This window comes from Quercus suber, unplaced genomic scaffold, assembly GCF_002906115.3.
Source record: "Quercus suber isolate HL8 unplaced genomic scaffold, Cork oak 2.0 scaffold_358, whole genome shotgun sequence".
Taxonomy (NCBI): Eukaryota; Viridiplantae; Streptophyta; class Magnoliopsida; order Fagales; family Fagaceae; genus Quercus; species Quercus suber.
Genome location: NW_027069810.1, coordinates 522,393 through 590,169, shown reverse-complemented (window position 1 = coordinate 590,169; position 67,777 = coordinate 522,393). Strand labels below are relative to the sequence as shown.

Sequence of the window (67,777 nt, the reverse complement as noted above, 5' to 3'; positions counted from 1 at the left end):
AAAAAAAAAAAAAAAAAAAAAAAGGGAGAAAACGCAACAAGTGAAACGCGCCGTGACTTTCCTCTGTATCCAAACCCAACCATAGATTACTATGGTTCTATTAAGTCACATTAGTGTAGTATTTCAGTTTAATTTGGTCCTATTTGGTCCACTTCAATTCATTCAGTCTCATTCGGTCCATTCTAGTTGATTTCGGTCTACTTTGGTCTAATCAGTCTATTCAGTTCACTTCGGTCGATTTTAGTTCAATTGGTCCACTATGTTCTATTTTGGTCCAATTCAGTTAACTTTAGTCCAATTTGGTCCATTTTAGGGCTTAAATTGATTTTTTTATGTAGGTTGTCTTTTAAGTTTTTTGGCTCAAAGTTCTTTTTTCTTTTTTAATTTTTGAGTTGAAAAGTATGAAATTTCATTCTATGGCCAAACTCTTTAGTTTTGGGTAAACAAATACAAATAAAATAAACACTAGAAATTAGAGATATGAGCCTAATTTAAAAAAGCAATAAATATAATAAATATTCACAAGATGTAGCCATTCCAGCTTGGGAAATAAAGGATACCATTGAAAATTGCTAGTGTCGCTGTTATATCTTTGCCTGCATAGAATTTCCTTTTTAGGCTTAGATTGGAAACAGTTGTAGGACTGATCTTGGTCTCCTTGTCTGCATATCTTCTATTTTACAAGTATCCACCATGATTCAACCAGTTTTGATTTGGTCTGTTTCCATGCCACTAGAATCAGCCACAGAATATAAACTTTGTTAATTACTATGATATCAAAACCTGTGTTAGCTATGCGTGGATAGTGCATGTGAGAGAGAGAGAGAGAGAGAGATAGATAGAGAGAAATTTACATGGGAACCTGCACTAGCTGTGAAAGTTAGTAGACAAAACATGCAAATTAGAAAGATAAAAGTGGTGTAGAGTTTGTGAGTCGCCATTTCGGTTGAGCTTTATTTGCTCTTAATGACGCATAGATTCTTGAAACCCTTATTTATAAGATGAAAGCGGGGGATAAAGATAGTAGACAAAACATGCAAATTAGAAAGATAAAAGTAGTGTAGAATTTGTGAGTCGCCATTTCGGTTGAGCTTTATTTGCTCTTAATGACGCATAGATTCTTGAAACCCTTATTTATAAGATGAAAGTGGGGGATAAAGATAACAATTTTCTCAGATGCATCACATGTAGGTCTTTCTTCTCATAACGTGCGGGTCACACATATCTTCTAATTTGACTTCAATCAAAACTTACTTGTACTTCAAGGTTCACTTTCATATATATTGTGTAAGAGTATTTGCATTAGCTTTATTGTGTAAAAGTTATTGTCAATTTTAACATAAGAATTTTTTTTTTTTCTATTTTAGACTATTACTTTTTAAAAACATCAACACCAAATTATCTATTCTACATTCTATTTTATTTAAAAAATAATTTTTCATTCTTTATTTACTATTGTCTTGAGAGAGAGAGAGAGAGAAAGAGAGAGAGAGAGAGAGAGAGAGAGAGAGAGAATTTGATGAGCTAGACAAGAGGTGAGAGAAAAAAATGATATAAAAAAGATATAGTAACAATGTATATTTAATTATTTACACGGTTACTGTAACAATTTTAAAAATTAAGTCATTTATTTTTATTATTTGCATTGTCTGAGCAAATGCTCTAAGACACACCCTAATTCTTAGCTCGCTCCTCTTCATCCCTAACTCTTGCCTCTTTGAGCTCAATTATCTCATTTTCTAACCGATGAATATACTCTACCGAGGCACTAGATGAGGCAGTGGTTACTAGAGAAGAAGAAGGTCTCATGCCAAGTCCTTTTACAATACCAGATTTTTTCTTAAAAACCAAGTTTGAGATTTCCTCTTGTGTAAGGGGAATTGCATTAGGATCTTGACAGTGATCCTCTTGCACTTTGAGAATAGTTTCCTACCATTTGAGAGAGGAAAAAAAAAAAACAACAATCACAACATTAATACTACATATGTAATAACTTTACAAACATGATAAGAATGAAATAATAGGGATGAAATGATACACATACATATGTCGCTTCATCGTCATGGTGTATCCACTTATTTGTGTTTGGATTAAAATGAACATCTTTGTAGACTTTTGCCAATTCAGGAACTTGACCGCTATTATTATTTGTCTAATTAATTAGCATTCGAGTGTTAGTTATTTATAGTTAATTAATCACAACATGTAATATACTAAGATTTAAGAAAATGAAAAAACACGCACCTCCTCATCAACCCTAACAGCAAGTGCCTTTGTCCCACATCTATGTTTGCCTGAAGTTTTGCTTCTATTTTCAGAATTAATTCTTGATTTTTCCTAATAAAGAACATTCAAGATATTTATTAAATCATTAATAAAACAATATAAATTTACTTCATCATTTGACAACATAATTGCTACTAATCAACAAATTTCATTCACATTTGCAAGAAATTAAAAACACTCACAATATGAATTTAAACCACCTTATAACACCATGCAAGCCACCCGCTTGCTCCAACACAACAAACCACCACAAAACAAATTTCCAACATCACAACTATAATGCTTATAAGTATTGAAATTGAATAAAAGAACACAATTGCTACTAATCAACAAATTTCATTCACATTTGCAAGAAATTAAAAACACTCCCAATATGAATTTAAGCCACCTTATAACACCATGCAAGCCACCCGCTTGCTCCAACACAACAACCCACCACAAAATAAATTTCCAACATCACAAGTATAATGCTTACAAGTATTGAAATTGAATAAAGGAACACAATTGCTACTAATCAACAAATTTCATTCACATTTGTAAGAAATTAAAAACACTCACAATATGAATTTAAGCCACCTTATAACACCATGCAAGCCACCCGCTTGCTCCAACACAACAACCCACCACAAAATAAATTTCCAACATCACAATTATAATGCTTACAAGTATTAAAATTGAATAAAGGAACACAATTGCTACTAATCAACAAATTTCATTCACATTTGCAAGAAATTAAAAACACTCCCAATATGAATTTAAGCCACCTTATAACACCATGCAAGCCACCTGCTTGCTCCAACACAACAACCCACCACAAAATAAATTTCCAACATCACAATTATAATGCTTACAAGTATTGAAATTGAATAAAGGAACACAATTGCTACTAATCAACAAATTTCATTCACATTTGCAAGAAATTAAAAACACTCCCAATATGAATTTAAGCCACCTTATAACGTCATGCAAGCCACCCGCTTGCTCCAACACAACAACCCACCACAAAATAAATTTCCAACATCACAAGTATATATAGAGTTTTATAAGTTATTAACTAGAATATACTTACTTTGCTCAAGCTAAGTTTACAACTTTTAGAAAAAATACAAAGTTAACTTGTGTTCTTCACCTTGTTCCTCACAATTTCTTCAGCCACAAACGAGAAAGCTGAAAATAAAAGAAAGATAGCTTTTAGTGAATAGTTAAGTAGACCCAATGATAAGCACAAAAAGATGAGTGAAGCTCTACCTGCATGCAACACATAGATAAGTGCAGCTTTACCTCTTGATGGAGACAATGTAAGAATTTCAATAAAGAAGAAAACACAATGTTATAGTAACTAAAGGTGTTAAACTACCCTCCTATCAAGAAGTTCTACAAATATAAACACACAAGGAAATCAATCTAAACCTTTCCTTTTACTTGGGAAAAAAAGAATGTTTCAAAGATGAGAATAGTGGTCAAAGAAGAGAAGAATCATTAATGATCATCTAAGGCATAAAAGTGGCCAAGAAAAACAACTAAGTAATTAAATAGATGTAAAAAAAGAGCACTTTCAACACAAAGAAAATGACTCTATATTACTGGCTTGCTTGAAGATTGATGTTTCCTGTTTTTCTTTTTTTCCTTTGGTTAGAATGAAGAAAATTTTATATCATGCCGGAGAGAGTGTTATTATTATCAAGGAATGAAACAGGGAGGAAATAAGCTCATGCATTGCTATGCCAATCATCTGCTTTAACAACCCATCTAAATGGCATAGCAATGCATCAAAGCCTTGAGTAAAAATGATTGCGAACAAGTTACAATCATGATTAAACTTACTAAAAGGTACTTCCAATTATAATTGTGAGACACAAAAGTTTCACTGAACTAAAAAATGGTATAATGATGTTGCAAACAATTATCTAAAATAAACAAACACATCCACAAACACCCCCCCCCAACACACACACACACACACACACACACACATCTTTCATCTTTAAGCTATATTAACAAGTACTATATTAACAAACCCAAAAATTAACATCACAAAAAGAAATCAAAACAAGAGCTTGAAGAAAGTCAAAACAACCTGAATGAAATCCAATTCTTTATAGTTCCAAGATAATTTCCAAGGTGAAATCCAGACACTAGTCTCTTCCTGTAAAACAAAAGAGTTCAAAATTGAATTTCATTAAAAAAAAAAAAAAAAAAAACTCAGATATTAGTTTTTTGGGTAATAATCAGTCATAACCATAAGTATAAAACTAAGAAATCAATTTAAAAAGAGAAGTCACAACTCCTGCAATTACTATGAGAGAAACACCCAACACAATAATCAGTCATGTTTCCAAGCATTTCATCTAACCGTGACATTATCAAGCATTGGACTCAAAAGGAGAAAGAAAAAAAACAAAAAAAAAGACCTGAATCGGTGAACCGTCACCGAATCGTCGCCGGTGGGAGCTGAGTGCGACGCTGGGATCGTCGCCGAAGCGTCGCCGGTGGGCCGCTGAGCGCGACGCTGAGTGCGATGCTTGGATCGTCGCCGGTGGCCGCTGAGCACGATGCTTGGATCGTCGCCGAAGCGTCGCCGGTGGCCGCTGAGCGCGACGCTTGGATCGCCGCTGAAGCGTTGCCGCTGAGCGGATCGTCGCCGCTGAGCGCGACGCTTAGCGAATCGTCGCCGGTGAGCGGATCGTCGCTGATGCGTCGCCGGTGAAAGTGTTGGGAAAGTTTATGTGGGTAGGCGTTGCTGAAAGTATTGGGAAAGTTTTTTTTTGTGGGTATGCGTTGCTGAAAGTTGAAAGTGTTGGGAAAGTTTTCTTTTGTGGGTATGCGTTGCTGAAAGTGTTGGGGAAAGACCAGAAAAGATTTAAAAAAAAAAAAAAAGGGGCTGAAGCGTTGTCACTAACAGCTTTAGCGACGAACGTTTTTGTCGCAAAAAATTAATCTTTTAGCGACGAAACGGTTCGTCGCTGTAGCTTAATTGAGTTTGGCGGAACTCTTTTTTTTTTGGCGCCTAATGGGTTCATATATGTACCAAAGCTTTTAGTGACGAAATATGGTTTCGTCACTAAAAAAATCTATTATTGTTTTTAGTGACGAAATTCATATTTCGTCACTAAAGCATACTTTTAGTGACGAAATATGATTTCGTCACTAAAAAATCTATTATTGTTTTTAGTGACAAAATTAATATTTCGTCACTAAAGCATACTTTTAGTGACGAAATGTTATTTCGTCACTAAAAACATATAAGTGCAAAATCTTTATTTTTTTAGTGACGATTATTTTTAGTCACTAATACTTACTTATAGCGACGAACGTATTTTCGTCACTAAAACTATTTATAGCAATACTTACAGTGACGAAATATTTCGTCACTAAAAATTTTAACTTTTAGCGACGAAATATTTCGTCACTATAGATTAATTAAGTTGGCGCCAAAGTTTCCCTCCATGGCGCTTATTTTTCAGATCACAATAGCGACGAAATTTATTTTTCGTCACTAAATGTAATAATTTTTTTCATTATTAGTGACGAAATTAATATTTCGTCACTAAAGCTGTATTTTTAGCGACGAAAAATATTTCCTCACTAATTTTCGTCACTAAAAGTACATTTTGTTGTAGTGTAATAAATAGGCAAAATTTAAATACAATACTTTGTATACTATTCTTTAGGTTCTCTTTTTAAAATCTAGCCACATGTTTACTTAACAAAAAAAGAAAGAAAAGTATATGACGTTAAAACACATGCTTTCTTATCAGAAAATTCACTAAAAATTAGACTTGCGTTGAACTCTCACAATTTAGTCTCCCTTTCTCTCTTTGCTGATTTTGGTCTTTCGATTCTTAAATTACGATAAGTTGAGATCTCTTCATCTAGAAAATACCCAATAGAATGAAAGTTTATTTTTTTCTAATGTCCTTGGTAAATGAAATCATGACTTCTCAAGCCATGTATGTTGCAAAGATCTCTTAGGGGGTAACGATGGTGAACAGAGAGAGAAGGTGAAAGATATATCATGCCTCTTTTGTCTTCCATGGTAGCCTCAAAAATCGATCAAAACGTACAAAATTTCTTTTTCACTACCACTTTCGTCTTTAGAGAAGATAAACAACAACAAGCATCTATTACATTTCTAGTATGTGTTTAGATTGAGAGTATGTGTTTCTCACGTTTCACGTTTCCAGCATTTCACGTTTCCTTCTTTCTTTTTATTTATTTTTTTTCCCCGCACTTGTTTCCGCTTTTAGAGACAAAATCCACTGTTCATGAATAGTATGCGCACTATTTATGCACTGTAGCAACACTGTTCATGCACTATTCAAGGGACCCATAACCATTTTATTAAAAAAATATTAAAAATGGGTCCCACGGTACTATTCATACATTTAAAAATTATTTTGTTACAGTGTTTTCAGTTTTCAGTTTTCAGTTTCAGCAAAAATAAGTTGTATCCAAACAGACTCCTAATCTTGGAAAATGAGTATTGGTTAGAGTGAAGAAGAGCTTTTTGCACATCAATACCTCAAGACCCAAATTCTTCTTCAATCCTTGACAATCAATAGTGAAGCCCATCACCAGCCCCAACAAATTAAGTGCTTGATTTCTCTTCAAAGAGGGCATTGGTGCGTGATTACTAACAAAGAAAGAAAGGGCGGACTGCTTCGAGGAGAGAGAGAGAGAGAGAGAGAGAGAGAGAGAGAGAGAGAGAGAGAGAGAGAGAGAGAGAGAGAGAGAGAGAGAGAGAGAGAGAGAGAGAGAGAGAGAGAGAGAGAGAGAGACAGAGAAAGTTCAAATGAAGTCTTTGGGTTTTGTCATGGGAAAGTGGGCATTTTAATGCCTCTTACTCGTTTAGTTAAATTGTCGAGTAGAACATTAATAAGAGAACCTAAGAAAAAATTGGCCTTTGCCCCTTTTTTTTAAAAAAAAAAAAAATTCAGTATTTTGCCTTCTTTCTCAAACTAATTAGAGATCTTTTGAAAATCAATTTTCTCAAAATTGAGTTAAGCCCTATAGCGGCGTTTTTAAGGAGCCTATGGTGACATTTTAAGGACCTATAGTAGCGTTTTGTAATTCGATTTCCATAAAGTCGAATTATAGGTAAAAAACAAAAAAAAAAAAGAAAAAAAATTGCATGTAACTCAACTGCATGGAGATCAAGTTACAAAACGCCACTATAGATCCTTAAAATGTCACTATAGGCTCTTTAAAAATACAACTATAGGGCTCTAGAATTTTTATTTTTTTATTTTTTTTATATAACTCGATTTTAAGAAAATCAAGTTTCAAAAGAGGGGCATTTCTCTAATTAATTTCAGAAAGAGGGCAAAATGCTGGATTTTTTTTTTTTTGAAAGGGGCATTTGCCCATTTTCTCCAGAGAACTTAAGTAATAGTACACAATATACTACTCGTATATCTAAGTTTTACCCTTAATGTATAAATAATGATATTTTAAGTTTGACATTTTGGTATATGTTCAAAATGATGGGAACGCAGTCATTGGTCGAAGATACAAAAATTCTTAAAGATCAATAAACATATCTATAATCTATATAAAATTAAAGTTATTTGACTTTTGGTTGACTTTACTATATTGCGTCATATAAGTTGTAGAGGTACTACAATTTTACAATATATAATTGGCAAAAACACCATTTTAGTTTCTATATTTTGAGACCACAATCAATTTGGTCCTTATATTTTGGTAGCAATCAATTTAGTCACTGTTATTTTTAATTTGAAGTCAAATTAATCTCTACGGTTAACTTACTAACAGAAAATGTTTATGTAGCAATCGTTGTAACAGTGTCACATTTAAAACTTACATGGCTTATATAATAATATTAAAAATTGACAACTCATCATTTTAATTAATAAAAATGCCATGTCATAAACAAACACCAAAGATGGAAAAAAAAAAAAAAAAATCTGCCAAAGACCAAAATAGAAAATTTAATTCTCTTTTATTTTCTTTCATTTTCTTGCAATCCAAATGCACACAAACATAGAAGATCTACAAAAGACCGTCTATGTGTATTTGGAATTGTGAAAGTGAAAATCCAGAGGTGGCAATTTCTTGCCAATGTCCTCACCACTGTCCCAAACCCTCTGCAAGCTACTGAGAGCGTTGAGTAAGGTTTTAGCTCATTTGGCCTTCTGCTGCACCATGTAATCATAATACTCGCTTCGTCAATGGGCTCAATGCAAAACAAGCAACAGAAGACCATGATAGGATTTCTTTATTTACTTTTTTAAAAATGAATGTTAGTCCTTTACCCAAAAAAAAAAAGTCAACTACCATCTCTGTTCTTTCTTGCGGTATCTCCCTCAGTCCCCCAATGAGAACTCACAGCACACAAGCCACGGCCCCTCACTATACACGCTAGTACAAATCAACTCCATTTGGTCTATTTCCCTATTCTTCTTTAACTGAAATCCTCAAATTCCAAAATTCAAATCCTCTGCCATGGCTGCACCGTCAATTGAAATTCCCAAGCTTTGTATTCCACCTACTAGACTGAAACTACGACTCCACCCACTGGTGTTTCATTTCATACTTTCAGTTTTCACATTCCAACAGAATATTTTTGATGTTTGTGTGTGTTTGGATTGCAAGAAAATGAAAGAAAATAAAAGGGAATTATATTTTCTGTTTCAGTCTTTGGCTGATTTTATTTTATTTTCTTTCATCTTTCGTGTTTGTTCATGATGTGGCATTTTTATTAATAATTAAAATGATGGGTTGTCAATTTTTAATATTATTATATAAGCCATGTAAACTTTAAATGTGCCAGCAATGCATACCGTTTGTCATGTAAACATTTTATGTTAGTGAGTTAATGATAGAGACTAATTTGACTTCAAATTAAAAATAATATGGACCAAATTAACTATTATCAAAATGTAAGGATCAAATTGATTGTGACTCTAAAATATAGGAATTAAAATGATGTTTTGCCTATATAATTTCATACACAAGTACTATCGGAAGAAGTTCCTATATATTAATAAATACCATAGTTATCAAATTTCACATAAAAAAAAAATCATTATATTAAATTTATTTTTCCATGCATTGCACTGTTATCAATTAGTTTTTTTGTTTTTTGTTTTTTGTTTTTTTGTTTGGTTTTTTGTTAAGACTTAAGAGTATCAACTCAACTCATGAAGTAATTTTCAAATAAAGAAATATATTACTTTTTTTTTTTTTTTTTTGTGGTACGAAACAAGGTATTGTATCTACATGTTCCTATAATTTTTTTTTTTGAGAAACTGTTCCTTTTTTTTTTTTTTTTTTTTTGTGGTACGAAACAAGGTATTGTATCTACATGTTCCTATAATTTTTTTTTTTGAGAAACTGTTCCTATAATTTGGTTCAGAAATAAAAGCATATATTTTAATATAAGGTTTTACTTGTTTAATTAAGTTAAGAAGTCCACGCATTGCTCTTATAAAAAAAATTAAAAATTAAAAATTAAAAAAAGTCCCCTCATGCTAAATTTAAGGAAAGTATTGAAAACTCTAAAATCTCCTGCGTAAAAGATGAAGCAAATGAATTTCATGAGCCGTACGAACTGGGAGTACTCAAAAAAAAGGAACTAATATTAAAGGAAGTTCATGTGACTATCAAACAGCTAGATGAATACATTGACGAGTTCTATGAATATGATGAAGATGAACGACACGCAAACTAATAATGATAATCTTTCGTGCAGGAATTCTCATAATTAAATTGTTTTCTCAAAATATGTATGCTTTTGTCCTACCCTAATATGCATGATTACTGACAGAACTGTGATTTATTTTGGATAAGAAAAACCATAACTCTTATTAAAAAGAAGATAAAAACAAAGCATCATGAGCTGAAGTAGACTAAACTATATTAGGATTTTCTTCTATCCAAGGTGTGAGTGATGATGGATGAGTTGGCTCAATCATGGAATCGGCTTACTCTTTCTGATAGAGAGGGGCCAGGTTGTTGTTTACTTAATGATGAAAAAGTTGAGAATTTCTCCATTGCTGCAAAGTTTTTAACTAGACGAGCCATCAATATGGAGATTATAGCTAAGACTCACCCCACTATGGAGAGCCAGAAATGGTTTCAAGATTCAAAGTTTTGGAGACCATAAAATTCTTCTCTTTTGACAATAAGGAGGATGTGGACAGAATTTTAGAAGGCGAACCATGGAGTTTTGACAAACATCTGGTGGTGATGAGTTGATATGAAAATGAATTGCCGCTAGAAGATATTCAATTTGTGAAAACTAAGCTTTGGGTTCAGGTGCATGGAATTCCAATCAAATATATGACTATTGAGGCAGCAAAGAAAATTTGTAGTGTGTTGGGAGAGGTTTCAGCGCTGAAGGATCCAAAACTATATGATGGGGGTCATTTTATTCGTTTGCAGGTCTCCATTGATTTATCTTTACCGTTGTGCCGTGGGAGATTAATATGTGTTGGTGAAGGAGGAAAGCAGGTGTGGATTTCATTCAAGTATGAGAGGTTGCCAAATTTATGCTACTGGTGTGAGCGACTTACTCACGATGATAGAGATTGTGAGTTGTGGATTGATAGAGAGGGCACACTCAAAGTAGAACAGCGTGAGTTTGGACCACAATTGAGAGCACCCCCCTTCGTTGCAACTAGGAAAAACACAATTCTTGTCCCTGGTTACTATGCAGCGAAGAAGAAGGGGAGTTCAGGTTCATCGGCTGATCGTGATTCTGGTCAGATTTTAGGTTTAGGCTGAGAAAAGATGCTGGAGCAGTCACAAGGTGTAACGGCAGGCAGGGATGAAAGCATTGAAGATGAAATCATTCCCTCATTAATTCGCAATAAGGGAGATGAAAATAGAAAGGAATATATGGCTTTAAAAGTCTAAATTAATGAGGGAATTACAGTGGAATTGAAGACTCCTAATGTAACCGAACCTGATTTGGAAGAAAAAATTGACAAGTTATGTTTGGCTAAGGAATTTGGGGCAGCTACACTCCAGGAGTCGGGAAAGAAATCAACAAAATACCCTAGCTCATGTGACACTTAAGTAATTCTCCCCAACTTAAAAAGTCACGTGACACACAAGCAGCTAGGGCTCTCCATTCGGATTCAATTCGTGCAGCCCCTACCTGGAAACGCAAAGAAAGAAACACTACAGGTGACACAGCAGAAACCTCCAAGTCCTTAGGAAAAAAAGAGCAGCAAAAGCAAAGGCAGAACAGTCCAATTTGAAAGCAAAAAGATTTCAGGTGACCCTTAGGGATGAAATCACACCTTCAGTAATGGCGGGAGCTAATGTTCAGCTCTGCCAACAGCAATGAGTTGTTTAGCTTGGAAATGTCGTGGGCTTGGGAACCTGTGTATAGGGAAGGAGCTTGTTGAAATTGTACAGGCAAAAGATCACGTTGTAGTGTTTTTAGCCGAGACACTTACAAATGATGCAAGGCTAGAGTTTGTTCAAAGTAGTATTGGTTTTGATCATAGATGGGTGGTACCAAGAGTGGGAAGGAGTGGATGATTGGTTCTTTATTGGAGAGCTTCGGTAAATTTAAAGGTGGAAGGTTCTGATAGATACTATATTGATGTTGTGATTGATAAAAATTTAGAGAATGAATGGAGATTAACTGGTTTTTATGGTGAATCCGATACAACTAGAAGACATGAAGCTTGGAGTAAGCTAAGGAATTTAAATTCACAACCGGAGAAGCCTTGGCTTTGCTTTGGGGACTTTAATGAAATTATTAGACAAGATGAGAAACTTGGGGGTGCAAGAAGACCCCATTGTCAAATGCAACAATTTAGGGAGGTGATTGATGAGTGTGGATTTATGGACTTGGGGTTTGAGGCTTCGAAGTTTACTTGGAGCAAGCACTTTGAGAACGGAAGTTCAATTTAGGAGAGGTTAGATAGGTGTTTGGTCACAAATAGCTAGTTCATGAAGTTTGCAGGTTCAAGAGTGTTCCACTTAACTTGTACGTCATCGGATCATGTACCAATTCTCATCTCACTCTCGGGTGTGATTCCACCGGTTTGGAAAAAATTATTTCGTTTCGAACAAATGTGGCTCTCAAATTCAAGCTATGAGGAAGTGGTGTACTTGGCTTGGGGTAGTGGAAGTGGGCTCTATGATGGAGGAAATATTTTGAGGAAAGTGGAGAGGTGTGGGCAAGATTTGGGGCATTGGGAGAAAAATGTTTTTGGTAATGTAAGAATGGAGTTGAATCGGTTAAAGAAGGTTTTAGCCAAAGAAGAAAGGGCTGCCATGATTAGTGGAAACAATTTCCAGGTTAGACAAATCAAAAAAGATATTAAGGTTTTACAAGATAGGGAAGCAACTATGTGGGCTTAACGTTCAAGAGTACTATGGGCAAACCAAGGGGATAAAAATTCAAAGTATTTCCATTGTTGTGCCACAAAGGGATTCCAGAAAAATGCTATGGAAGGAACTAGAGATGAGGAAGGGGTATTTAAAACTACTCAAGAAGATGTAGGTGAAATCATGGTAAATTACTACAAGTCACTATTTACTTCAACAGAGGGTAGTGTTTCCGCTAGCATGCTTGAATGTGTGCCTCTAGTGATAGAGGAAGTGATGAATGCAGCCCTATGTAAGGAGTTTGAGGTGTGTGAAGTCATTAGTGCCTTCCAACAAATGGCTCCCCTTAAAGCACCTGGATCTGATGGTATGCCACCGCTCTTTTATCAACATTTTTGGAGCACAATAAATCATGATGTCACTTCATCCATATTGTCTTGGTTGAATTCAGGCACCTTACCATCTCCCTTAAATCATACGTTTATCACTCTTGTGCCGAAAATAAACTTTCCTGAATATGCACATCAATTTCGCCCCATCTGCCTTTGTAATGATACTTTCATCCATTATCACACAACACCAATCAGCCTTCACTAAGGCAATATTAATTTCGGATAACATTTTGGTGGCTTTTGAAACCTTACATAGTATGAAGAAGTATAAGGGGGGCTCATACTGGTATATGGCATTGAAACTAGATATAAATAAGGTTTATGACCAAGTGGAGTGGTATTATTTAGAGGGGATAATGACAAAGATGGGTTTTAGGGAGAGGTGGATAAATCTTGTGATGGGTTGTGTGAAAATAGTTTCATATTCTATTTTGGTGAATGGAGAACCATGTAGGATGATTTTTCCTACAAGGGGAATTAGGCAAGGAGACCCACTTTCCCCTTTTCTATTCCTTCTTTGTACAAAAGAGCTAAATGGGTTGATTAAAAAGGCTGAATTACAGGGTGATCTCCATGGCTACTCCCTTTGTGGGAGAGGCCCTAAACTAACACAACTACTCTTCACAGATGATAGTCCTATTTTTTGCAAGGCTACAATGGAGGAGTGTGACAAGGTGATGGACTTACTAAACAAGTATGAAGAAGCCTCGGGGCAAAAAGTATATACCTCGGGGCAAAAAGTATATAGAAGCAAGACTTCTATGTTCTTTAGCAACTCTGTACTGGAAGAAGTCAAGCACGGAATAAAGGTGAAATTGAGGGTGTCGGAAATCACGCACTATGAGAAATACCTTGGGCTGCCCTCTCTAGTTGGTAAAGGGAATAAAGAGAGTTTTAATTATATAAAGGAGAAGGTTTGGAGGAAACTTCAAGGTTGGGAAGCAAAATTACTCTCCCAAGCCGGAAGGGAAGTGCTCTTAAAGGCAGTTATTCAAGCTATTCCTACTTACACTATGGGATGCTTTAAATTGCCAGTAAGTTTATGCAATGAGATTGAGTCATTTATTAAGAAATTTGGTGGGGACAATGAGGTGATCGAAGAAAAATACATTGGGTTAAATGGGAGGATATGAAAAAATCAAAAACCATTGGTGGTATGGGTTTTCGTGATCTTGCCATGTTCAATGACTCTCTTTTAGTAAAGCAAGCTTGGCGGCTCCTGTATAATAATGGAGGCTGCCGAATCAAGGTTGGGTTCCTATGCTTGGAAGAGTATCCTTAGGGCGAGAGACATTATTCAAAGGGGGGCAATTTGGAGGATTGGAAGTGGGGAAAAAATTAATATATGGCAACAACGTTGGCTGCCAAGAAAACACCCTCCAAGGCAGCCAACTTGTCCATTAGAGAGTTTTGAAAATCATACGGTGGATTCGCTTATAGACCCAAACACAAGTAAATGGAATGAGGAGTTGATTGATGGTTTATTTGTGGAAGAGGATGCTAAGTTGATCAGGAAGATTCCTCTTAGCCGAGTTGCAACTGAGGACACCTTGTATTGGCCATACTCGACATCGAGTCACTACACATGCAAGTCCAGTTATATGTTCCTCAAACAAGAATCAGAGATGGAAGCAAGCCAACAAGTCCCACCAATTTTTGATAAACAAGTCTGGAAAGGGATATGTCAGCTGCAAGTTCCACCAAAAATTAAAAACTTCCTTTGGCGAGCGTGTCATAATGCTTTTCCTACAAAACAAGCACTGATGAAGAGGAAAATTAGAGCTAGCCCGATCTGTGAGAGGTGTCTTTCTGTTGTGGAGGAGTCTGAGCATGCTCTTTGGTCATGCCCGGAGTTGGAAGTGGTTTGGGGTAATCGTGAAGAATGGTGTTTCAAGTTTGAGGTTGAGTTTATAGATGTGAAGGAGCTGCTATCATGGCTGATTGTAGAAGGAAAGTCACTAGAGTTGTTTGCTTATACGGCTTGGATGGTGTGGAATCAAAGAAATAAAGCTCGTGTGAACCAATAAGCTGTTCCGCTCCATCAAGTGTCTAAACAAGCGAAGCAAAAATTGGCACAATTTAGAGCTAATCTGTAGAATACTGAAGTGCAGGTTACAGACAGCAGTATTGAAGGTTCAAGATGGAGAAGTCCACAAGTTGGTTTGGTGAAAATAAACTTTGATGGCGCTATTTTCAATGAATCTAATCAATTCGAAATTGGAGTGGTAATCCGGGATACTAATGGAGCTGTGTTGGCTTCTTGTTCAAAAAAAATCCGTCAAGCATATAAGCCTGTGGAGGTTGAGGTGCTGGTTGCTCTGAAGGCTGTGTCCTTTGCACTTGAATTGGGTTTCCGAAGTGCTATTCTTGAAGGGGATTCTCTTGGTCTGATTAAAGCTTTGAAGTCAGCGGAGTGTAGCCTATCTCCAACAGGTTTGCTCATAGACAATGTGAAAATGGTTGCTAATAGTTATGTAAGATTGTTGTATTCTCATGTTAAGAGAAACGGCAATAGGGTAGCTCATAGTCTGGTGAAAAATGCATTACGCATACCAAATTTTCAAGTATGGATGGAAGATGTCCTATCGCATATTGTTTCGATTTTACAATTGGATGTAGTTGATTCAATTTAATAAAACTAAGTTAGCTTCTTTCTCCACAAAAAAAAAAGTTACATAACTATCAGTAGGTTCTAGTTAGCTCATCTGGTAAAGTTTCTGATGGTTAAATAAGAGATCTAGGATTCAATCCTTGCCTATACGTACCAAAAACCGACTTGTGTCTTAGAAAATAGAAAATTAGAAGAAATATCAATTCGAAAAATATTAGTCAAGATTAATACAAATAAGTAAATAATTACACAATAAAGAAAAACAACAAATCAATTAATAGTTAATATTAAAAAAAATTCATGTTTGCCCTACCATCAATTCTTGTTAATATTCTAATGACACCTAGTATTATATGGGAAACGTGCAATGTTTTAAACACCAAAAGGCTAAAAAAAAGAAGAATAAAATATTGAAATGGACTAAATTGGACCAAAAGAATTGAAATAAATTGAAATGGACTAAATGAACCAAACTGGACCGAAATTGACTGAACTGAACCGTAATGGACCAAAAGAAGCAAAATGGATTGATTCAATATCTTGCATTATTTTGCAATAAATGATGGAGGATTCGGAAAGTTACTGTAAATTTTGAAGACGAAAAAAATAGTATAAAATAATAAGAGAGAAAAGAAAATAAATAGTAGAGTACTATTTTAATTAAAGCCATTTCTTTCTTGGTTTTGAAATCCTACAACAACTAGAAAATTAAAAAAAAAAAAAAAAAAAAGCATTAATGTTAATTAAAGCGATTGTCCCACAGTGAAAAGAAAAAGGTAGGAGCTGTGTCGGTCCCTATAAAGTGGTGGTGTATCTTTATTGTGTTGTGAGAGAAAATTAGAAGACTGAGTTTTGGCTTACGTATGTTAGTTTGAGGACACTTTTAGGTGTATTGGGATCCTGGTTTAGTTTATAACTTTATATGAACATTTGTGAAACTTTGTGAGCGTTGTTGCAATCCTTACTATTCTTAATTTCTTATAGGATTTTGGGTGGTGTTGCTCATGGATGCAAGCTTATAATTACTAAACAATGCAAAATTTTATGTATTTTGATGCTTACTTTTTTACTTTTTTGCGTATATTTTTAAAACATATACATCATTCCAAAAATCAAATTTAAGTATAAGTTAACTAGTTTGATCATTTTCAAGGAAAGCAGTACCAAATGTCCAATAATCAATATGTTTCTATAGATCCATTAGGTCACAAATCATATATAGTTCACATTTTCTTTCTTAATTTCTGGGACCGTTTGAAGATAATAGCAGTTTCATGACTCATAAAAGTCTTATTCGTATGTTATGTATTTACTCAATTAGTCGCTAACCCGTGCGATGCACGGGAAAGTTTTTAGTAACTATAAGATTTTGGTAAATCAAATGCTTTAAAATTTGAAAATCTTAAAGAAGTTACATTAGCACTCATCAATTTGTTTACAAAGCCAATGCTAAATAGATCTACAAATTACATTCTCATATCCTCTGTCATTTGCAAGGTGATAGGACTCTTTTCATTACGGTTTGCATCCTTCTATCCTTCAAAAGCTTTAAGAAGTGTCATGTGGTCACTGCATAAGAATGTGTATAAGATTATACAAAATTTTGTCAGTATAATCAACATCCTAAAGCTAATATCCAATCCAAAATTTGCACATAGAAGCCCACAACTTTGATCTAAAAGTTATTTCAGAATAACAGAAACTAAAAGACAGAAGAAAAACAGAAGCTTTCTTTTCCATTTTTTGACAAAATTAGGCCCATGTAAAGGTTCCTTTGCCTCATTCAACTTGGAACAGTTTGGTAATCTACCATTAAGGCTGGAGAGCTTACAATTTAGAGACATCCTAACCAAAACCCACCTATGTATCTTCACAAAGAGGCTTGAAAGCTTGAGAAAAGCCCCAACTCCAGTAGCCTCAATACCTAAATTTTCTCCCTCAGTCCCTCTTCACCAGCAAAAGATAAACATAATAAATTTTTTTTTTTTTTGTTTTCAATTAAGTCTTTCTGGGCCCTGTAACAGCTCCCACTCCAAAATTTTCAAATTCACAAATAATAATAAAAATTTCCAACCAAATTCAAAATTATAAAATCTATGGGGCATTCAATAATCAAATAGAAAATAACAAACTAAATCAGAGTTTCCAACCAGTTATACAACTTCTTAATTGGATGCTTACATAATAATTCAGCCAAAATACTTTGTATTTCAAACAATTGGATGATTTCTCATGTAGTTCAGAAGATGGTTTTTGTTTTCAAGGATTGGGTGCATATATAATTACTTATAAAGAGAAATAGAAAAGAGAAATGAACTTGCCTTTAAAAGTCTTGACAGTCAAACATGTAGCTATTATGATAAAAGGGCCTGGATTTTCAGTAAAAAAGCTCTCCTCAACTTGATTTGCAACTGATCCCCAAAGTGTAAGCTTTATTTCGTTTCCTCTGTTCAAATTTTTCGATGTTACAGTGTAAGTTCATATAATATAAGTGCATGTATTGGCTTATAAATAATAATAATAAAAAAAGCGCATGTATTGAAAATAATTTAAAAAAAAAAAAAAAAGACATACTCTATAGTCATGACATTTATGTTTCTCATCAAGACATTTGATCCTTTGATCATTTTGATTGGGTTGACTCTTTGCTCCCTCTCTCATTTCTGCAAGACAAAATTGACATAATCTAATTGGTCTGGATGGTTTTACAGAAAAAAGTTATTATCACATTTGCCATCAATGATCTTCATATTAGGTGTAGAATTAGAACATGTCATAATCCCTAGTATTGCCAAGCATATATGTTTGTTGTTTTAGGTTTTCCTGTCTTCTTGGTCACTTACTTAAGATTTCATAGTAAAACGACTTAGAACTTGGAGATTCAGCTATTATGAAATCTTAAGAACTTGGTTAATGTGCTCATGTGAGTTCTAGCTTTAAAACATTCAAGTTAAGTCTATAAAAATCAAACTCCAAAAGATACAACAATGCAATTGTTTATAGGTAAAGCACACATATAATCAACATGATCATTAAAACAGAGTAAAATTCAACCAACCTTCATGACTCTTTTACAATTTTATTTGGATTGTGTGTCTCAATAGCATACCAATGCAATTATTAATTACTAAAAATTAAAAAAAAAAAATTTATTTATACATTATAAGTTACAATTCAAATTGAGTTTCATGAGTTCTTTAAATGTAAACAGAACACTACAATATTTAGAAATTAGATGTACATAGACAAATAGTTAACCCTCTACTAAAAAAAAATTTAGAAATTTAGTACAGAGGCAAACGAATACCATACCTTTAACCTTCATTTGAATGGAGGAAAAGATTGAAGAGAAAGGCAATAAAAAAGCAGAAATTAATCAGTAATATTAAATCTAAATAAAAGTGAATGGAAGAACAAAAATTAAGAATGAAACCTGCTTTAAAACAGCAAATGAATGTACAAAGAATTAAATATGTTACTATTTGGTATTCATTGAAATCTACTGTTTTAAATCTGTTGCAGGGAAGGAACAACACAAATGTACAAAGAATTATAAATTGAACAGCTGTGAATTGGTTTGGTGCACAGAATATATATATATATATATATTAAAAAAAAAAGAATAAACATTATTGCAAAAACTATTTATAGGATAATGGTTATAGAGTCCTAATTGAACAAATTTGATTACCAAAACTTATCTACAAAAATAAATGAAAAAAAACAATGATTTCTAATCAAAACATTAACATTCAAACTCTCTCATGTTCCTTTAATCAAACAAAAAAGAAAAAAAAGAAAAAAAAAAGAATATTGATTTAAAACAGCAACCATATATTTGCTGTGTGTTTAGAAGAGAGCATACCCAAACAACCTTCAAGGATCCTTTGTTGTTTCTTGAATTAATTAGCTACCCAGTTTCCTTTTCCTCAATTAAATGCATAAGATGAATGAATGCATCAGAAATCATCAAATTTTGAGTTTTTACTTTCTAAAAGAGCTTAACATCAACTATATCAAAGAATAAGAAATTGTTAAATGATATTAAAACTCCAAGCATAAAAGAAGATTTAAAACAGCAACCATATATTTGCTGTAACTATTAAACATACACAGAGGAAATAAAAAAAAAATGCTATATTATTAGATAGATAAATATTTATAATTCAATATGACGTGTTCTCTGTTAGTAGGTCTCCATTATCAATAGCAGTTGATCTCATGGCTTTATGATCTTAAGAGTGTTAACTTGGGATGGCTCCATGATCAAACACTCTTAAACCATGACCATAACAGTGCTTTATGATCAAACACTCTTAAACCATAATCTGTTGACATACACTCTCGATCAAATTTAAGAGTGTTTTATGAACTTGTTTTTGAGTAATTCAAGTTAGCTTGATCTCATGGCTTCCATCATAAACTATAATAACCAATACTTGCTGGGAAACAAAAAACCCATGGCTTAAAGCCCTTTTTTTTTTTTTTTTTTGGGTAATATTGCTTAAAGATTTGTAAATTTCAAAAGTGGTGTTTCCCCAACTACCCAACACTATCATTACATCCCATGGGGAATTCCATTAAGTTAAAGACATATTTTTGCAATCCTACCAAGAAAATTAAAATGCTCCTTGTCAGCAGAACAATTAACAACAATAAGAATCCAAGTTTCAACCAACATAAACTTTAGGAAACTTGCATCAAATACCAATAGGTGTATTATTCTAACAAAAAATCACATATCCAGGTCCAAAATTTTATTATAGCCATTAGTAGCAACCCAAAGATAAGAAAAGAGACACACCTATTAAATTGGGCTATAATGAAACAGAATAACATAACAAAGTTATTAACAAAGAGACACACCTAAAGCCGTCAGTATTAACAATGAAACAGAATAAGAACTCTAAAATCCCAGATGGATTTTCTCGCTGCCAATAATTGAAATTAATAAAACCCACTACGAGCTCCAAACCCATCAATCTAAGCTAATCATTCAAAAGAAACACTCCTAAACAAAACCCTAAATCATATTTAACAACCAAAAATGAAACCCTAAATCATATTTAACAACCAAAAACGAAATCCTAAATCATATTTAACAACCTAAATTATAGAACAAAATAAAAAACTTACCGGTAATGTTTGCGGAAAGAATCTGGTCTGATGGTGAAGTCTCAAAATCAAAAACTTTCTGCCACTAAAGGAGTGGGAGGCTAGCAACCGTGGACTATAGTTTAAGGGTTTGAAGGTAGAGAAGGGAAAAAGATTGGAGGCTGGGGGAACGTGTATGTAGAGAGAGGCATGGAGGAAATTGTGTGTTTGAAGATGAAGATGGGACTGCGTGAAGAAGAAGAGAGCAAGTTTGATGAGTTTGTGTTATTGTGTTTGCGTTTAAGGGGGAGTATTTTTTTCTAATCGGGTTTTGGTTTTGGGGAGAAGGAAATTTTCGGGTTTTAGGCTTTTAGTTTTTTTTTTTTTTTAGCTGAAAATTTTGGGTGTTTTTTTTTTTCTTTTTAATAATGCCGGTTTTCTTTTTAGTCTTAGAAAAGTTTTTTTTTTGTTTATGTTTTTTTTTTTTAATATTGTACTGACGTGGAAAATTGTGGGAGTTTCAAAAGCTTTGGTTATATATATATATATATATAGATGAGTAATCAGTTGAGGCAAAAGGCAAAGAGTAATGTTCCAGCAGTGTAAGATGCACTTGAGCTACCTAACCCTAAACTGTATCCATTGCCAACATAGACACATCCATCGCTCACTGACATGCCTCCAAACACTGGCGCCAGTTTCATAAGAGCATAGGATTTCTCCAGTTTCAGCATTCATTGCATAAATGGGTCCTTTTGGATTTGTGGATCCAGCAAAAAGCACATGATTAGCCACAGTAACAGGACCTGCGGCAGTGGCGTTGCTTGGATTGGTCGTGGACCATAGGATCTTACCACTAAGAGCATTCATTGCCACCCATCCACCAGCGGTTGTGGTTGCCTGAGACGGTTTGAGAGTGAAGTTCTTGCCATCAGAGTTGATTAAATTGGTGTACACCCTTCTGTTGTCAGTGGCTGATCCCCAGCTATCACCTCCACCAATTCCACCAGGTCCAGCTTCCTACAACAAAATTATAGTTAGAAACTGTATACTTGTATCATATAAAAATGGTCAGTGACATTTTGATTTGAAATTTCTGGCTATAGAGACCTTCTATACTGAAGTTCAACTATTTAAGATTAGAGTAATAGTAGGGATATTATAATTTTATTACATAAACTTTACTAATCATAAAAAAAAATCTATTTAGATAATTATTTATATATAATGTTGAAGTGACATCAATTATAATTATTTTCACATTAGTTTGTAAACTTTTTAAAGTAAACTTCAGAGTAACTTCAACATTTCTTTTTAAGATTAATGTCACAGAATATCTAATTCTATTAAAAAAAATGTGACTATATATATAGGCTGTGAGACTAAGGAGTGCTAAGAATAATGTCACAGAATATCTAATGCTATAAAAAAAATGTGACTATATATAGGCTGTGAGACTAAGGAGTGCAAAAAAGGATATAGATAGAGCTTGTGGGGTTTTTATTTTATTTTTATTTTTTTTGGAGTTGTTAGAGTTTAAGATATCAATTCAACTTACTGTAGCCCATATGAGGCTGCCATTGTTACGATCCAAAGCCCATGCAAATCCACTCTTTTGAGACAATATCTAGTTCGACATTATTACTATTAATGGTAACTATCAGTGGTGCCTCTCCAAAATCAGCATCTGGGTTTGGACCCGAAGGACAATTAGGAGTCGAAAGATTGTTACATACCGCAAACCATACATCATAGCCTCCTAATTGGTGATNTTTTTTAATATTGTCTGACGTGGAAAATTTGGGAGTTCAAAAGCTTGGTTTTATATATATATATATATATAGATGAGTAATCAGTTGAGGCAAAAGGCAAAGAGTAATGTTCCAGCAGTGTAAGATGCACTTGAGCTACCTAACCCTAAACTGTATCCATTGCCAACATAGACACATCCATCGCTCACTGACATGCCTCCAAACACTGGCGCCAGTTTCATAAGAGTCCATAGATTTCGAGAGAGAGAGAGAGAGAGAGAGAGAGAGAGAGAGAGAGAGAGAGAGAGAGAGAGATGAATTCAAGTTACACCTGGTGTAGTTTGAAGTAATGTTTCACCATTCAATATCTTTTAATTGGATGCAAATTTTGACAAATCCACCGTTGGATTTCATTATCTTTGTATGTTCTCTATGCTTGCAAAATTTCAAGGTAATCAAAGATTAATAACCATGCCATCAATCAATTGTTTAAATTTAAGTTTTTGTAGTTTAAAATAATATATAAAAGATGAGATTACGGATTAAATGGTAAATATTAAATAACATCTGATTGTCATAAAAATTGACATGCATGTTAAGAACATATAAACCATGTAATTAAACGGTGAAATTTTCAAAATATGAGTTCAATAGCAAGTTACTATGTAATATATATATATATATATAGACACACCCTTGAAAGATTCATCACAATTATATTTGAAAAAACATCAAATCTAAATATCTCCAAATCAATCTTTATTATGGTGAGGTCATGGAAGTAGCATGTGCTTTTTTAATCTAAGGGGGAATGGGAACAAAATTCTCCTTACAAATGGTATTAGAGCCAGAGACACTGTCTTTTGTGTGTGTGTGTGTATGAGGTAAGGCGTAGCCTTGTGAAGCTAGCTTGCCAGTTGCCAAGTATCCCACATCGCAAGAAGGGGTCTTGGATGCTGGGTTCATAATTAAGCAGGGATGCCACTCTTCGTTGTAACAATGTGTTTTTCCCTCTGTTGTGTACTAGGGGGAGAAGCAAAGCTGTGAGACCTAACGAAGCTAAAACGGACAATATTGTTGCAGCGGATTTGGGTCCTTATAACTATCTAAGAGCATCAACATCCACATATATTAGCTAAAAATTGGAGAATATGTGTTGTGTTAGTGCTCCAATAGCTTCGGTAAAGTCAATTTTTTTCTTTGGGTTCATGAACAGTAGCCCATCAAGTCTGATGGGCTACTGTTCATTCTTCAAATTCTTATTTTGTATTATAATAATTAGGTGTTGAATAAAAAAATGTTGGAGGATGTGTAGTTGTTAAAAAAAGAATAAATAATGAATAAAAAAATAATATTTAAATGAGATAGAGAATCTGTTGGAAGGTGTATTTGCAAAAGTGGGTAAATAAAGGTAAAAGTTACTGTTCATTCTTCAAACAGTACAAAAATTTGATGAATCTGCTGAAGATGCTCTAAGAGCATGTGATCGAAGTTGACCTTCTATACAATCTCTACAACAACACATGCAAGTTAGCCACAAATAAGTGAATATTAAACCTTTCAGACTAGACTTCAGAGAATAAGAGACAAATCATGTAAGGTACATTTTTTTTTTTTTTGATAATTCAGTCAAGGTACATATTTAAGTTGACTAAATGATTAAAATGTTGAGACCTTAGAACCTTAGACACGTAATTTAATTTAAATAACTTGTCAAACATAAATATGTATGTATGATGTGTGTTTTTAATAAGGAGAATTCTTAAAATTATATAAAGTCATATTTGGGATAAATACAAAATTTTACTATATAAATCATACAAACAGATCTGCCATATTAATAGTAAAAAAGATAATTCAAATATTTATTTAATGTGTGATTGAAATGACACCATGTACGTTAATTTCTAACTGAGTTTATTAGCATGTTATAACAAAATTTATATTCATTTTAGTACTTTCTGATAATATATGCTTTATAAATGATTTACTAACCCTTTGTAATAAGTTCCTGACATGGTGATAAGTCCAGCGGCATGGCTGTCAAGCTGGGTTGACCAAACAAGCTTCCCAGTTGATCTTTCAACAGTAATAACCATAGCTGTTCCATAGATTCCAATGATAAGGAGGTCATCAGCTATAGTTGGTGTTGATCTTGATCCTGTCCAATTGACCTTAGGTACAAACCCAGTTGCATTAAGGCCAGTTAACACTTGCAAGTTCTTCTCCCAAACAAGAGACCCATCAGACTCTTTGATTGCATAGATATAGCCATTCCAGCTTGGAAAATAAAGGATACCATTGAAAATTGCTGGTGTTGCTGTTATATCTTTGCCTGCATAGAATTTCCACTCTAGACTTAGTTTGGAAACAGTTGTGGGGCTGATTTTGGTCTCCTTGTTTGCATATCTCCTATTGCGCAAATCTCCACCATGATTCAACCAATTTTGTATTCCCTTTGGTCTCTTCCCATGGCACTAAAACCAACCAAAATTGAAACTTGGGGTTAATTATTTTGAATTCAAAACTAGTGATAGTTTTTTATGGATGCATGCATTGCCGAAAAGAAAAATTCTATCCACTGATGCAGGTGTGCGTGTTTGTACATGTGATGGAGACAGATATATATTACATTGGAATCTGCAGAAGCTGTGAAGGTTCGGAGACAAAAGACACAGAGGAGAAAGAGAATGCCATTGAATCTATGAGTTGCCATATTTAAGTGAGCCTAATTTGTTCTTGGTGTATGGACTCGGGGATTCCATACTTATAATGGGCAATTTTAAGCTATTTCAACTTTGACTAATAGTGAAGCGTACGTATCTGTTCAGTGTTCTCATTCCCTGGCTAAAAGATAAAAAAATTCCATTTGTTTATTTATTGTTCAATATAGTGTATGACAATTAAACAGCTAGCTATAAGTATATAACTAGATAGCCAGTTGACGATTTTATATTATATATGTGACACGTGATTTTATTCTCAAAATATGTATGATGCGTCTCATACTTTGACATACATAACATAGAGGGTGACCAAGCACCGAGCCGTATCCAAAGAAAATTCAACTTGGAAAAAGTCTCAAGATCATACATTCTTTTGTAGAAATCTTTGAAAACAATGTACACTTGGGACATAGATGGTTAAATCCGTTTTAAATACTAGAAACATTTTCTTTGTTTTCTAGTATCAAATTTCAAACTTAAAGTGTGTGTATATATATATAGGATGAAAAAAGTCTATCCACCTGTTTATTTTATATTTATAATTATACTTAAGTCAAGTATAATTATATTGTCTTCTCAAAAAAAAAAAAAAAAAAAAACTTTACTTAGTTTAATGTTAAAGTTCAAAAGTATTATTTAACCACAATTAAGTATTAATTAAAAGTTGCTAGACCTCTACATTCAATCATAATTGAACTATAGTAATTATTCAATTCAAACAAAATTTGATCGAAGGGGAGAAAATTTAACCTTTTTTTTTTTATACGCAAAATTTAACGTTTTTATTAGTATTAAAAATATTTTATTAATTAAGTAAATTTATTGGGTTTGCCAATAACTATTCTAAACTTGTGTCCGGACCCTTATAGAAAATTCCTAACACATCACTAAATTCACTCAACTCATCTCGCTCTCCCTGGGCTGTAAGGGTCTTGTCCGAATTTTTGGGCATATCTAACGGCGAACTTTTTATTAGGCTAAGAGATTCACAACGTATAAACCATGGAAGGTGTTCCATGTCGTCAATGGTTGATACATGGCCCAAATTGATCAAGCAATTATTTTATTATTCATACTATTCTTGATTCAGTCCTTCATTTTTTTTTTTGGGGGGGGGGGAGGAGGAGGGGAAGGCTAAACAAAGAATCATGCAGTAGAGAATTGAACTCTAGACATATCCATTGAGAGACACAAGAAGCCGCAATTGGACCATGAAAATCGGTGACGAACCAATTTTCTGATCTAGAGAGGAGAAATGTCTGACTAAAACCAATCGGAAAGAAAAGAAAATGTACTACTACCAACTTGGTAAGTTGATCTTCATATATAATGGGCCTCTTCTTGGGAGATGATGTAATCTAGCAGGTCATTCCTTTGGACAACATTTAGTATATTTATTTATTTATTTTAACTTTTAGCAAGGCAACATTGTTTCTGTTCAATGTTTGTTTGTTTGTTTATTTTTTCTAACAACATCCAAAATAAACAGGTTCAATCTAGTGATATTCTATCTTCATAAAACCTATCTAGTGATACCATTTGCCACACCTCTCATCTGTATTATATCATAAAAAAGAATAGTTATGTCACAGTTAGTGATAGCTCAGATTTATCTAGCAAATACTTAATATAGGCTATCACACATATGCAAAATATATATTCATACAATCTAAACCAATCAATTTAAATTCACACAATCTAAGCCAAGGTATCGTAATTTATGACCTTTGGATTGTTTGCTTTGGTTTGCCAATGTCCATAAAACAAAATGTAAAATTAAGAGGGAGTTTTTATAGAAAGTTGGACTGTGATTTGGTTTTGCCGACTCAATGTCTTGTTAAGATAGGGAGTATACCATTATATGGGTACATAAATACAAGCATAACCAATTTAATAATTGTATTAAAACGCTTTAATCATATCAGAAATAGTTCTCTCATCTTTCTCGAGTGTGTGTGTTAAAATATTTAGTATTCTAAAAAAAAAAAAATATCAGAATTAGTATTAAGTGGGTTGATTTGACATGACCCATGTAACACACTCAATATAAATAGTTCTTTGTTGGGTTGATATATAGTAACACATACATAATAGAATTGGTCAGGCCGTTTCATGACCCATCAGACTCTTTAATAAATATGTTATATTGAGTGGGTATAGTCCCAGCCCATTTCATTTTGTTTAATAAAAATTACCAAAAAAATGATGAGATTAACATTATTTTTTCATATTTAAAAAGCACATACACTATAATCATTATAACATTTAAATTTCATACAATTTTAATTTCTTAATAACATCAATTAATGTCCTAACCACATACAATCAAAAAGTTCTTCACACCTTCCAGAATTGGTCAGGTCAACCATTCAACTTCTCCAAATCATCTATTTATTTTAGCAAAAATTTGAGGGAAGATTAATGTAAGTACTAAAGTCCAAATATCTTGAGCTTCCTATGCTCTTTAACAGGCGTGAAAGGGTTATAATATTGAATATGATTCATGGCAGTCTTTCAATTTGGGTGGATAAAGGTCAATTTTGACGCAGTAGTTCGACCTCAACATAATTTTTCTAGTAGCTATTAGTTGTAATAACAAAGGTCACATTGTGAATGTTTGTTCAAAGACCTAGCCCAATAAAAACTCCTATATGGAGAACCATTAGCGGCTCTTTCGGTTGTGACTTGACTATTGCCAAGTTGCTTGGGTTTAAGTACTTAGCTTTTTGAAGAGGATGCTAGGGGAGTTATTGTTGCTATAAATGAAAGGATGCTAGAGTTGTTCAAGTTACGTATGATATGATGTAATTTTAAAGAATGTCAAGTCACCGAATAACATTTTATTGAATTAATAATTTGAAAATTTGATTATGTATTCTTTACATTCTTAATGTGCATGTCAAATTTCGTGTCAATTGAATTTTATTTACTATTTAATCTATAATTCCATCTTTGATGCAGAGTTTTAAATAATAACTTGAATTTAAACATTAGATTGATCACATAATTATTGATATTTGAATGTTTTGAAATTTTGCAAGTATAGAAAATATACGCAAATAATATAATTAATGATAGGTTTATCAAAATCCACATTCAATAATATATATATATATATATATATATATTAAGTGGCTTTTAATTGGATTAGTAATTTGAAATTTTCACTATTTGATTACATATTTTATATGTTCTCAAGACACATGCCAAGTTTTGCGTCAATTGAATTTTATTTACTATTTAATCCATTAACCCATCTTTGATGCATAATTTTAAGGATAAAGTTTAGCTACAAAATTAGTTGTAGTATAAGGTTACAACCTTACTTAATAAAATAAATATTATTACGTATTTTGAAAATCTAACTGTGTAATTACATATTTTTTACACTCTTAATACACATATCAAATTTTATGCCAATCAGATATTATATACTATATGATCTATAAGCTTATATTTTATACATAATTTTAAACTACAAAAACTAATAATTTAAACAATTTATTGATGGCATAGCTATTGACTCTTAATTCACATATCAAATTTCATGTCAATTAGATATTATATATTATATGATCTATAAGTTTATATTTTATACATAATTTTAAACTACAAAAATTAACAATTTAAACAATTTATTGATGGCATAGCTATTGATCTTTAATTTTTTAGAAATTTTGTAAGTATGGAGAATATAAGAAGAAGATGTAATCCAAGGAAAATTATTAGATACATACATACTCCCCCCTCTCACATAAATGGTGGGTCCTATCATGAATTTAATTAGTGGGACCCACCATTCATGTGAGAGGAGAGAGTACACATTTATGATACTTCGGAAGTATACAATAATTTCCCCCAATCCAATGATAGAATTCTCAAAATTCACCTAAAATAAAAAAATATTGAATAATGTTGTAATTTTAGAGTACAACTAATTTTGTTGCTAAACTTTGTCATAATTTTAAACTATAAATATTTGAATTTCAAAGATTTAATTAATGACATAAGTATTGATATTTGATTTTTTAAAAAATTGGCTAAAAATATACGAAATTTGCGCATAATTATTTGGACATGTTGACCCAAGAAATTTAGAAATTTGACTTTTTTGGGAGCCCTGGAGGAAATTAATGGATCTTATGGATTGCAACAAGGCTAAAGTAACAACGCTTGACTATAAAGGGTCTGTTTGGATTGAACTTATTGTTGTTGAAACTGAAAACTGAAAACTGAAAATACTGTAGCAAAATAATTTTTAAATAGGTAAATAGTACCGTGGGACTCATTTTTAATATTTTTTTAGTACGTGAACAGTGATAAACAGTGCTAAACAGTGTTTTTTTTCTCTTGAACAATAAAATCATGTGATTTTACTGTTCACTTTCCGAAAAAAAAAAAAAAAAAAAAAAAAAGGAAAAACTCAAAACGCCAAACGCCCTCAAAGTATCTTCTTTACACACCGTGCCTTTACCAAGTCAAACTAAACTAATCTTTGAATTATTATTATTTCAGTCCTTGACAGCTTAAACCTATCCTATTCGTACCTTTCATCTTTTTCCAGCACAAAAAGTATCCTAACTTTGTACAGACAGTACAGCTATATATTCCTATCAACCTTCAGCTATTTGATCCTAAGAGAAAAAAAAAACCATTCAGCTATTCATTAGGAGAAAAAATAAAAGATTTTCTCCAAAAAAGAAAAAAAAAAAGAAAAAAAAAAGAGAAAAAGAAAAGACCACTGTCTGAAAACATGGCCAAGATCATTGTTCTCTGCTGTTTAATCATTCTTGCTGCATTTAGATCTGTCAATGCGCAAAAATTGGGTTCTATGAGCTGCAAAAGGGTAACATCACTTTGAAATTCACCAACTGGGGTGCAGCTATTGTCTCCGTCATTCTTCCTGACAGAAATGGTATGTATATTATATTATTCTGGTTTTTCTGTTTAGCTTTTACTTTTGGTTCTTCTTCCTCAAAATTTTGTTTGTCATGCTATACATTATTATTCTCCATCTCTAATTTAGTATAGTATTTGTGTTTCTTTTCAGAAAGCTGGCTGATGTTGCCCTTGGGTTTGATTCAATTCAGGAATACGAGGTAAGAGATTTTGGTTCATATATATCCTGCAATGTTTTATATATTTTTTCTTTCTAGCTTTCTTTTCTAGTACCAAAATCTCACATGAACACGTTTTCAAGTTATAAAAATACACTGCAAAACAAGTTTTTGCCTAATCTCTCTAACAAATCCCAATCAAAGTTCAGACAGAAATGTGATTGCCACATTAGCCCTAGATTTGTTGTTTGTAATTTTAAGTACTTTTCTCCTAGATAAGCTGATCCAATTTGACCCCATGGAATTTGACCGTCCTGTATATCCGAGCTCCAAACAAGGAGCTTAAATTCCACATAGACCTTAATAAAAGGAAAAGTTTAAAATTGTGTATTCTAAGAGGTTTGGCTTGATTCTCAAAAAAAAAAAAAAAAAAAAAAAAAAAAAAAAAAAGAGGTTTGGCTTAATGTTACATCAATGTATAATGCTATCTCAGATCATGTAATCTTAGATTATGTAATCACATTACAATAGATAATGACCAAAATATCCTCATAACTTTAAAATAATAAAAAATGCACCAAAACCTCTAAAAGACTAAATAGCCCAAAATATTTAAAATAACCAAAATTTTAAAATTATTATTATTTTTTAAAAAGGTCATTCTCAATATCATTAACTCCCTTTAAAAAAAAAAAAAAAAACTCATTATGGTTTTGTGTCTTTTTAATATTTATGCACAGTTTGACGTTATTTTTAGAAAAATATATTTAATAAAATATTAAATGCACTTTTTAACTTCTGTCATTGGGTCATTCTATAACAAAAACTCTTTTCTTATTATGAGCGGACAGTATTGACATTTTGGTTTTTTTGGGGTTAAAGTTATCTAAAAGTTTTTTTTTTTTTGGGGCGTGGAAAAAGTCCCTTTTGTCTTTATGTCATTTGCAATTACGCCTTACCTTCCGGGATATTTTCACCTATCTCTTGCCTTTGAACAACTTTTCTCTTTCTCCTTTTACTTTTTTCTTTTTTCTTTTTTTTTTATATATAAGTTTTTGGGTCAAAAATTTTGTAGTTAAACTAGTTGCAGTTGGTGCTTTTTAGCATTTTCAATGGAATCATTTATAATTTAAAGCTCCAATCCCAAATCTTAACTATTAAATTTAAAAAGATAAAAAGAAAAATTATTCAAATCAATTGCTACAAAGCAATAAAGTCAAAAATAAATGAATAGTTTAATCTTCTTCATTAATATAAGGGAAATGTTAACAAATGCTTTAAGAGAATTTGTTAATGAATTGTTTTAAGAAAATTTTTATTGGAAAAGAAAAAAAAAGTAGTTAAAGTTTAATAGCTTTTTTATTTTTCATAAAAATATTATCAAAATTTTCTTAAAATAGATTATTAATAATTACCCTAAGGACAACCGTTAACAGAACCAATAATAATACTGATTATGATTTGGCGGGCAGGTTTACAATGGCCAATTAGAAAATTAAATTTTTTCTTCCAAAATCTGTGTTAGCCATTTAGGCATGTGGGAACCTTGCCAAAAGGAACATTATAAAACAAGTTCTTTTTTTTTTTTTTTTTTTTTTTTTTTTTTTTTTTTTTTTTTTTTTGAGAATGTTATTAAACAAGTTGAAGGTGTAGAAAAGAAAAGAAAATTGTATTAAATTAACAAAAATAAATTCATCCTAACACAAGAGCAACATATTTTTAACTCTAACACAAGGTCACAAAAAATTTTCAGTTATGTGTTAAGAGTAATGTTACAATTACAAACTATTTTACTATATTTTTACAAACTGTTCATAGTTCTCATGTGAGCTCACTATTTTAATTGTGAGAGCTTTCCTTGGTCACATATATTTGCTAGGTCTTAAAACTTTTCTATGATAGATCTGATGCACTTCACCGACTCACAAACCAAAGTAGTCATGAATTAAATTTTATTATTTTATAAAAAAAAAAAATGAAATTGGGTTTTGCTTGTATAAATTTTTCTTAAATAATTTATTGGGACAAAGAAGAAGCATGCTAGCAAAGTCTTAATAAATGATATATGCATCACTTATGAATCGCTCTTCCTCTTGCAAGCAGAGCATCCTGTTGTTCTTTCAATAGTAATTGACAGTGCAGGGGTCTTATGCTAAACTCTATCGCATGCCACTATATATTGTTCTTATTTTTGCTAATTTGTTCTTTTTTGTATTTTTAACTCTCACACAAAACTGATATCTTGGTGCAAATTTTAATCTGTAGACGAATAAACGAAACTTTGGCGCTGTTGTTGGACGAGTTGCTAACAGAATTAAAGGCGCTCAGTTTACTTTGAATGGAACGGTTTATAAACTAATTGTTAATGATGGAACAAATAACACAATTCATGGTACATTATTCTTATTTAGTAGCATTTTTTCCTGGAAAATAATTTTTTTTTCCCAATTCCCATAATAAAATACTTTTTTGATCATAGGCGGTCCTCAAGGATTTGCTCATGTTGTTTGGAACGTGACAGCGCATAGTAATGTAGGTCATACTCCTTACATTGTTTTCACCTATCACAGCATTGATGGTGATCAAGGTATTTTCGATCATTAATTATTTGCACTAGACTCTAGATTCTTATATCAATTATTTTGATATGAATATAGATCCTCAACGGACTAGTTAGAGTAGTCGTTTAAATGTATTCTTTTTCGTCATCCTATTTTATCCAAAATCATATACTATATTACTTCTTTAATTGACATGATTTTTTAAAAAAAAAAAACTTTTTTTATTGGTTTTATATGACTTTGACACTTCTATGTGTAAATAAGAATGTACAATGTGATGAACTTCTTTGTTGTATAGACAATCTCAAATGATAAGCTGGTGAGCAATTCTTTGGTTGAAATTTTAAGAACCGCACTTGACTTGAATGTTCTGCAGGATTTCCTGGTGATCTCCTTGTCACTGTCAGATATGCACTCATTGGGCACAACCTATTTAGTATCACAATGAAAGCCGTAGCTCTAAACAAGCCTACTCCAGTGAATCTGGCACAACATGTATACTGGAATCTAGGTGGCCATGACAGTGGAGATATTCTTTCTAATGTGATCCAGATATTTGGATCCCAGATCACAGCTCTTGATAGCGAACTTATTCCCACCGGAAAATTTGAACCAGTGAAAGGAACACCTTATGATTTCCTTGAACCACGCCCGATTAAAAGCAAGATCAATGGGCTAGCTAAAGGTTATGATATCAACTACGTGCTTGATGGTGGTGTTGGCAACAAGTTGAAGAGGGTAGCAGTGGTTCATGATCCAAAGTCAGGAAGGGTGTTGGAGCTGTCAGCAAGTGCTCCTGGTGTGCAGTTTTTTACAGCGAACTCTCTAAATATGACAGGAAAAGGAGGATTTGGGTACAAACCACATGCAGGACTATGTTTGGAGACTCAAGCATTCCCTAACTCAGTCAACCAACCCAATTTCCCTTCCACTATTGTGAGCCCTGGAAAGCCTTATGAGCATAACATGCTCTTCAAGTTTTCAACCAATTAAACCTCCATCTGATTAGTCCAATGTAATAAGGTTTGCAAACGACTAAATTTTGATTTTGAAATAAAATCAAACAAGTAAAATAGTTTTACAATTGTGAATTTGTACTGATCAATATGTAAAACAATTTTTTGTGATTACGAAAGAGTGATCATTTATGTTGATAGTAACAAAAGGGTGTATGGGAGGTGTCCATGATATATGAATGTTAATGGGATGCTGACGAGGAGGTAAAGGTATAAAACTTGAGAAGAATAATTCCGTGGCACGGTCAATGTCCTTTTGTTGTATCATTTGTAAGGGTATGTTTTGATCATTAAAAATAAGAGAATTTTGACCTAATCAAATGGACCAAAGAGTAAAAGCAAACACAGTATTCCAAGGAAGATAATTAGTAGTTGTAATAGCAGTAGCAGTACAATTCATTTTACACCAGGTATGCGTTGGAGTATCAAAAAAATTGTTTTTAAGAGCAATGTGGGGAAACGTAAGCCAAATCTGTGTAGTAAAAAGGCAATCCACAAGATATGGATTGGACTTTCCAATTCGTTGCAGCGCGGACATGACTGTTGAGTGAGGGTAGAAAAGGCCAATATGATGGATCGTGTAGGAATTTTATTATGAGCACATTTCCAGATAAAGAGTATGATTTTGGGAGGAATTTTGAGTTTCCAAATCCATGTCCAAGATTCAGATTGTCCTAAAACATCATTAGTGCTCAATCTTTGTGATAAAAGGTAACCTGATTTTACTGAACAGATTCCTGAATGGTGCCTCCATATTAATTTGTTGATCTTGGACTGAATTTGATTGTGTATAAGATAAGGGAATGGCTTGAATAAAAGTGGTAATTTCCGTAGGCAATTGCATACTAATATAGCAGAGATCCCAGTGATTGTTTTCAGTGATAACAGCTGCTACTGTGAGGTCAATTTCATATTGTTTGAGGGACCTTGATTTTTATTTTTTATTTTTTTTTTTTTTTTTTTTTTTTTTTGGGTTGAGAAAATGAGGGGACCTTGAATAAGATATCTAATTGGACCCAAATAAGGTGTATATGATTTTTTGAGGCTGTGTCACCCACAAAAAGTTGCTAAGAGCCCTATCTATTTGATCAGATATACCTCTTGGTAAAAGGGTAGTTTGCATCTGACAATAAACTATTGGTGAGTATGGGCATGCCCAAGTATTTTCCTAAGTCAGTTACTATTGGCATCTGGAGTTGGTCAGCAATAGTATGTTGAGTATGAGCTGGTGTATTTCTAGAGAAGAAGATTTAGGATTTTCTTTACTGCATATTTGTCCCGAAATGTTGCAGAAGTCATTAAATATGTTGATGAGCTTGGCATGCGCAGTCTTGAGTTGTAGCATGAGAGAATAAAATAATATCTCAATAACCTTGCCACCTTTGCCTCCGCACCATCATGGGCTCTGATAAACAAATTGGAAAGCTTTTTAGAATAATTAATATAATATATAGAGACACATTTTAACCCAAAGGCCCAAGTCTTATGAGTATGTGCTTAATTAGATTATATTAACTACTCATTCTTCTCATAATTATTAATGTGGAACTTTACTCATACATATATTCCTAACAGTAAGGTGGTAAGATTATCAAGATTCCTTTCGTAGTTGGAGTGTGAATGGGGTGTGTGTACTTGAAGCTCTTTCACAAATAGAGTAGGGTGGGTCCTTTTTGTAGTTGGAGCGAGGACGGTATATTGTACCAAGAAAGCCATAAAGCCCACATAAACGATCTTATAAAAAGCCCAACAAAGGAGTATTATTGTCAATGGTGCTAGACAAACGATGAGGTGCGAGGTTCCCATGGAGGATAAAAGACGTGTGGGGTTGACACGTGGAAGCCCATGGATGATACACCAGTGAGGGGAAAGACCCATTAGGCAAGGGGAAACGAGTAGGACTTGTTCATGGCCCATAGAGAGGTCTTGAAAGCCACAGAAAGGCAAAGACTCACACGTGAGGGGGAGATTGTTGGGTATACATGTGTGAGTGAAGTTTCACATTGAATAATGATGAGAAGAATGAGTAGCTAATATAACATAATTAAGCAAATACCCATAGGTCTTAGACCTTTTGGATTAAAGTGTGTTTGTATACATTATATTAATTATTTAAGGAAACTTCCCAATGTGTTTATCTCCCCAACAGAATTGTTTTGTATGAAGGGATTAACCTAATACGAGGGATAGGTGATTTAAACAAAGGATGAATAAATATGGAAATAATGGATCTCTTATAGTTACACAGCAAGATTCATTAATTATTATTATTATTATTTTTGTTTCTAGGCCAAGTATTTTCATTTGTGGGATTAGAAGACTCTAGAACATCTAGGGTGCATTTATATAAATTGTTAGAATATTGTGTTTTGAGTTTAAAATGAGTATTTGTAAAAAAAAAAATTAAAAAAAAAAAAAAAACTATTAGGAGTTGTGGTTACAAAATAAAGTTTTGGGTTTTAAAAAAACTTTGTTAATCTCCCAAAACGTTTAACCTAACCGGCCTATAGTTTAATTTAGTTATAGAAAGATTCATTACTTTATTTGTTTCTAAACCGAGGATTTTCATTTTATGGGATTAGGAAACTCTAGAATTTTTAGGGCAGGCCTACATTTCTGTCAATTATTTAATGAATACTAAAATTTTACCAGTCCATATATATTTAAATAATTAAAACACAGAAAAATCCAATTTACTCCATTCAATATTTTAAAATTGTTTTACACTTGCAAGTAGAGTTATTTTAAGAATTTTAGATGATGTTAACTTGGGCTGCCTAGTGGCAGTGACTGCATGTGAAACAAAGACCCGGACCATAAGGCTAAGATCAATGAAGTAATCCTCTTTGAGTTCTCTTTTAATTGGCATCTTGACCAAAATCTAGAAACTTGATTTTCACGGGACCCTTTGAGGAAAAAAAAAGTGTATCTAGTGGCCCACAGAAGGCTAAACTAACAGCATATGACTTTCAAGCATCTTCTCACATTATGCCTTTACCAAGTCAAATTATTGGGTCTAGCAATTCCAAGATGAGCAAATTGTTGCATTTCTCTGACTAACATTAGTCTTTAAATTATTGTTTCAATCCTTAACAGCTTAAACAATCAAATTCGTACCTTTCTTCTCTTTCTAGCACAAACTATATCCTATCTTAATTTGTGCATCTATATAAACCTATCAACCATTCAGCTATTCATTCAGAGTAAAAAGAAAAGACCACCGTCTGTAAACATGGCAAAGATCATTGTGCTATGCTGCTTAATCATTCTCGCAGCATTTGGGTCTGTCCATAGCTCTTCAAAAAAGCAAGAAGTTGGGTTCTATGAACTGAAGAAGGGTGATATCTCTATGAAATTCACCAACTGGGGTGCAGCTATTGTCTCTCTTATTCTTCCTGACAAACATGGTAAGTTTTTCCTCTAAGTTACAATGTCGGTTTTCCTGAGTGGCTTTTTACTTTTGCTTCTTCTTCCTCAAAATTTTGTTTCACATGCTACATATTATTCTCCATTTCTAATTTGTATAGTATTTGTGTCTTTTCAGGAAAGCTGACTGATATTGTTCTTGGGTTTGATTCAACTAAGGAGTACCAGGTAGAGTTTTTGGTTCATATCCTGCAGATGTTTTATATTTTTTCTTTCTAGCTTACATTTGTGGTACCAAAATCTCATATGAACACGTTTTCAAGTCATAAAAATACACTAACAAAACAAAGATTTTGGGGGTGTTTGGACTGTTTGGTAAGTATTTCCAAACAACAATTTTTAGTTTTTAAACAACATTTCATGTATTTTTACAAATTTTTTCACTCACACATATTTTCATAAAAATTTTTAAACAATAATTTTCAATTTTTAAACACATATACAAAACGTGTTTTTTGCCTTTTACTTGGTCTCTCTCACAAATCCCAATCAAAGTTCAGAATTATGTGATGGCCATATTAGCTGTAGTGTTTTTGTCGTTTGTAAGTACTTTTTTTTTCTTTTTTTAATTTATTTATTTATCAGTGTAAGTACTATTCTTGTCGATAAGATAAAGCTGATCCAATGCTGACCACATGGTAATATTCTTTGTATACAAGTTGTGTTTAGGTGACCGTCCTGTATATCCAAGCTCCATACAAGGAGCTTAAATTCCACGTAGACCTTAATAAAAGGAAAAGTTCAAAATTGATGCATACTTAAGGGTAGGATGTAGTGAAGAAACTTGTAGTTCAATCGCATAATTCAATCTCCTTCTTAGAAAAAGTATGGTCGGAATTACCTAACTACTACTACTACTATTATTATTATTATTTAAAAAAGCTTATTTTTAGGAAAAAAAAATGTATATAAAAATATTATTTAATAAATTATTAAATGCACTTTTAAATTGTGTCTTTCGGTCACTCCTAACAAAAACCTTTTTTCTTATAGTGACGAGTACAATATTGACATTTTGTTAAAATTATCTAAAAGTTTTTGTTGTTGAAAAAAGTCCCTTTCTTCTTCTTTTATTTTATTTATTTATTTATTTATTTATTTTTAATTATTTTTATGTCTAATTAAATCTTTCCCTTTGGATCTTTTCACCTAACCATCATTTTCAAACAACTTTTTTATGTTTAATGTTTTTAAAGTTTTGTGTTAAGAGCTTTGCAATTTAATTAATTAATATTCTTTTTGTATTTTTAATGAAAATTTTCAAAGTTCAAATTACTTACTCCCAACTAATTAATTAATATTTTGATCTAATAATAATGAGAAATTATTTAAAGCATATGTTAAGTGAAAATTGTCTCTAAAAAAACAATGATTCAAATAAATTTCTACCAATTAAGCAATAATGTCAATAATAAATTATTAATTCAATCATCTTCATTAGTAAATCATAATAATGATTACAAACAACTTGTGATTATAGCAATGGCCAATTAGAAAAATAATTTTTTTCGAAAGGTATGTTAGCCATTTAGCCATGTAGGTACTAAGAACCTTGCCAAAAGAACAACATTATAAAAAAAATTTGAAGGCGTAGAAACCTAGATGCGGTATGTGCTGTACTTATCTCTATCACACAACATTAATTTTTCGTTCCCACTCTATATAAATTAATAGGGACCTATCTCTATTCTCTAAACATAAAGCAATTAATAATCTCTTGCCCCGCTCCATGGAGCGGCCTTTCACAACAAACATGCTACATGTTTCATGCAATATTTCTCTCTCACATGAGAGTGAATCTTATTAGTGTGAAATTCAAACATGTAGGAGTGATGTTACATACAATCCTTATATAAAATACTACCTTCAATTTTTTTAGAAATATGGATCACCATATATGCTCGAGTGTATCGATCCATAACTTTTTGCTATGGGTTTCCTAATTGAATTGAAGGTCAATATTACATTTAAAAAATTGATTACTCACGGTAGAATATGGTTGGGATGTTTCTTATAGGAAAATAAGGGTCAAAAAAGAAAGCGGAGAAAATAATGGCAGATGGAATTGAATAATAATTTTCCGTATGTATATTATTTCATATGACATGTGATTCTTATTTCTATGTATATGCAAGGTTGTCACTTGGTTCGAAAAGTTTTTATATTTATTATTTTTAATCAGAATTTTTTATCCTCATTTTAAAATTAATTAAGTTTAGCCTTTGTTCCATTAAAATAATTTTTTGGTCTTTGTTCCATTCAAATAAGTCTGTTTGTTTTTAATTATAAAATTGAATCAAACTTCAAACCAATAAAAGTAAATTCGTTCCTTAAAAAAAAAAAAAAAAAAGTAAATTCATCCTAACACAAGGGGAACATATTTTTAACTCTAAAATTTCTTGTGGGCTCCTAGGAGCTGTTCGAATCTATTCAAATTTAAGCAAGTGGAGAATGGTCAAAGAAAAATTTCAATTATGTTGATGATTTTCGCTGGCTTTGTTGTGTAATAGTAACTCATAATACGTCCATAAAATAAAAAAAAATAAAAAAATACTCATAACTCGTGCAATTACTTAGATGTTCCATGGTTCATGGTTCCCATCTGATCACTTCACCGATTCACTAACCAAAGTATTCATGATTTTTTTTTTTTTTATTTATAAAAAAAAATGAAATTAAGATTTTGAAATTGGGTTTTGCCTGCATAAAATTTTCTTAAATAAGAATACATACATCACTTATGACTTCCTCTCCCTCCTGCAATTAAGAGCATCCTGTTGTTCTTTCAATTGATAGTGCAGCGTCTTATGCTAAACCCTATTACATGCCACTATATATTGTTCTTATTTTTGCCAATTTGTTCTTTTTGTATTTTTAGCTCTCACACAAAACTGATATCTTGGTTCAAATTTTAATCTTTAGACGAATGCACCAAGCTTTGGTGCTCTTGTTGGACGAGTTGCTAACAGAATTGGAGGCGCTCAGTTTACTTTGAATGGAACGCATTATAAGCTAATTGCTAATGATGGGAATAACACACTTCATGGTACATTATTCTTATTTTAGTATCATTTTTTCCTTGAAAATTATATATTTATTTATTTATTTTGTAATTCCCATAATAAAATATTATTTTGATCATAGGTGGACCCAAAGGATTTGGTCATGTTGTTTGGAAGGTGAAAAAGCATAGTAATGAAGGTCATACTCCTCACATTGTTTTCACCTATTACAGCGTTGATGGTGATCAAGGTATGTATAATCATTAATTATTTGCACTAAACTTTTCTCTATTAGTGTACTCTAGATTCTTATATCAATTACTTTCATCCTTCTTCAACAAATACCAACCAAGTTTTAGTCCCAAAATTTTAGAGTGGGCTATAAATCTTCAACAAATTAGTTAGAGTAGTTGGTCACATATATTCTTTTTCATCATCCTAGTTTATTCAAAGTCATATTCTTTGTTGCTTCTTTAATTGATATGTATTTTTTTTTTTCTTATTTTACTACTTTTATTGGTGATATTTGACTTTGATACTTTTATGAGTAAATAAGAATGTACAAAGTGATGACCTTATTTGTTATATAGACCATCTCAAATGATAAGCTGATGAGCAATCTTTTGGTTGAAAATTGAATAACCCCACTTGCTTCAATGTTCTGCAGGATTTCCTGGTGCTCTCCTTGCCACTGTCAGATATGCACTCATTGGTAACAACCAATTGAGTATCACAATGAAAGCCAAAGCTCTAAACAAGCCTACTCCAGTGAATCTGGCCCAGCATGCATACTGGAACCTAAATGGCCATAACAGNAAGCTCTAAACAAGCCTACTCCAGTGAATCTGGCCCAGCATGCATACTGGAACCTAAATGGCCATAACAGTGGAGAATCCTGTCTAATGTGATCCAGATATTTGGATCCCAGATCACACTTCTTGATAGCCATCTTATTCCCACTGGAAAATTTGAATCAGTGAAAGGAACACCCTATGATTTCCTCGAACCACACCCGATTAAAAGCAAGATCAAAGGCTAGCTAATGGTTATGATATCAACTATGTGCTTGATGATGGTGTTGGCTACAAGTTGAAGAGGGCAGCAGTGGTGCATGATCCGAAGTCAGGAAGAGTGTTGGAGCTATCTACAAATGCTCCTGGTGTGCAGTTCTATACATCTAATACTCTGGATATTAAGGGAAAAGGAGGATTTGAGTACAAACCATTTGCAGCACTATGTTTGGAGAGTCAAGCATTCCCTGACTCAGTCAACCACCCCAATTTCCCTTCCACTATTGTAAGCCCCGGAAAGCCTTACAAGCATTACATGCTCTTCAAGTTTTCTACTAATTAAACCTCCATCTGATTAGCCATGTGTAATAAGGTCAATCTCTTAAATGGAAACATTAGAGTTTGAGTATCAAAGCTCTTACATTTTGTGGTTCAAGTAGTTGTAATAATTGGCTGAAGGAATAATTTTTGAGGTAGAGGCACTTTTAGGCTCTGGTGATCAGCACCAAGATTACTCTAATATGGTGTAACTTTGTAATCTTCCTTTAGGCTGCGTTTGTTTTAGTGTAAAATATTTTTTTGGTCTAAAATAATTTCAGGTGAAAATATTTTCAGGAAAGGAAAATATTTTCTAGTGTTTGGTTGCATTTTAAAAATTATATTAGAAAATAATTTCAAGTGTTTGGTAACATTTTGAAAATGCAAATTTTCTACTAATTTCTCACATTTTCTCAGCCATTTTCTTAGCTCCCAAACAAATTTTATAATAGAAAATTGCAATATGTAAACTTTTAAAGAAACAAAAATCAAAACAAAACAATTCTTAAAACACAAAACCATTTGGTCAAACTGAGAGAGGGAGGAGGAAGAGAGAGTGATCGCAAATCGAGGGAAAGAGAGGTAGATCAAGAGGGCGACGGGACAATCTCATGGTGCGATCTAGAGGGGTGGTATCTCATAGTGCGATCTTGGCGGGACAATCTCCCCAACGCAATCTCGCGGCACGAGCTCTATGGTGCGATCTCATGGCTAGATCTCGCCAGTGGAAGCTCGACGACGCGTCTGGCTTAGGGCAGGGTCTGAGCTCGATGGCATGAGCTCGATCTCACTCTCTCTAGTCTCTCTTCGTGCTCTTTCTCTATCTCTTTCTTCAGTATCTAAGTTCGAAAATCATTTGAAGGTAAAACAGAAGTGTAAAATATTTTTCGCCCGTGAGCCCTTATTTTACAGTTAACACAGAAAACATTTCAATTTGACCTAATTTTCGGTAACTACCTAATACACACATTTACGGAAAAGCATTTCTAGAAGTGGTTTGAAGCCAAAACAAACGCACCCTTAATCAACTCGTTAGGCCAATGCCTGAATAATATATTTTTTTTTGTGTTGTTGCACAAAGGCTAATGCGTTTGTAACTTTTAACTTGTGTGACTGTGTCTCTGTCACTCCCTAACAAAACCTTTTTTTCTTATAGTGATGAGGACAATATTGACATTTTTTTTTGGTTAAAGTTATCTAAGGGTGTATTTGTTTGGATGTGAAATAGGGTGGATGGAAAACTTTAGAGAGAAAATGAGAAGGAAAACTTTTTTGGAATGTGTTTGGTTGAGTGGGGAGGAAGGAAAATAAATGGTGAGATCTAAGTGTTTTCTCTCCGAATCCACCAAAAGTTTTCTCTACAAAATAAAGAGAAAACTGAAAGGAAAAATTGGGTATCATTTTTGGATGAAAATACCCATATGCAACTGCACATGGGCATCATCACGTTGCTTTTCTTCACAATTTTTTTTATTATTTTTTTTTTCCTCTTGGATGTTGCTTGCCTTTTTTTTTTTTTTTTTTTTACTGGGTAGGCATTGCTTTCCAGATCTTCTTCTTCTTTTTTCTTTTTTTCTTTTTTTTTTCCTTTCAATTTACTGGGCAAGCTTGTCTAGTATTCTTTTATTTATTTATTTTGTTTAGATGTGACTTTTTTTTTTTATATGGACGTGATTTTTATTTTTAAATAAATTTAGGTGATTGATTTTTTTTTTTTTTGGTTGTTTATCACTTTTTTGGTTTTAATTGGGCATCATTTTTTAATAAAAGTATATGCGTAAATTTATACAAATTCACTTTTTCCATCCCTCAATTTTTCCATACCTAACCAAATAAAAAGGAAGGAAATTAAAATCTTTTCTATTCTCCAACTTTTCCATTTTCTCACCATTTTCTATCTTCCCACTTTTTCACTCCTTTAATGTCATATTACACCTTTCCTTTTGGATCTTTTCATCTAACCATCATTCTTGAACAACTTTTTTATGTTTTTTTTTTTTGTAAGCTTTGTATCAAGAGCTTTGCAATTCAATTAGTTGATATCTCCTTGTATTTTCAATAAAAACCTTTAAAATTCAAATCACCTACCTCCAACTAACCAATTAGTGTTTTGGTTTAATGCTAATGAGCAATTATCTAGAGCAAACATCACAAATTAAAACTATCTCTAAAAAAATGATCCAATTAATGTATTTCTACCAATTAAGCAATCATGTCAATAACAAATGATTAATTAATCATTTTCATTAGAAAATTATTATAATGATTACAAAAAACTTGTGATTATAGCATGGGGCCGGGGGTAATGGCCAATTACAAAAATAGTTTTTTCAAAATGTATGTTAGGCAATTAGCCATGTAGGCTGTAGCAACCTGGCCGAAAGGACATTATAAAACAAGTTGAAGGGGTAGTAAGTAGAATCCTAGATATGGTATGTGCTGTATGGATTAGGAAGGACCTACCTCTATCACCCAACCAATTTCTCGTGCCCACTCTATATAAATTAATATTTCATAGCACAGATCCTACATGCATATTCCATGTAATATTTTTTTCACATAAGAGTGAATCTTATAAGTGTGAAACTCACTTATGTGCGAGTAATGTTGCATGCAATCCTTTTATAAAATACAACCTTTAATTTTTTTTTTTTTTAAAGAAATATTGATCACCATGCAGAGTGTATTGATCGATAATTTTTTGCTATGGGTTTCCTAATTGAACTGAAGGTCAATATTACATTTTAAAAAATTGATTACTAACGGTAGAATATGCTTGGGATGGCTCTTATAGGAAAGTAAGGGTCAAAAAAGAAAGTGTAAAAAATGATGGCAGATGGAATTGAATAATAAATAAATAAATAATAAATATTTATTATTTCATATGACATGTGATTCTTATTTCTATGCATATGCATGGTTGCCACTTGGTTCGAAAAGTTTTTAAGTGTATTATTTTTAATCAGATTTTTCTTATCCTGGTTTTATTACATTAACTAAGTATAGTCTTTGTTCCATTAAAATAAGTTTTTGGTCTTTGTTTTTTTTTTTTCTCCCCTTGATAGGATACATTTGTCTAATAGGGTTTATGCACCTTCTAAGTATAATTGTATTTTAATCATTATAAAACTAAAATCTCTAACTTCTATTTGACTTTTTTTAACTCCCTTAAAGCTTGACACGTAAGTTTTGCACCCTCCACAATTTTACACATCAAGATATTAAAAAAAATAATAATAATTAAACTCTCCTTCTCCCCAACAAACAAAACCCTATAAATTTAAAAATTCTTTTGAAAATATTAGTACTATTTTTTAAAAATCTCTTAAGTAGTTTTCATGTGAATTGAACAGGTTAGTGACTAGTTTAAACAGAATAAACTAATAAAAATATATAATATACTCATCCTAACAAAGGGGCAACATATTTTAAAGGAAAATGCTATGGATACAAAAAAATCCATAACTTTTGCTACAACTCACCACATGGCGAGTTGTGGATTCTTTTTTGTGTTACTAGCATTGTTTGAATCTATTCAAATTTAAGCTAGTGGAGAATATGGTTCTTGAAAATTTTCAATTATGTTGATGATTTTCGCTGGTTCACGGTTCCCATGGGAACTCACTATTTTAATTGTGAGAGCTTTCTTTGGTCGCATGTATTTGCTAAGTCTTAAACTTTACCATGACAGATCTGATCACTTCACTGATTCACTAGCCAAAGTAATCATGAAATTTCAAAAAAAAAAAAAAATTATAAACAAAAAAAAAAAAGAAATAATGAAATTAGGATTTTGAAATTGGATTTTGCCTGCATAAAATTTTCTTAAATAATAATGCATACTTTCACTTATGACTTCCTCTTCCTCCTTCAATCAGAGCATCCGGTTGTTCTATCAATTGATGGTGCAGGGTCTTATGCTAAACTCTATAACATGCCACTATATATTGCTATTATTTTTTGCTAATTTGTTCTTTTTTGTATTTATAACTCTCACACAAAAGTGATATCTTGGTGCAAATTTTAATCCTTAGACGAATTTAATTCCCAATGTTCGGTGCTGTTGTTGGACGAGTTGCTAACAGAATTGGAGGCGCTCAGCTTACTTTGAATGGAACACTTTATAAACTAATTGCTAATGATGGGAATAACACACTTCATGGTACATTATTCTTATGTTAGTAGCATTTTTTCCTGATTCCCATAATAAAATACTTTTTTTCATAATAGGTGGTCCCAAAGGATTTGCTCATGTTGTTTGGAAGGTGAAAAAGCATAGTAATAAAGGTCATGCTCCTCACATTGTTTTCACCTATTACAGTAGTTTTGATGGAGATCAAGGTATGTAAAATCAATAATTTTTTGCACTAAACTTTTCTCCGTTATTGTACTCTAGATTCTTATGTCAATTACTTTTATCCTTTTACAATAAATACCAACCAAGTTTTAATCCCAAAATTTTAAAGTTGGCTATAAATTCTCAACAAACTAGTCAAAGTAGTCGATCGCATATATATTTTTTTTTACTGTCCTAGTTTATTCAAACTCATATTCTTTGTTACTGTTTTAATAGACATATCCTTTTTTTTTTTACTACTTTTATTGATGATATTTGACTTTGATACTTCTATGTGTAAATAAGAATGTACAACGTGACGAAGATTGTTATATAGGCAATATTCTCAAATGATAAGCTGATGACCAGTCCTTTGGTTGAAAATTTAAGAACCCCACTTGCTTCAATGTTCTGCAGGATTTCCTGGTGCTGTCCTTGCCACTGCCAGATAAGCACTCGTTGGGAACAACCAATTGAGTATCACAATGAAAGCCAAAGCTCTAAACAAGCCTACTCCAGTGAATCTGATGCAGCATGCATATTGGAACCTAGATGGCCATAACAGTGGAGATATCCTATCTAATGTGGTCCAGATATTTGGATCCCAGATCATAGTTATTAATAGCGATCTTGTTCCCGCCGGAAAATTTGGATCCGTGAAAGGAACGCCCTATGATTTCCTCGAACCGCACTCGATTAAAAGCAAAATCATTGAGCTAGCTAATGGTTATGATATGAACTATGTGCTTGATGGTGGTGTTGGCCACAAGTTGAAGAGGGCTGCAGTGGTGCATGATCTGAAGTCAGGAAGGGTGTTGAAGCTATCCACAAGTGCATCTGGTATGCAGTTCTATACATCTAACACTCTGGATATTAAGGGAAAAGGAGGATTTGAGTACAAACCACATGCAGCACTATGATTGGAGACTCAAGCATATTCCCGGACTCATTCAATCACCCCAATTTCCCTTCCACAATTGTGAGCCCTGGAAAGCCTTACAAGCATTACATGCTCTTCAAGTTTTCAACTAATTAAACCTCCAACTGATTAGTCATATGTAATAAGGTTAATCTCTTAAGTGGAAACATTAGATGTTTGAGTTATCATAGCTCTTACATTTTGTGGTTGTAGTAGTTGTAATATTTGGTTGAAGGAATTTTGAGGTTGAGACACTTTTTGGCTCTTGTTGTGATCATCACCAAGATTACTCTAGCTTTGGTGTAACTTTGTAATCTTCTTTAGTCAACTCTTCCGGCCAATGCCTCAATAATGTTTTTTGTTTTTGTTGTACAGACTCACAGAGGCTAGTGTGCGCGTTTGTAAAACAGCTTGGTAATTGCCATATATATATATATATATTTGAGAGAGAGTTTTAACCTATGACGTCCGCTCCTAATAATATCTCTTTATATTCAAACCAATACACCAATTGGTTTTTTATGCAGGCTGAGATTAAATTCCAAGTCTCTTATTCAACCATAAAAAATTTTACCATTTGAGCTAACTTGAACTCACGGTAATTGCTATATCTTGGTTCAAATTCCCGTTAGAACTTCTTCATAATAATTCATTTGATCCAAGTACTCAACGGCAGTTTCAATTTTGGTACTAGTAAAGTTCTCAATGATGATGTTTAAGAACTTGTTTCTCTCTAGTTTATTTAATCTTTTTTTTTTTTTAAGGAAAGTCTATTAAATCTAAGTGGAATTAGTTGGATTTAAAATTTTGGACACATTTTTTCTCCATGATAATCACAATTATATACTCTAGCCAGGATAAATGAGAATTTTTATATTAGATTAATATTTCTTTAAAAAAAAAAAAAAAAGAGTAACAAAAAATAGGTTCAGTTAACGAGTGTCCTTAAAACATTTGTTAATGAACCAATTTAAGAAATTTTTGGTATCACTTTTAGGAGAAATATAAATAATTATAAAAAAATTAATTACTTTTTCTTTTCTCAAAAAATGTTTCTATAAATATTTACTCAATGCTACTAGGAAATCCATTAATTTTTCTTATAAAAAATATTAGCTTTAGCTGCACCTTATATACAAATTTACATCAATTTGACCCACCTTTATAGGACAAAATTACCTCTGCTTCCTTTGTTTTCATGTGCGAAGAAATCAATTCAATAAACTTTAATTTATACGTTGAAGCTTTGAACCTGTGGCCCTTTTCTGACACTACAAACATGCCACAATGATTATCAATTCAATCAGTGGCCCAAAGTCACCAACTTTGCCATGCTTGTTTGTTTCCCATTATGGAAGTGGCATTTGAACCAAATGATCACTTCCACCATGAAGAAAATTTGCAAACAAATCAATGATGATGGTTATATGATATAAGAAGTCCACACTTCTTACAAACGACGTTACTTCCCGATTAATGCAATGCCATATATATAAAGACCAAGTTAAGATATCTTTCATACCGTGATCTTTTGATATTCGAAATTTTTGTGTCTTCTAAACCTTATTTCAAATTGTGCACAAATATTAATGATAACATATGTGTACACATTCAGGTAAACCACTGGCATATGTATCTTTCTTTCTTTTTTTTTCTTATTAAAAAAAAAATGCATTAAACTACCTGTTCTTCAAAAGAAAATAAAAAAGCATTACATGTGTATTTTTCTCTATAAAGAATGCAACTAGGAACTAAATATTTTGTGGAGACTTAAATATTGCATACTAGGGATAAGACCCATCATTTTTTAGTTGGTATTTTGTCTAATGGGAGATATATAATATCTTTCTCATATAAAATTAGGAGTGGCAAAATTAGACACAACCTGTAAACTTAACACGATATAAAATTAGTAGGTTATAAGTTGAGGCTTAATGGGTTAGTGTCATATTCAGGTTAACATGACTAACTTGTTTAATAAACGAATTAAGTTAGTGTCCAATTTATGAGACCCTTTTAACCTGCTTGACCTATTTAATTAAATGACATTTTACCAATATATCATTCAAACCCTAGGTATATAAAATTATTAGTTGTTATGGTTTATTTTCTTTGACATTTTATGATTGATTATTTGTGATATTGAGATATGCTTTAGTTTTGATCTATTATTTGTGATGCAATTACTCGTTAGTTCTGAATTTATTTTAAATTTTTTTTCATAATTCATATCAATTTAGTTAATACTATTTTTTTTTTTCGTTTTGATAAAATCTAATAAACAGGTCGACATGACTGACCAATTTAATAAATGAGTCATGTTAGAGTTGATGAATCTTGATCTATTTAATAAGCATGTCGAGTTAGTGTTACCTATATAGTTGGATATTCATGAGTCGACATGACACAAACCCAACACGTGAACATGAATTGCCACCCCTACGTAAAATAGGTCTTATATAGTCATATAGTGTGAGAGATATGTACTAGGTGTATGTTTGGGTAACCTTATATCCAATAGTTTATTTGCATAGTATGAGATAAAAAGCTAAAAACTAATTAAGATTTTTTTGAAAAGCTAAAAGTTAGATATTTGAAGTAAAGTTAAAACAAAAAGCTGAAAGTTGTAACCAAATGGATATGCACCGGTTACATGATATAAAAATTCTAAAATGTAAGACCCTCCTCATGTGAGAGAGACTCATCTTATGTGAGAAAGATATTATATATTCCCCAATACAAAAATGTTAATTAATTAATTAATTAAAAATTAAAAAAATTCCAAGGTTGCAACCAAATTTTTTTAGGAGCAAAAAGGAAATATTTAGTGCTAGGTTTTTATCCTTCATACATTTTTCTTTAAATTAAAAAAAAAAAAAAAAGTTTAATCCTATGACTAATGCATCATGCATAGGGATGACCATGAGGTGAGTTTGGGTTAGGTTTCCTTGAATTCAAAAACCAAAACCCAAAACTTGATCCTTGCCTTACCTCAGTCTTTGTCTCGAGTTTTTGCCCCATGCGAGTACCCCAACTTGACCCGAACCCAATTTTAACAAACAGTTCCTCCAACCTAATCACATCTTGTTAAATGTTCAATGATAGAAAAGAATGTAGTGACCAAAATAAAAAATACTCAAAATGACAAATCCATTCAAAAAGGAGCAAATGCTAATTACAAATTCAAATTTTAGTGGCATTATCATGGCTTGCATAACTCCTTGTTTTTTAATGAAAATAAACGAAAACAGCAAAATAGGTGTAAAATGACAAAGAATTGAAGAAAACTGAAATTCTCATTGACTAAATGAAAGTTACAAAAAAAAAAAAAAAATCAAAATAATAATTACCAACTAAAGCTACTTATATACAATCACAAAATAGAGCAATAATGTAGTGACCAAAATAAAAAAAATACTCAAAATCACAAATCCATTCAAAAAGGAGCAAATGCTAATTACAAATTCAAATTTTAGTGGCATTATCATGGCTTGCATAACTCCTTGTTTTTTAATGAAAATAAACCAAAACAGCAAAATAGGTGTAAAATGACAGAGAATTGAAGAAAACTGAAATTCTCATTGACTAAATGAAAGTTACAAAAAAAAAAAAATCAAAATAATAATTATCAACTAAAGCTACTGATATACAATCACAAAATAGAGCAATGCTTCAAGCGCGTAAATAGCTAATTGTTTTTCAACTAACTATCCAATTGTAACTTGACAGCTGTCTTTTTCTCTAATTGAATTCTGTGTTTCCTTTGCACGTGTGGCTTGTGTGAGTTCATTAATCAAAACTCCCCATTTTAAGTGTCTTCTTGCCTTTGTCGTTTCACTCGTCAATCTTTCTTCTCTTTTGTCGTTTTCAATGCTTTTGTCTTCAGCACTCCCCTTCAGGTCCAGCGTGTTAGACTTAGAGACTTGAACTAAGGAAGCTACCTGTAATTGCTTAGATTGCTCCTTTAAGGGCTTAGGTTGAAAAATGTCTTTCAAAGCCAGTTTCTTTGACAATCTCACAAAGGATGAAAGACCCAAAGCTTTAGTAAAGATGTCTACAACTTGAGAATTTGTAGCAACATGAAAAGTCTTAATCATTCCCTCCAAAATCTTATCTCTCACTAAATGACAATCAACTTCAATGTGCTTGGTTCTTTCATGAAAAACTAGGTTTGTTGCTATATATAATGCAACTTGATTATCACAGAATAGCACAGCTAGTCTTGAATGCTCAATCCTCAAGTCCTTCAACAATTGCAAAACCCAAGTGATCTCACAAGCTACACTTGCCATGGCCCTATACTTAGCTTCAGCTGAAGACCTTGAAATAACTCCTTGTTTCTTTGATCTCCAAGAAATCAAGGAATCTCCCTAATACATTGCATAACCAATGAGAGACCTTCTTGTATCTGGGCATCCAGCCAAATATGCATCACAAAAGGATTTTATATGCAACTCTATGTTGCTTGGGAAGAATATGCCTTTACTTGGTGACCCTTTTATGAATTAGAGCACCCTATAAGCTACTTGTAAGTGTGGATCTCTTGGTTGTGAAACAAATTGACTCAACTTATGCACTGCATAAGTCAAGTCAGGTCTTGTCAAGGTAAGGTACAAAAGTCTTCCAATTAGTGCTCTCTACTGACCTGGTTCCTTCAATAACTTACCTTCATACTTAGATAACCTCAAGTTTTGTTCCATGGGAAACTTAACAGGTTTGCTTCCAAGAAAACCAGTGTCCTTAAGTATTTCCACAACATACTTTCTTTGTTTAAGACTGATTCATTCATTAGTCCTAGCCACTTCTAATCCCAGAAAATACCTTAATGAGTCTAGATCCTTCAAACCAAACTTAGCATCAAGAACTTTCTTCAAATTGTTGACACAGTCAACATTGTTTCCTATTAAGAGTATATCATCAACATATGCCAATAAAAGTATAAATGAAGCTCCTTGTGTATGAGTGAACAAGGAGTAGTCAGACTTGGATTGGACAAAACCCATTTGTAGAATAGTTGAAGAAAACTTCTCAAACCATTGTTTGGATGTTTGTTTGAGACCATAGAGACTCTTATTTAGTTTGCAAACCAAATGATGCTCCCCCTTGCTGTGAAAGCCAGGTGGTAAACGCATGTAAACATTCTCAAGCAATTCACCATGAAGAAATGCATTATTCACATCCATTTGGTAAAGAAACCACCCTTTCACAGTAGCCAATGACAAAATAATCCTAACTAAGACTAATTTAGCAACTGGAGAGAAAGTTTTTGAGTAGTCTAGCCCATGCTTTTGAGTGAAACCTTTGAGTCTAGCCTTATACCTCTCAATGGTACCATCAAGTAAGTATTTAACTCTATAAATCCACTTGCAGCCAATGGCAGACTTACCAGGAGGTAAAGGGGTTAAAGTCTAAATATTATTCACCTTTAAAGCCTCAATTTCCTTGTCCATGGTAGCCCTCCACTCAGGAAATTGAATTGCCTATTGAAAAGAGACAGGCTTTGATGGAGCAGTAGAGACAACCATGAGAAAGGAATGAAAGGCAGGTCCAAGGTGTGAATAACTTAAATGATCAGAAAGAACATAAGGCATACCTGAACTAGGCTTGGTACTAACAAATGTACAAGAGTAATCTGACAAGTATGAAGGAGGATTATTAGTTCTAGTGGACCTCCTAAGTGGAACAAGGGAATTAGAAGTACAAGGGAGAGGATCACAAGACTGGGAATAAGGATTAGGATCTACAAGACCAATGGGATCAACAGAAACAGGTTCAACAAAAACAAAAATCGAGGGAGAACTAGGGTCAGGGAGAGGAGGAATAGGAAGAGAAGTAGAGTGAGGAATGGAGGAAGAACATGGAACAAAGACAGAATTAGGAGTAGTATGAGGGAAAACAAAATCATCCAAATAGGAAGTAGAAGGTTGAGAACACTTAGCGTAAGGAAATATGTTTTCAAAAAAGATAATATCTCTAGAAATATAAACTACATTGGACTAAATATCAAAAACCTTGTAACCTTTAATGCCCAATCAAAATCCCATAGCTGTCATTCAAACTCATTAAAAAATGAAAAACATGTTCTTTATGCTGTGCATCTAGCTAAGATGACTTAGAACCACAAACACAAGCACAATTGCAAACTGTGAAAGGTTGATTATTCACAAACTCATCCCATAAAGTCTTGAATTGGTAAAATAGGAACTCATTGAGAGTGATCCTTGAACCAAATGTGAAATCTCCTTTTGAAGCTCAAACAATCTTGGAGTGTTATCTTGAGATAACCTATTCTAATCCACAAATCTTTTGCTGAATTGATGTACATAACACTAGCCTTAAGATCGGGACTGAGTGAATTGGTTAGCCATGATAGGATCGTAGTGTTGCACCTATTCCAAGAATTGAACAAAGGTGAGGTTGGATCTGGTTCTGAAATTGAACCATTGACAAATCCAAACTTGTTTCTGGAACTTAGAGCCAGAAACACAGATCTCGCCCAGGTCATGTAGTTCTCAGGACTAGTGAGAGGTTGAGATGTGAGAATCAAACTAGGATTTTCATACGCTGGCAAGAAAAAAAGGGTTATTAGTAGATTCATCTACCGTAGCTGCACTTCTAGTTGGTACAAGTGACGTGAGGAAGAAGGTGCACTTAACGAATTTGAAGCCATGAGAGACTAAGAGAATGAAGAAAATCAAAAGAAAATTTCTGTTTGGCAAGAGAGAAAATGAGAGAAAACGAGCTCTGATACCATGTAAAACGACAGAGAATTGAAGAAAACTGAAATTCTCATTGACTGAATGAAAGTTACAGAAAAAATCAAAATAATAATTACCAACTAAAGCTACTTATATACAATCACAAAACAGAACACTGCTTCAGGCGCATAAATAGCTAATTGTTTTTCAAATAACTAAACAATTGTAACTTGACAGCTGTCTTCTTCTCTAATCGAATTCTGTGTTTCCTTTGCACGTGTGGCTTGTGTGAGTTCATTAATCAAAACTCCCCGTTTTAAGTGTCTTCTTGCCTTTGTCGTTTCACTCTTCAATCTTTCTTCTCTTCTATCGTTTTCAATGCTTTTGTCTTCAACAATAGGAAAAATCAATATTTACAGAAAATTTGGAGCAACCAATGGGCAATGAGCTATGAATGAGTGATCCTCAAGTTCCCATATCCTATGTTTCAATCACGCGTTAACAGTCCTTCATCTCTCCAAATTCGGCACTCACAAGCCACAAATTCCCATAATGTTGCAATGAGATTTTGAGAATCAATTACAAAAACACCAATCCTATTAAGGAATCTCCCTCATTCATTCTTTTTTTTTTTCCGTGCTCGTGTACTAAAGGGTTTTGGCCGTCCCTAAGATTTATCGTAGTAACAATCAGCAACAAATTTTGGCCCATACCCTACATGTAGGGATAAGGGAGATTCTTAGTTGAGATTGACATTTTTGTAATTAATTATCAATGTCTCATTGCGACATTGTGGAAAATTGTGACTTGAGTACCAAATTTGGAAAGAGAGACTATTAACGCAGGATTGAAGCATGGGATATGGGAGGTTGAAGAGCACTCATTCATAGGTTACTACCCACTGGGATCTCCTTTTTGTCCAAACTTTTGTGATTATTAATTCCTCCTTTTTTCTTTTTTGGTTTATTTTCATTTAAAAATTTTACAAGGAGTCATACAACTAATGACACTGAATTGAAAAAAGTTGAATTTGTAATTAGCATTTACACCTTTATAGATGAACTTACCATTTTCAGGCATTTTCATTTTGGTCACCAAGCACTTTTCCATTAGGGAACATTTTACAAGATGGGCTTATGTTGAAAAGGTGTTTGTTAAAATCGGGTTTGGGGCAATCCGCTCTAAACATGTCTCGTGACCATCTTAAGTTAATGTATATTCTTAAAAAATACATTAATAATTTATTTTTAAAAAAAATTATAAAAAATAAAAAAAAAACTATTAAAAAAGTTAATCATTTTTTCATTTTCATTTTTCAATAAAAATTTTGTTAATGTATATTCTTAAAAAATACATTAATAATTTATTTTTAAAAAAATTTATAAAAAATAAAAAAAAACTATTAAAAAGTTAATCACTTTTTCATTTTTCAATAAAAATTTTGTTAATGTATATTCTTAAAAAATACATTAATAATTTATTTTAAAAAAATTTATAAAAAAAAAAAAAAAAAACTATTAAAAAAGTTAACCACTTTTCCATTTTTCAATAAAAATTTTCTTACCATGTTTATTAACGTATGAGTCAGTAAAACTTATTTATTCTAAATGCTTCAAGCTGGTGCCTCTCAAGTAGTTGTGCCTGATATGGCAGGCCTTCATTGGCTACTGACCCAACTTTACCAAATCTCACTTGAGGGAAAAAAAAAAAAAAACCTTCGAATCAAAAATCAAAACTGTTTGTATGTTCCCCTCCTCCTCAAACCCAAACATTAAAACATTAGCTCTGAGAAATGGTTGTGTATTTTTCAGCTCCTTTGGTCCAAACCCTCACACTCACACACCTCCCCTACTTGACTCTCAATTCAGGTACCTTCCATTGCTCAACATTTAGTTTTTTCTGAACTATGTCAAGCTGCATGTTGATTGAGTAAATCCCATCTACTTATACTATAATTTCCAAGTTTCTCAACTTTCCCACTTCCTATCTCTCTTTTTAATGATAGTTTCGAGTACTTTTGGTTAAACTGAATAGTATTGGCAGATACATGGAACCTTTGCAGATCAAATTCTTGGGTCAAGCATCGTTCAGTGAATGGTAACAGTAATTGTAAGGAAACCCAATTAGGCCAAAGTTGTAGTTTTGCAATGTGTGCTTCTCATTCTTCTTCTGGGTCGTACCAAAATTCAAAGAGGGTATGGATTTGGACAGAAAGCAAAGAGGTCATGACGGCTTCTGTAGAGAGAGGATGGAATACTTTCGTTTTCTCGTCCAAGCATCGACAACTTGCCAATGAGTGGTCTTGTAAGCTCCTTAGGACCCTCCTCTTGTTCTTCTTTGTATTAGTAGATTACAATCAGCTTATAGTTTTGTTTTGTGTAGTTTTGTGCTCTATGCTTCTTGGATAGACACCAGGTAGAGAAAAGATGGGTATTTTGTGACTTATTGTTGGAATAATGGTGGTTAAATGATTAAATTCACACACTTTAGGCTTTTAGGAAAACTGTTAGAAAAGATGGGTATTTTTTGACTCATTGTTAAAATAATAATGGTTAAATGATTGAATTCACACACTTTAAGCCTTTAGGACAATTGGTAGTTTATCATGGTATCAGAGTGGCAGTTGAACCCTCTATCCACTCTACTTTCCAATTAAAAATTTAAAAATCTCATGTTGTGTCCCACCTATTAAGGGAGAGATAGGGCATGTGAGGGAGAGTTTTAAAATAATAGTGGTTAAAAGATTAAATTCACCACGTTTTGAATAGCTTAAAATTTTAGGACGTGGTAATTTATCACCAATGTGTGGATGTTGGAGATTTTCATTATATTTTTATCAAAACTAGTCTTTTTGCTTGTTAGTGTTGTGAATTATGGAATCTTAGATTGTAAATTTGGTTGTGAGGTTTACAGTGATTGCGTTGATATGTCCTCTTTATGTTGAAGAGAGAGGGATTTTTGATAATGAGAATAGAAGGGTTGCCACAATTTTTGAGGTTTCAAATCCACAAGAATTACTGCAGCTAAAACCAGCAAAAGGGGAGGAGGAGAATGTTGTTATCAATTTACTAGATTGGCAGGTATGCCTGTTGCTGACTGCTGAAGATAATTTATATCATATAAGATTTGTTTCTTTTATGTTCTTATATTGGCAGTCAAGTACTGCATGTCAACTATCTCAGTCGTATGATTTGAGCTAGAATGAAATGAAGTTTACCATTGTCTTAAAATATCAGTGGCTGGGGATAACTCTTTCTTGTTAGTACTGGTAATAAGAACATTGAAATCTTGTCATGGCTGCAAAGTCTTGGCCACTTGCTTACTGACTTGAATGCTACCCTGGATTGATGAGGGAGTAAGATAATCATCTGGAATTCATTAATAGATGATACTTTGTTGAATTGCAGTTTTCATAGCTAAGCGTGGGCTGACTTAATTGAATTAACTGAAATTTTACTTTATGTCAATGATTTTAGTGAAAACTTCTGGGACTTTCCTTACATACATTAGGACACCAGATGGCTTTAGTGTTTTCTTCCATTGCTCCTAACTTCCTGTTCATCAATCTGCACAATTCATATACAAAGGCATCATTGGGAGGGGGTGGCTTTAAATCCCCCTTTCAATATTACAGTCATGACAGCACATGTGCATTATATGATAACACTCATAAATTGTTTTGATCAGCGATCGCTTACATAATCTTTGTAGCACTTTCTGTCACAATTATTCAATGAACCTATCTTGATTCCTGCTCCTTTTAAATGCAATGCTACTTCTCACTTGGTCCTATTTTTTTTTCATAGGTTATTCCTGCAGAGAATATTGTTGCAGCATTTCAGGACAGTCAAACAACAGTGTTTGCCATATCAAAAACTCCCTCTGAAGCTCAAATCTTCCTTGAGGTACAATTAAGATTCTCTAACATTGGGGCTACAATGAACTTCGCATTTTTGAAGGACTTCTTAGATGATCTAAGTTGTTAATTTGTCTATTTAGATACATCCTAAGATCCTTTTCATATTCATTCTTCTTTTTGTAGACCCTAGAGCAAGGCCTAGGTGGTGTTATTTTAAAAGTTGAGGATGTGGAAGCTGTTCTTGAGCTAAAGGTAATTCATTTTTGGTTGGGACTTGTGGAGTAGTGAAGCATTGCTTCTTATCATATAAAAATTATCAGGACTATTTTGACAGAAGAGATGAAGTGAGCAATCTTTTGAGCCTGACCAAAGCTACTGTAACTCGAGTTCAAGTAGCTGGAATGGGGGATCGAGTTTGTGTAGATCTCTGTAGCCTTATGAGACCAGGTGAAGGGCTTCTGGTATGCTTCCACTTTCTCATCTGTAATTCTACAATCATGATTTATTATTGTGCTAATTGAATGGGATGCATTCATTTGTATGGCCCACTTATTTCTCAGGTTGGATCTTTTGCTAGAGGACTATTCCTTGTGCACTCAGAATGTTTGGAGTCAAATTACATTGCCAGCAGACCTTTTCGTGTCAATGCAGTAAGTTTTGGCCTTGGATTTTTTAGAGTTGATATTATGATGAAGGTTTTCTTGTAAATCTTGGCAAGCACTCTAATCCCAAAGGTTTGCTACATCAGTTGTCAGTTCAATAGTGAAGCTAATGGTGTCCCAGTTCAGCACATCCAATTTACAATTTTTTTTTTTTTTTTTTGCTTATTAATCTTAAGCATTGTCTCAAAAACCTTAAAGCAGCTGTTTGGAGTCATTCAAAGGAAAAGTTGTTCCATTTCCTACATCATTGTTAATTGTAATGTTTTTCATACAATTCTTTACGAGTCAGTTGTTTTCTCAGATGTACATTGCATACCTTTCAATTCAAATACTGTGGAAGTCTAGATAAATTTTTTATTTTTTATTTTTATTTTTTCATTCTCTGCAAAATCCAACTACCGTATATTCCCCACCAATTCTTTATATAATTTGGAATTGTGAAATGACTCTGTCAACTCAGCATGTGAGATCTACAAAGCTTGTGTTTTGAAGGCTGGCATGGGTGTTGAATCTTGGTCCCTATTTTTTTTCTTTATGTTGGTGTATAAGGCATGCTACCATGAACAGCCAGCTCTTTTCCAGGAATAAAAGAAGTTTGTTACTGCCATTTGGGAAATTAGGAAAAAAATATATTTAGGCAACAAATTCATGTTCCAATCTTCCAGTCACCAAAGTACTGGAAGGTTGTCAGAGCCATTTTTTGGATCTACTCTTCTTGTATTCTTATGCAGCTGTATTTACCAAGTATATTGAAATTTTACAGGGACCAGTACATGCCTATGTTGCTGTTCCAGGAGGAAAGACCTCCTACCTTTCTGAGTTGAAGGCAGGAAAAGAGGTGATAGTGGTTGATCAAAAAGGTCAACAGCGAACTGCAATAGTTGGGCGTGTGAAGATAGAGACCAGACCACTGATTCTTGTGGAGGCGAAGGTTAGTTTTAAATTCTGTAAGGAAGAAAGAAATTGGTCTTCTGATAATATTTCTAATCCAATGACTGTTCATTTTGGTTGGTGCTATTTCACATGCTGAAATTGCTCAAGTTCACACTGCCTATGATAGCATTAATTGTTCAACAATTATTACTAAGTACATTTGCAAAATGCATTTAGACCCCTAATACAGCTTACTACCAATTTTAATTAACGATTCAAGATTAAGTCCAGGTAGTTAATTAATTTAAGCACAACATTAATCATGAATAAACAAGTAGAAGATAAACATCAGATGATTTTTGCATATAAAGGTGTTGTGTTGCCATCTTCCATAGTACAACCTTAATCAAGGTATCTAGGCTTTTCAATGTTTTCTGTTGGCATCTTCCTTAGTAAATTAGAGTTTGATTTGTCGTATATAAAGGTGTGGGGTTTGAGGTAAGATTGGCCACAAAAGCTACCTTGAAAGCCCAAGTCAGTGCTTTCCTTAAAAGGATTCACTTGACCGAATGACTGGCAAAATTTTCTGTCCAACTTATTATTATATTGGTTTGACTGATTATGAAGTTCTCTTGAGTGAATTTTGCAGACTTGCACAGTGAACAACAATCTTTAGTCTTCAACCTCAATTACACCATACAAACACAGGTGGAAATTGTTCAATGATTACAAGCAAACTTTGTCATGGAATTAACCAACACCAAAAATCCTAACAACATCCATGCCATGCGGGGTACTTTAGACTCATTTGCTCTGAAGTAGTACGCAAAAGTGCAGAAACTGACATAGGAAGTGGTCAAGTAAACATTTATATATTTTTTTATTGCAGCAATGTCATCAAGATAGTATGTTGTGATTTAGGTGGTCAAGAACAAAAAGTGGATAACATTTAATGACAGAACTGCAGTATAGTTTGCTGGTAGGTTGTGGAAGATTAAGTTAATAGCGTCGAGCTGTATCTAATAAAAAAGAGTTTCTGTATAGAAGAGTGGCAATAACTTACTGATATTTAATCTAAGAGATTGCTTACTATTATAATGGTTTGCAGTTTATTTAGAGTAAATAGGGAGTATTGTATCTAAGAGTGTGATTAATTGTACTTATAAAAAAGGAGAGAGTGTGATTAATTGCATATTTTCAGTAAATCTAGAAATAGCTTTCTTTAAACCATGCAATCCCTGAAAAGTATTAATTCATTAAGGGAAAGAATGTACGGGGAATCTCATAAGACTGAAAGATGTATATCTTTGGTGTGTATGGAGGGATGAAGTTACTAAGTTTTTCACCTGAACCATTGTGACTTCTGAACCGAGCTCTTCTATGTTTTGTTGTCAAAATAATGCAGGAAAAGGAACGTCATATGATTTGATACATCTTTAGTCTTTATGTTTACCACTGCCTATTCTTAATTTATATTAAACTTGGTCTATTGCAGAGAGATCTAGATACTCAAACTATTTACAGTATCCTTCTACAGAATGCAGAAACAGTTCCCCTTGTCTGTCCCTGCCAAGGTATAAGACCATAGCAACTGGTTTCTTGTAGTGTGAAGTTATCTATTTCAATATGTGTATCCATTATATGATAAGAGTTGAAATTTTCTGCTCATCCTCTGTAGAAACTGGGCATCAAAATACAGCAATCCCTGTGACATCACTTAAAGTTGGAGATGAAGTTATGCTGAGAGTACAAGGAGGGGCCCGCCATACGGGAATAGAAATTCAAGAATTTATTGTTGAGAATTGAGCAAGCAAGATTACTTCTTTGTAAGTGAAATTTGTTCATGAATACTTGCAGATACAATGCAAATAGAGATAACCGACAATGTTGACGTCTTACATATGCACCTGACTGAGATAATGAGATAAATTTCCTCATGGAATTGCATTTGTATTAATTGTATTATTTAGCCAAATGTTCTACTTTAACTTTTATTGATAATAAAATCCAACACGTTTATTTAGAGTTAGTTTGTTATCATCCTTTTCTTTTAGCTTTCTAGGTTATTTGTTCATCGACAATTTTTTAAGGTCTCACTTTTAGTCTTTCCTTTTTCTTTTTCATTTTTTTTTTTTTTTAATAAAAAACAACCATACTTTAACCAAATTTCAATGAAGGCAATCAACAAAATGCCAAATAAATTTTTTTTTAAAAAATAGTTGCAGTATTTACTGAAATATTTACAGCTCTAGATTAGAACCCAAACTGGGATATTTCTATGCCCTTTTGAAGACGAGTGACTTGGATGTGGGCCATCAGCCAAGTCCTCAATTAAGCAGATTGAAGGAGTGTAACGCAGTATCAGAGCATGTGATGGAATTGTTGAGAATTGAGCAAGCAAGATTGTTGAGAAATTCAAGCATACGGGAATATAAATTCAAGAATTTATTGTTGAGAATTGAGCAAGCAAGATTACTACTTTGTAAGTGAAATTTGTTCATGAATACTTGCAGATACGATGCAAATAGGGATAACCGACAATGTTGAAATCTTACATATGCACCTGACTGAGATAATAAGATAAATTTCCTCATGGAATTGCATTTGTATTAATTGTATTATTTAGCCAAATGTTGTACTTCAACTTTTATTGATAATGAAATCTGACATGTTTATTTTGAGTCAGTTTGTTAACGTCCTTTTCTTTTAGCTTTCTAGGTTATTTGTGCACCTGCAATTTTTTAAGGTCTCACTTTAAGTGTTTTTTTTTTTTTCCCCCTAAAAACGACCATACTTTAACCAAATTTCAATGAAGGCAATCAACAAAATTCCAAATAAATTTTTTTTTTTTAAATAGTTGCAATATTTAACTGAAATATTTACAGCTCTAGATTAGAACCCAAACTGGGATATTTCTATGGCCTTTTGAAGACCAGTGACTTGGATGTGGGCCATCAGCCCAGTCCTCAATTTAGCAGTTTGAAGGAGTGTAACGCAGTGTCAGAGCATGTGATGGGAGTTATGGTTGCACCCAAGGAATTCATATTGGAAATTGTAATGTGAAAGAAAGGAGTGGATGATGTCTTTCAACAAGATTCCAAGGCCATTAAAAGTATACTAAATACAAAAGAAAAAAGAGAGAGATATGTACAAAATTTGTCATTATTGCACCATGAAATTGATGGCAACGGAAATTCTTCCACTAGTTGGATTCTTCTCAATAATTTAGAAGACCTGAACTTTCGAAAGTCATCACACGAAGTTACCTGGGAAATTTCTCGGATGACTTACAGTACGTGTATAGCGTATTAAAAACTCCATGACGAGTCACAAGTAGCACACAGAGCAACTACACACTTCACAAGCACAAAGCAAATTCACACTTCACAAGCATGACACACTCCATTTCAGTTTCCATAATGGCTGTAGGTCTTAGTTTTGTTTTTGCCTATGCTGCTAGTTTGGTTACTACAACCACATTAGTGGCAGCATCTGAATCTTCAGCACTTGATCTGGAAGCAAAAGCTCTACTTGAGAGTGGGTGGTGGAGTGACCATACTAACGACACTTCAAGTCGTTGCGGGTCGGGGTGGCTCGGTATAACTTGTGATAAAGCTGGAAGCATCATAGAGATTGACCTTGCAGAAAAGTTCCAGGTGGGAGATAAGTTCAGTCAATTCAACTTCTCTTGCTTCCCAAATTTGGGAAATCTTAGTCTTGCTGGAACTGGACTTGGGGGCTGCATCCCGCAAGAGATAGGTGCTCTTTCAAAACTCAAGCACCTTAACTTGTCTAGGAATTCTCTTACAGGTGAGCTACCTCTTTCTCTTGCAACTCTTACCCAATTAGAAATGCTTGATATTTCTTCCAATAAACTCAGTGGTCTCATTCCCCAAGAATTCGGGAATTTGAATAACCTTCTAGGGCTACACCTCAATTCAAACAACCATAATGGTACCATTCCTTCAAATATAGGAAAGCTAAAGAAGCTGGTTTCTTTGGACCTAGCATATAACAAGCTCACTGGTCTAATCCCTTACACATTGGGTTACTTAACCAGTTTGACCCATTTGTCTCTTGGTTCCAACCATATCAACGGGTCCATTCCTCCCCAAATAGCCAAACTAAGAAAACTCAGTCACTTGAGCCTCGATAATAATGAACTTATTGGCCTAATCCCTGTAGCTGTGGGTGATTTATCTGATTTAAAAACTCTGTCCCTTAGTTCGAACAAACTCGAAGGTTCCATCCCCCAAGAGATAGCGATGTTGACCAAATTGTCTTTCTTGGATCTCAGTGTTAATAGGCTCAGTGGACCAATTCCTTCATCCTTTGGTGCTTTAACCAATTTAAAAGCTCTCTTCATTCATTCAAACCAAATAGATGGTGTTATATACAGTCAAATTGAATTTAATAACCTTTTGGAGGACCTTGACCTATCAAACAACAACATATCTGGCATTATACCGTATGAGCTTACTCTATTAACGCACCTGAAAAACCTAAAACTTTCTTCAAACAAACTTTCTGGCAAGATACCTCTTGGTATAGAAAAACTTGACTCTCTTTCTGCTCTAGACCTGTCCCAAAATGAGCTGATCGGTCCCATCCCAACTCAACTTTCGGATATGTTGGAGGAGTTGTTATTGAGGCACAACAATTTAAATGGAAGCATTCCCTTTCAAATTGTTAACCTTAGCTTGCTAACCACTTTAGACCTCAGTCATAACCTTATAAGTGGAGAGATCCCTTCATATCTTGGAAATTTGACAAACTTATTGACCCTGGATCTCAGCTACAATAATCTCACTGGTAACATTCCCTTTTCTCTCATTAACAAGCCAAAAATAAATTTGTCTTACAATTTTCTGAATGGTACAATCCCAGAAGCTTTAGCGAAGTATCTTCCACCAGAGTCATTAATGGGGAATAAGGATTTACACATTACCAATGCAGATTGCCCTCTTTGCATTCCGTCCTCCCCACCAGTTGGCTCCATGAACAATGGAAAAAGCAAGAAAGTCATGGAACCCAAAACAATTCCTCTTCCCATCGTAACTTTCCTTGTCTTCTTATTAGTTGGAAGTTTGTTATTCTCTCTATGTAAGTTTGAGAATAAGCAATCTGAGGCAAGAGAGAAGAAGAAGAATAAGCAATCTGAGGCAAGAGAGAAACAGAATGGCGACATATTCTGCTTTTGGAATTATGATGGAAAAATTGCATATGAAGACATCATTGAAGCAACAGAGGACTTTGACATCAAATACTGTATTGGAACAGGTGGTTATGGTAGTGTTTACAAAGCACGATTGCCCAATGGCAAAGTGGTTGCCTTAAAGAAACTTCATTGTTTTGAGGCTAAGAATCCAGCTTTTGACAAGAGTTTCAAGAATGAGGTGAAAATGCTAACAGAAATTCGACATAAGAACATTGTCAAACTTCATGGGTTTTGTTTACACAAGCAATGCATGTTTTTGATTTATGAATACATGAAAAGGGGAAGCCTATTTTGTGTCCTAAACAATGATCTTGTAGCTGGGCAATTGGATTGGACAAAGAGGGTGAACGTCATTAAAAGCATAGCGCATGCTTTATCTTACTTGCATAATGATTGCACCCCAGCAATTGTACATCGAGACATAACAACCAACAATGTGCTACTGAACTCGAAGTGGGAGGCTTTTGTCTCAGACTTTGGCTCAGCTAGATTCCTTGATCCTGCCTCCTCAAATCAAACTATAGTTGCCGGAACTTATGGATATGTTGCCCCAGGTAAACTATTTATCTCGTTGATCCCTATTTATTAATCTTTTTCACTACCACATCTTAGTTTAAAAAAGGTTGAAAATTGATACTAAGTGGGCTTGCCAAACAGTCATGGTTGTTGAATTTTCTAAATATGTTATTATAACAGCTGTATCACTAAGGTGTAATAAACATGCACGTTGAACTCTGTATGCTATAACATATATTTAAAAGTTTTTTCACAATATTTTGTGCCTTCAATTGTGAACAAAAAAAAGAAGTTCAGTACTCATTGATAAAAGAAGAAAACGATCATTGATTTCGTTAATTGCATTCTTTTAAATTTTTTTTTTCCTCCAATGCAGAGCTTGCCTATACTATGGTTGTGACTAAAAGATGTGATGTTTATAGTTTTGGAGTGGTAGCACTAGAAACATTAATTGGGAGGCATCCAAGAGAGATGTTGCCATCATTGTTGTCACTATCTTCTCAAAAAACAATGCTATATGAAGTGTTAGACCAACGCCTTCCACCTCCGGATCAAGTGGTTGCCCATGATATTGTTCTCATTGCAGCAATTGCATTTGCATGCCTACACCCCAAACCAAAGTCTCGGCCAACAATGAAATGTGTGTCTCAAGAATTTCTTGTCCAACAGCCACCACCAACCAAGCCATTAGAAGGAATCTCACTAAGACAGCTATGGAATCAAGAAATCTACATGGTTTGTCAGATGGAAACTAAACCATGAATTTTTGTTTTCTGGGTGAGTATCATATTTGTCAAAAGACAGATAAAATGGTACTAATGGAACAAAAAAAAACTAATATTGCACTGAAATTAATTTTCCTTTCTAATTGCATCATCATAATATTACTGTTTATGCTATTGCCATTCATTCAGAGCCAAAATGCATCTTCAATGTGGATATTCACAAGTTCATCCTTTGTGTTAGATTACGCGCAAGGATTTCATCAAGAATTCCAAATCTTTTAAGTGATCAAAATTCAAAAGCATGTTAATCTCGTTTTCCATTGTTGATTTCCTTCAAGTTATAGCACCAATGTTCTCGAAATCTTCTTCTTGTCGGGCTGCCATTGTCTGATCAGCTTCATTGGATTTCAAATTTCCAAAATGACAAATCAAGAATTTTATGTGCATTACCTTCCATGAAGTTACTGCAACTTAATTGAAGTTTTTTTTTTTTTTTTTTTGAAGATGAAACAGAGGAACCTTATAAAATGTATTTTCAATATATTGGAGCAAATTAAGCTATCCCAACATTTACAAAAATATGATTTTCCTTATGTTAATAACATCATTTCTCCCATTTTGGATGACTGCATGCAGTTGATAACAAGGTTTCAGCAAGTTCGGATTATGCATTGTTTCAAGCAAGCGAATCGGTGTGCTGATGGTTTAGCTAGGATGAGCTTTAGGATGAATGATGTTTTTAAGTTTTATGATAGTCCACTTGTGGACGTTCTTGATGTTTTTGAGGGTGACCTTAATGGGATGTACCTTAACAGCCTAAACCTTGTGTTTTTCCTTAGTTGTTTTTAATGATATTGTCTTTCACCAAAAAAAAAAAAAAAAAAAGTTGACAATATTAGGTTAATGCAGCTATTTTTCATAATAATACGATGAATAATGTATGGATATTGTTCGAACTAAGGCTTAAGAATGTGGGTTCTAGTTAATTCAATTGGTAAAATCTTTGATGGTTGAATAAGAGATCTATAGTTTAATTCTCGTCTACACAAAAACTGATTGGTGTCTTAGTCTAATGATAAAAAAACTATTATCAGGAGCGAACGCCATAAGTTAAAATTCTCCCTCAAAAAAAAAAAAAAAAAAAAAAAAAAAAAAAAAAAAAAAAAAAACTAAGGCCCAAGAATTGGGATGGTTGCACTAATTGTTCGCTAGAGTTTTGACTGTCATCCAATCATATGTTCGGGAAGTACAATAGTTACTTCAATGAACAAGGCGTAAACATATTTCCTTCAATGAATAGATATTCCATTTTTATGTTGGAAAAAAAATTTCTTCCAAATCAAATTCGAGAACCCATTAATTGTTGATTCAAATTATTATTCACTTGTTCATTTAATTATCTAACTTATTTTATTATTATATGCCTTAGTTTTTAGATAAGTTAAATATTAAATTTTTTCGTTTTTAGATGAGTAAAATTATACTTTACCATTTTAAATTATAACCCGTGTTACACTTTGCACCCTGTCATTAATTTTGCCATTATCTTAAGCAGCAACACATGAAAAGACCAATTCTCAATTAACAATTTTAATCAATCTCAAAAAAATCCATTAACAATTATATGAAAATCAGCTAAATCTAGTCCTTTTGAATAGAGAAAATCAGTTAACAATTTTAATCAATCTCCAAAAAATATTATCACCAAATTACCAAGGCAAAATGACAATCACCCAAAAGCACAAATAATTACATGAAAAACCCTTTCTCATGGAATGGTAAATCACAAGGCATACTTTGAATAAATCAAGTATTATAACATCAATTACAAATTCATTTTCAAGTTAATGCCTAACTTGAGGTCCACATCAAATACAATATTATATCTCTCTAATAATTTATGTAAATTCACTTGAAATCTTCACCCACTTTGAATACAAAAACTTCTTGTGGATGTAGCACCCAAACCTTGTTATTTTTCTCTACTCTCACACACACTCACTCCACTTTTTTTTTTTTCATCACTATGCTCACTGCAATTTCTCTTATTTTCTCTTATGTGGCATACTCTTGTACTCTCTCTCTCTTCACGTTGCAAGACGCTACCTTTCTATTTTTTTCATTCTCTCTCTTTTTTTTAAGTTTTGCAACATTAATCCTAATCTCTCAAATTCTCTTTGATTTGTACACTTTACAAAAGCCTTTGAGAGAAAACCCAAACGTTCTTGTCTTTCTCCTATTACTACCTCCCACACAAAAATCTTTTTTCCTCTCTTGGTTTCACTCGATTTTTCTCCTCTCCCCATAGAAGAGGATCATTGGGCCAAAACCATTAAATTCTTCGTAGCACTGTTTATTTATAGGACTTAATTCCTCTTTCTTTGTGAACAAGAAATACATTATTTCTTTG

At 33.2% G+C, this 67,777-nt stretch overlaps 5 protein-coding genes, 1 long non-coding RNA gene and 1 pseudogene across 8 annotated transcripts; 5 read left to right on the top strand and 2 right to left on the bottom strand.

The window, feature by feature from the left end:
• Positions 1–17,884: 17,884 nt before the first annotated feature.
• LOC136061857 (uncharacterized) lies at positions 17,885–20,993 on the bottom strand. 2 transcript variants are annotated; one of them, XR_010623712.1, is made up of 4 exons: positions 20,737–20,993; positions 19,466–19,528; positions 18,175–18,263; positions 17,885–18,046 (listed from the first exon to the last, which is right to left on the bottom strand). It is a non-coding gene; the product is annotated as an uncharacterized LOC136061857 (long non-coding RNA). The 2 variants fall into 2 exon arrangements; XR_010623711.1 differs by lacking the exon at positions 18,175–18,263 and having other exon boundaries at positions 20,737–20,977.
• A 231-nt stretch (positions 20,994–21,224) lies between these two features.
• Positions 21,225–25,208, bottom strand: LOC112026413 (uncharacterized; annotated as a pseudogene).
• A 4,659-nt stretch (positions 25,209–29,867) lies between these two features.
• Positions 29,868–33,961, top strand: LOC112026414 (uncharacterized). Its single transcript, XM_065760235.1, is given in 6 exon segments — positions 29,868–29,985; positions 29,988–30,087; positions 30,222–30,270; positions 32,494–32,620; positions 32,708–32,815; positions 33,166–33,961. Coding segments are annotated over 6 exon segments (1,062 nt in total). The 5' UTR covers positions 29,868–29,924; the 3' UTR covers positions 33,783–33,961.
• A 2,852-nt stretch (positions 33,962–36,813) lies between these two features.
• LOC112026409 (uncharacterized) lies at positions 36,814–41,763 on the top strand. The gene is given in 7 exon segments (XM_065760228.1): positions 36,814–37,212; positions 37,350–37,399; positions 40,154–40,277; positions 40,376–40,483; positions 40,901–41,048; positions 41,119–41,264; positions 41,267–41,763. Coding segments are annotated over 7 exon segments (1,071 nt in total). The 5' UTR covers positions 36,814–37,037; the 3' UTR covers positions 41,587–41,763.
• A 4,447-nt stretch (positions 41,764–46,210) lies between these two features.
• Positions 46,211–47,068, top strand: LOC112026415 (uncharacterized). The gene has a single exon (XM_065760232.1). The coding sequence runs from the start codon at positions 46,383–46,385 to the stop codon at positions 46,815–46,817; it is 435 nt and encodes a 144-aa protein (XP_065616304.1). The 5' UTR covers positions 46,211–46,382; the 3' UTR covers positions 46,818–47,068.
• An 8,183-nt stretch (positions 47,069–55,251) lies between these two features.
• LOC112026419 (uncharacterized) lies at positions 55,252–60,933 on the top strand. Of its 2 annotated transcripts, none has more exons than XM_024059104.2 (10): positions 55,252–55,382; positions 55,558–55,818; positions 56,428–56,594; positions 57,321–57,419; positions 57,557–57,625; positions 57,694–57,834; positions 57,934–58,023; positions 58,799–58,966; positions 60,404–60,482; positions 60,587–60,933. In XM_024059104.2, exons 1-10 carry the CDS (start codon positions 55,307–55,309, stop codon positions 60,712–60,714), a joined length of 1,278 nt encoding a protein of 425 aa, XP_023914872.1. In that variant the 5' UTR covers positions 55,252–55,306; the 3' UTR covers positions 60,715–60,933. The 2 variants fall into 2 exon arrangements, with proteins under 2 accessions (XP_023914872.1, XP_065616301.1); XM_065760229.1 differs by having other exon boundaries at positions 55,280–55,443.
• A 1,265-nt stretch (positions 60,934–62,198) lies between these two features.
• LOC112026417 (MDIS1-interacting receptor like kinase 2-like) lies at positions 62,199–66,199 on the top strand. The gene is made up of 3 exons (XM_024059098.2): positions 62,199–64,680; positions 65,019–65,419; positions 66,004–66,199. Exons 1-2 carry the CDS (start codon positions 62,301–62,303, stop codon positions 65,402–65,404), a joined length of 2,766 nt encoding a protein of 921 aa, XP_023914866.2. The 5' UTR covers positions 62,199–62,300; the 3' UTR covers positions 65,405–65,419; positions 66,004–66,199.
• The last annotated feature ends 1,578 nt before the right edge of the window (positions 66,200–67,777 follow it).

Excerpts from the sequence above, each read along its gene's own strand:
- LOC112026417 (XM_024059098.2), top strand. The coding sequence starts at position 62,301 with ATGACACACTCCATTTCAGTTTCCATAATGGCTGTAGGTCTTAGTTTT. Across the intron at positions 64,681-65,018 it reads TTATGGATATGTTGCCCCAG|AGCTTGCCTATACTATGGTT; the intron begins GTAAACTATTTA and ends CCTCCAATGCAG.
- LOC112026415 (XM_065760232.1), top strand. The coding sequence starts at position 46,383 with ATGAAAGCCAAAGCTCTAAACAAGCCTACTCCAGTGAATCTGATGCAG.
- LOC112026419 (XM_024059104.2), top strand. The coding sequence starts at position 55,307 with ATGGTTGTGTATTTTTCAGCTCCTTTGGTCCAAACCCTCACACTCACA. Across the intron at positions 55,819-56,427 it reads ACTTGCCAATGAGTGGTCTT|TGATTGCGTTGATATGTCCT; the intron begins GTAAGCTCCTTA and ends TGAGGTTTACAG. Across the intron at positions 58,024-58,798 it reads GACCTTTTCGTGTCAATGCA|GGACCAGTACATGCCTATGT; the intron begins GTAAGTTTTGGC and ends GAAATTTTACAG.